Source organism: Salarias fasciatus, chromosome 15 (assembly GCF_902148845.1).
Source record: "Salarias fasciatus chromosome 15, fSalaFa1.1, whole genome shotgun sequence".
NCBI lineage: Eukaryota > Metazoa > Chordata > Actinopteri > Blenniiformes > Blenniidae > Salarias > Salarias fasciatus.
Window position 1 is genome coordinate 17,440,285 of NC_043759.1, and position 57,093 is coordinate 17,497,377.

The 57,093-nt window shown below is 44.4% G+C and overlaps 2 protein-coding genes and 1 long non-coding RNA gene across 3 annotated transcripts in view; 2 read left to right on the forward strand and 1 right to left on the reverse strand.

Annotated features, from left to right (window-relative positions):
- Positions 1-187, reverse strand: part of LOC115402037 (uncharacterized) — an 18,164-nt gene extending 17,977 nt beyond the window's left edge. Inside the window, exon 1 of the long non-coding RNA XR_003933063.1 lies at positions 164-187. This is a non-coding gene — a long non-coding RNA (uncharacterized LOC115402037). The remainder of the gene's footprint in view (positions 1-163) is intronic.
- LOC115402035 (T-cell activation Rho GTPase-activating protein-like) overlaps positions 1-16,796 on the forward strand; it is a 22,975-nt gene extending 6,179 nt beyond the window's left edge. The window contains exons 3-14 of the mRNA XM_030110451.1: positions 7,231-7,401; positions 9,910-10,074; positions 11,441-11,482; positions 12,037-12,121; positions 12,212-12,265; positions 12,582-12,651; positions 12,879-13,030; positions 13,396-13,557; positions 13,651-13,760; positions 14,207-14,393; positions 14,833-14,914; positions 15,068-16,796. Of these exons, the coding sequence (XP_029966311.1) occupies positions 7,231-7,401; positions 9,910-10,074; positions 11,441-11,482; positions 12,037-12,121; positions 12,212-12,265; positions 12,582-12,651; positions 12,879-13,030; positions 13,396-13,557; positions 13,651-13,760; positions 14,207-14,393; positions 14,833-14,914; positions 15,068-16,188 (2,401 nt within the window). The 3' untranslated portion in view covers positions 16,189-16,796. The remainder of the gene's footprint in view (positions 1-7,230; positions 7,402-9,909; positions 10,075-11,440; positions 11,483-12,036; positions 12,122-12,211; positions 12,266-12,581; positions 12,652-12,878; positions 13,031-13,395; positions 13,558-13,650; positions 13,761-14,206; positions 14,394-14,832; positions 14,915-15,067) is intronic.
- Positions 16,797-25,691: 8,895 nt separating this feature from the next.
- LOC115402027 (radixin-like) lies at positions 25,692-54,211 on the forward strand. The gene is made up of 13 exons (XM_030110443.1): positions 25,692-25,934; positions 33,302-33,385; positions 39,616-39,711; positions 43,018-43,292; positions 43,429-43,512; positions 43,595-43,741; positions 47,500-47,596; positions 47,950-48,113; positions 49,734-49,864; positions 50,871-51,031; positions 52,144-52,236; positions 52,865-53,113; positions 53,230-54,211. Exons 1-13 carry the CDS (start codon positions 25,923-25,925, stop codon positions 53,392-53,394), a joined length of 1,758 nt encoding a protein of 585 aa, XP_029966303.1. The 5' UTR covers positions 25,692-25,922; the 3' UTR covers positions 53,395-54,211.
- The last annotated feature ends 2,882 nt before the right edge of the window (positions 54,212-57,093 follow it).

Below are 57,093 nucleotides of genomic sequence, written 5' to 3' on the forward strand. Positions count from 1 at the left end.
CTTGACCATGTTGTTGTTACTGAAAAAAGTAAAAGTGCAAAAACATTTCTTTAGGGTTAGGCTTTGTTGTGGTGTGGGTTAGGGTTAGGGTAAGGGTCAGGGTTAGGGGCTAGACATGAATGGGAGTCAATGGAAGGTCCCCACAAGGATAGAAATACGAGACTGTGTGTGTGTGTGTGTGTGTGTGTGTGTGTGTGTGTGTGTGTGTGCGCCAGGATTTTATGTGTCACTTTCAGCAGACCGCAGGAGGTGTAGCGGGGAAAGTACCCGCGCTGGAGAAATTTGAATTTATTCACTGGTTTCACAATGACTGGGAACGAACTCTCACTTCTCCGCTCCGACAGCTTGATGTTGACCCACAACACAACATCGATGTTGCAGCCACACTTGTTATTATTAAGAAAACCAAACAGTTAGTCACCCAGCAAAGGGTTTTCATAAATGTCATCTGATATTAAAGTTACCTGTCCGGTAATAAAGTAAAGACGAACAAAGCCATTGATCTTTTTCTTCTTTTTTCTTGCTCTCGGAGGTCCTATCGGCCACAAACACGACTCATTTGTTCTTTTGATCAGGCTAAATAAGAACCCAGACTTCATTTAGTGCGCTAAGGCAAGTTTATTCCTGTGTAATAAAATTAGATCATATTATTGATGGGATATCGATCCGGCGAGGTGGGAGATGTACTCGCACACAGATCTGACATTTTTATTCTAATTAAAGCTCGGCTCTGCTCTACCTGCAGTATTGATGGAGGATGGCGGCGTTTGCAGGCATTGATTCAAGAATGTTTGTTCAACGGTACAAAAGATTTTCTCAGAACACTTCGGCTTGTCTGTTAAAGGCAGGAAAAACGTGAGCTCGCCAGATGGAATAGAACAAATAATAGGAGTGCAGGTTAGGTCGATGCAGACACCGACTGAGCTGCTTTAATCGCTTCAAATGATCCACTGTGTTGAAGTCCCCTCCACTCATTTAGTATCATTTGCAAAAATATTAATTGGGCATAAACAATTACGGGATGTTATTTCCAGGAACTTTATCTTTAATTTTACAGTCGTTATACCTGCTGGTTCTGTATTTCTTTTATTGTTTCATCATCTATCATCACATCCCTGCTCATGTGCTTCTTTCACACTCACGGCCTGAATCCACCAAGGTCTGCGGATCGCCGCAGACCGCAGGACGCGACGGCACGAAGCTGTACGAGGAGCGATTTCTCGTTGAAGAAAGAACAAAATGACAAACCTTGTGTTTGTGCACCGATGTGTCGTCACTGGCGGATGCTGCCGCCGTGCAGGTGGACTGACTATGTGTATTTAGTGTGTATGTTCTCATAAAAGCACGGACCGATGTCGTACAGTTGGGCAGAGTCGGCGGAGGGATGTCTGACATTACGTAGGGACGGCGTTCTGTTCCTGTACAGTTCGCTCTGATCTCGTTTACATCTCGCATCGTCGTGGACAGTGGGTGAATTAATCTCCTATAAAAGGTGTTTCGGGATGGAATTTCCTGCAGCTTACACGACAGCTTAAAACAGTGTAAAAGGCGAGGCGAATGGTCACATGTAATGCACATGTAATCCACGATTTGGCATTTTTCCTTTTCCTTCAACTGCGCACCACCTCCTATGTTTTCGGAATGGCTACACAGTGATCTCTCAGATTTCTGACTCTTACTGCGTATTGTGGATTGACCTCGGACTGTTTACTTAACTGTTTGATTAACTATTTATAATTCATGTATTATTTTTACAATCTTAGCCAAGGTATATGAATCCTTTTTTTTTTTTTTACAGTGTGAATAAGCTGCAGGGAGTCATTACAGAGAGGCTGAAATATTGATCTTTAACCGTTTCTGCCAAAGTTACCTGCGCTCTGACTATGTGTGACGGAACGGAGATCTGTGTGTGTTGTGAGGATGATTTCCTGCCATGTCTCGTCTGGATGAAGTGGGTACAGACGATTCGAGGATGGACTCCGTCTCCCTGGGATGAACACGTTGTAGAAACTGCAAGGCGGTTTCTTGAATACCAATTCTGCTTTCATAATGTTCTCATTAAAAACTTATGTAATGTGTTTCAAGTGAATTCATTTAAAATTCCTGCAGAACATGTAACGGTTCACATTCATCTTCAAGTGAAAAGAAAAACCCACCTGGTGTGTTTCCATGCGAAAATAGTGTGTGATCAGTCTGCTACACACATTCAATGTTATATAATTCATGACACTTGGCCCTGCTCTGGCCGCTCATCCTCCACTAATATTTGATTTTTATTCTTGTGTGTCACGAGGAAACCTATTTACTCCCCTGAATAACATAAACATTTATTTAATTATTGATTTCTGCTCAATATGCTGCAAAAATATTGTACTGTGCTTTGACATAACTTTTTTTTGAAAATGTTCCACATCAATGCTATTTAAAATTAGTGCCAAGTTAGACTCGCCAACCAAAGTCACTTATACGTTTGTTCAAAGTTTTTATCTTTATTGTGAAATTTTCTATATTTATGTTTTAAAAAAATGCTTCTAATTTAATCAGATTCCTTGTGTTTCTCATCAGTTTCTACCAATTTTAACTGTATTCGGTAAACTTTCTGTTGTTCAATATAAAGTGTGTTAGCTCAATCCGAGCTCACACAAATAATAATAAATGTTAATAAATTAATACATGTTTAGTTTTTTTCATCATTTTTTTTAGTTAAATGCGTTTTGGAGATTAGAGCTAACTCAAGCTAGATGTCAGTTTATTCATATTTGTAATATCTTCTGTATTTTCTTTATCAGCGTGCCAGCTTAAAGCGACACTAAGGAACTTTTCAACCTTTATAAAACATTTTAATATCTTTTGTGATGATACATCGACTTAAAACTAGTTGAATGACCCCTCTGTCACGGGCTGAGGGCGTCAGTATTTCTTTCACTTGGACTAAGCAGCTGTGAGGAGGGTGGTAGGAACCCATCCATCCATCCATCCATCCATTTTCTACCGCTTATCCGGGGCCGGGTCGCGGGGGCAGCAGTCTCAGCAGGGATGCCCAGACTTCCCTGTCCCCAGACACTTCCTCCAGCTCCTCTGGGAGGATCCCAAGGCGTTCCCAGGCCAGCCGAGAGACATAGTCTCTCCAGCGTGTCCTGGGTCTTCCCCGGGGTCTCCTCCCAGTGGGACATGCCCGGAACACCTCCCTCGGGAGGCGTCCAGGAGGCATCCTAAACAGATGTCCGAGCCACCTCAGCTGGTTCCTCTCGATGTGGAGGAGTAGCGGCTCTACTCCGAGCTCCTCCCTGGTGACTGAGCTCCTCACCCTATCTCTAAGGGAGCGCCCAGCCACCCTACGGAGGAAGCTCATTTCGGCCGCTTGTATCCGGGATCTTGTCCTTTCGGTCATGACCCAAAGCTCATGACCATAGGTGAGGGTGGGAACGTAGATTGACCGGTAAATCGAGAGCTTCGCTTTTCGGCTCAGCTCCTTCTTCACCACGACGGACCGATACAACGACTGCATCACTGCAGCCGCTGCACCGATCCGCCTGTCAATCTCACGCTCCATCCGTCCCCCACTCGTGAACAAGACCCCAAGATACTTGAACTCCTCCACTTGGGCTAGGGTCTCTCCACCAACCTGGAGGGGGCAAGCCACCTTCCTCCGGTCGAGGACCATGGCCTCGGATTTGTAGGTGCTAATCCTCATCCCTGCCGCTTCACATTCGGCTGCGAACCGCCCCAGTGCATGCTGTAGGTCCGGGTTCGATGAAGCCAACAGGACAACATCATCTGCAAAAAGCAGAGATGAAATCCTGTGGTTCCCGAACCGGACCCCCTCCGGCCCCTGGCTGCACCTAGAAATTCTGTCCATGAAGATTATGAACAGAACCGGTGACAAAGGGCAGCCCTGCCGGAGTCCAACATGCACCGGGAACAGGTCCGACTTACTGCCGGCAATGCGGACCAGACTCCTACTCCGGTCATACAAAGACCGGACGGCCCTTAACAAGGGGCCCCGGACTCCGTATTCCCGGAGCACCCCCCACAAGACACCACGAGGGACACGGTCGAATGCCTTCTCCAAATCCACAAAACACATGTGGACTGGTTGGGCAAACTCCCACGAACCCTCGAGCACCCTATGGAGGGTATAGAGCTGGTCCACTGTTCCACGGCCAGGACGAAAACCGCATTGTTCCTCCTGGATCCGAGGTTCGACTATCGGTCGGATCCTCCTCTCCAGTACCCTGGAATAGACTTTCCCGGGGAGGCTGAGGAGTGTAATCCCCCTATAGTTGGAGCACACCCTCCGGTCCCCCTTTTTAAACAGGGGGACCACCACCCCGGTCTGCCAATCCAGAGGCACCGTCCCCGACAGCCACGCGATGTTGCAGAGACGTGTCAACCAAGACAGTCCCTGCACATCCAGAGACTTAAGGTACTCAGGCCGAATCTCGTCCACCCCCGGTGCCTTGCCACCGAGGAGCTTGCCAACCACCTCAGTGACTTCAGCTTGGGTGATGGACGAGTCTACCTCTGAGACCTCAGCCTCTGCTTCCTCCACGGAAGACGTGGCGACGGGATTGAGGAGGTCCTCGAAGTATTCCTTCCACCGTCCAACAATATCCCCAGTTGAGGTCAGCAGCTCCCCACCTCCACTGTAAACAGTGTTGGCGGAGACCTGCTTTCCCCTCCTGAGGCGCCGGACGGTTTGCCAGAATTTCTTCGAGGCCGACCGATAGTCCTCCTCCATGGCCTCCCCGAACTCCTCCCAGACCCGAGTTTTTGCCTCCACAACTGCTCGGGCTGCAGTTCGCTTGGCCTGCCGGTACCCGTCAGCTGCTTCGGGAGTCCCATGAGTCAGCAAGGCTCGATAGGACTCCTTCTTCAGCTTGACGGCAGCCCTTACTTCCGGTGTCCACCACCGGGTTCGGGGGTTGCCGCCACGACAGGCACCGGAGACCTTACGACCACAGCTCCGAGCAGCTGCTTCGACAATGGAGGTGGAGAACATGGTCCACTCGGACTCAATGTCCCCAGCCTCCCTCGGGACATGAGAGAAGCTCTCCCGGAGGTGGGAGTTGAAAGCCATGCTGACAGAGGGTTCCGCCAGACGTTCCCAGCAGACCCTCACAACACGTTTGGGTCTGCCAAGTCTGTCCGGTTTCCTCCTCCGCCAGCGAATCCAACTCACCACCAGGTGGTGATCGGTCGACAGCTCTGCCCCTCTCTTCACCCGAGTGTCCAAAACACGCGGCCGGAGGTCAGATGACACGACAACAAAGTCGATCATCGACCTCCGACCTAGGGTGTCCTGGTGCCAAGTGCACTTATGGACACCCCTGTGCTCGAACATGGTGTTCGTTATGGACAAACTGTGACTAGCACAGAAGTCCAATAACAGAACACCACTCGGGTTCAGATCGGGGAGGCCGTGCGATCCAATCACCCCCTTCCAGGTCTCACTGTCGCTGCCCACGTGGGCGTTGAAGTCCCCCAGTAGAACAATGGAGTCCCCAGTCGGAGCACTGTCCAGCACCCCTCCCAGGGACTCCAAGAAGGCCGGGTACTCTGCACTGCTGTTCGGCCCGTAAGCCGAGACAACAGTGAGGCACCTATCCCCGACCCGAAGGTGCAGGGATGCAACCCTCTCGTTCACTGGGGTGAACTCCAACACATGGCGGCTGAGCTGTGGGGCTACAAGCAAACCCACACCAGCCCGCCGCCTCTCACTGCGGGCAACGCCAGAGAAGTGGAGAGTCCAGCCCTTCTCGAGAGGTTGGGTTCCAGAGCCCAGGCTATGTGTGGAGGTGAGCCCGACTATATCTAGCCGGTACCTCTCAACCTCCCTCACAAGCTCGGGCTCCTTCCCCGCCAACGAGGTGACATTCCATGTCCCTAGAGCCAGTCTCTGTGTCCGGGGATCGGGTCGCCGGGCACCCTGCCGTCGGCTGCCACCCAATCCACACTGCACCCGGCCCCTACGGTTCCCTCGGTGGGTGGTGAGCCCACCGGAGGTCAGGCCCACATCGTCCCTTCGGGCTGAGCCCGGCCGGGCCCCGTGGGCAAAGACCCGGCCACCAGGCGCTCGCTTACGAGCCCCAACCCCAGGCCTGGCTCCAGGGTGGGGCCCCGGCTGTGCCATACCGGGCGACGTAACGACCTTTGTTCTTTTTCTTCTCATAGGGGGTTTTGAACTGCTCTCAGTCTGGCCCGTCACCCAGGACCTGTTTGCCATGGGAGACCCTACTAGGGGGCATAAAGCCCCCCGGCAACATAGCTCCTGGGATCATGCGGGCTCTCAAACTCCCCCACCACGTTAAGGTGGCAGTTCTAGGGGGAGTGGTAGGAACCCTGCTCACTAAAAAAAAAAAAAAAAAACTCCAAATGTGCGGACTGCTTTACGGCATGTGTCACATCATGATATAACATTGTTTAGCCACCTTTAGATTCGTTACCTCGTCACTATCCGTCCTTCACATAGCTACTGGAAACAAATGTAGGCGAGTTCAGGAACCCTGCTCACTAAAAACTCCAAATGTGCGGACTGCTTTACGGCATGCGTCACATCATGATATAACATTGTTTAGCCACCTTTAGATTCGTTACCTCGTCACTATCCGTCCTTCACACAGCTACTGGAAACAAATGTAGGCGAGTTCAGTCCAACAGCATGCCCACCGGGAGCAGCATTTTACGACGCCACGCGCTAGTCCTCATGGGAACTGTGGTATTCGTTCAGGCAAAACACTACCGCTTTTGTCCACTGGCGCCGCCAAAATCAACGAAAACTGAAAGTTCCTTAGTGTCACTTTAAGCAACGCTAACTCAAACGAGCGTCTTCTTCACACAACGGCTTCAAGTGAAAATGGAAAACTTTGGTTGGATTTTTGACTGTCTGTTTACCCAACAATGCTCCAAGTCAGTGAAAATGCAAGTTTTTGAAAACTGCCCAAAACTGGGAACTTTTTGAAGGAAGGAATGAAGAGAGTAGCGGAAAGTGCTGTACCAAATGATTTTTTTTTCTTAATTTTATACATTCATGCTATTTTGAGTTTTATGCTAACTTTAGCTAAGCTAAGGCATGTATTTGTCAAATATTCATGTATTTTTTTGACGCTTTACAGATTTTACTCAACAATAACAAATGATGTAGGATGCTTTTGAGCTCATGTGTAAATTTGAGGAGGAGGCTGAATAATGCGACTGTTCCGGCGGTGGGTTTTCTCTGTCTGCGTCCAGGGAGGAGGCTCCCTGCTGGGTGTCTGCGGAGCAGAGCCCCTTCGTCCTCGGCCTCAGCAGCGAGAACGGAGAGCTGCTGCTGGATGAGTGCGTCCAGGTGACTGAGGGCTCCAAGACCCACCAGAGGCACCTCTTCCTTTTCAGGGACGTCATCGTCTTCGCGAAACTCAAGTAAGACACATTACAGGACAGTGAAATCAGTGCAGGAGAAAAATACTCATCGTGTAAGAAAAAAAGGATGTAAATCTAATGCTGTGACTTTCTGTTGAGCGTGGACGTATAGCTGTGAGAGGAAAGCGAAAGAGGAAGCACAGCGTTTGTGTGTATCAGTGGAGAGCACACAGAAACAGTTAGGGAATCTCCAAACAGTGACCGTGACTTGAAAATAACAGACGACAAGAGCTGGGTGGTTTCCCCTGACTGGGGTCACACACGCTGAAGAATCTACAACAGTTTGTAGAATCCCTCTTTCGGTTCGGGTTATTTTCAACTGACACACAAATGGTCACTCCCAGCTGTTTCTTGTTTCCTTGAAAAGAGAAGGTTTAATTTCATAGAAATTTATGGGATTGTTAAAAACTTTTCCCAGAAGTCCGCCCTGTTTACAGATTTTTGTCAACTATCTAACTATCTATCAATGAGATACGTGACAATGTGATTATTGAAATGTGCAAGAAATCCTTTTTCTCTTTTATTTTCTTAAACCATTTAAAAGTGATCGATGCGGTTTGGATCACAGCTAATACATACAATACAATATGCAGCCAATGCAAGCTTTTTTCAATAGTTGATGGATATTTTTTCGTATGTATCAAATTTTATTTGCGCATGTGTTTCATTTGGTGAGCCAAAGACCAATTTTGTCTTTGGTGCATAATTCTTTTCTGTTCAGAATATAAACCCTTACGTAGATGACGTTAAAGTGTTTGTGCTTTGAGATTCTCTCCGGCTGATAAGTGCTGTATAAAACAGACTGATTGACCTTTAAAAAGCTTCCCGTGTTTAATAATTGGATGAGATCTAGCACCCACTGAGCCTGAACTTCACACCGGTTTAGAAGGTGGATGGATTAGCCAGAGTTGATGTGTTTATTACTAATATTTCAATCAAAGAATAGAAGGCCATCTGAGCACAACGTCACCTCAACACCCAGAACTTCCAAACATAACCAGAGCAATTTGTAGTTCTTTTGCTTCTTTCCAAGAACTTACAACATGAAGTGAATACTTTCAGAAAGTGATTTTAAACGAGCTGCACTGCTGCAATCTGCTCAAAAATAATGAATCAGTCCAACATCCTCTGTGTTGACAGTCACAGCTGTGTACACAATCGATGCACAGTGCACATGTCCAATACATGATGCTCGTCTCCTATAGATTTTCTGGAACTTCACCCCATTAGTGCGTCATTTCTGTGCATCGTACATACTGCACACAACTCCTGGGTCGCCGAGCTCAGTCCGTCTGTCGTCATTCCTTTGCACTCTTTTTCCCTCCAGTCGGCCCACGGCAAAAGGAGAGGAAGTCAGTGGGGGTCACTCTTCTCATCTGCCCGTATGGACGAGCGGCGGGAAAAAGAAGTCTCTTCTCTGTAAATGTTGCAATTGTCAAATGTGTGGAAACTGTCTCTGAAGCACTTACAGAGAAGTTTCATTGCCTTACTGGATAGGGTTACAGCTTGCATTAAAACAAATGTGTTTCAGAGCTTTTCACTTGTCTTCACTACATTTTTGTATAGTTTATTTTCTATGTATATATGTATACACATACGAGTATATCATAGCTTTATCATTATATTATTATAGCAGTTTCAATTATGCAACATTCATATTGCAAAAATACTGACTGAACTGCACTTTGAAATGACAGGATGAGGAATATTAAATAAAAGCTTAATTAATGATGATTATTCAGTAAGACTGTGAATTTTTCATGATTGGAAATAATGTTCACCTTGAAGTTACCTGACATCGTAATATTTTGAGCAAAAGAAATCGAATCTAAATAGATTGAACAGAATAAATGTTTTTAATGATATTTCACTAGGTAGTATTACTTTAATCCGGGTTTCTGTACTTCTCCTCAAGAAGAATACTCCTCAAAAATACTTTTATATTTTTGGCTGAATGTCAGAGCCACATTAGAAACAAACAGTTTTTCAAAATGTATTTTTTAAAATATTTTTTTCATATATCGCCACACAAGAAAATTTAAAAAAAATGAGTCAAATTCCCGACCTGAAACAGTTCAACACTTACTGTTAAGCTGACGTTCTTCTTGCATAAGCTGGTGTTTCTCTCTCCATCCTTGATTCTTCCGTCTCTCTCCGTCACTTTGAGCCTCCACACTGTTGTTCTCCATGTTTTCATGGATGAAAATCAATCCTCCATTCATCTGGTAAGAGAGAATTACTGAACACGTTCACGTCCTTTCTTTTCACGCCTGCTTGTGTGTCAGTTTCAAACGCAGCTCCGACTTGTGCTTTTTATTTCAGCTCCACAAAAGAACAAAGTGGTTCAGAAACAGAAAACCCCAAACTTTCCTTTCGTCCCTGTAAATCTGATGTTGAGGTGTGGACTGAGTGTGAACTGTGTGGAACTGAAACCTGGAGGGTCAGCTGGAAAATAAAACTGAAAAAAAAAAAAGGACTTTCTTTTAGTTTTTTCTTTCGTTTCTGCAGGTCAACTGCCAGCTACCGTCTGAAGCACCGAGTGAGCCTTCAGGACGTCTGGCTTCAGGACTTCGAGGATGAGCCGGACGAGGAGGAGGGCGCGGTGGGGGACGTGGACCTGAGGCTGACCCTGCTCCTGGCCTGGGACCTCACCTTCTGCCTGGTGTGTTTCCGGTAAGGAGATGGATTCATACACAAAAATACAGACGCATGTTTAACTGGTGGAAGGAAAACTGGCTCATACATGTGCTTTCTTCTTGTTTAACTTGATCAAGAAAATAAAAATGCACCAATAAATGAAAGTTTCAGTTCTAGCCTCTCTTTCAGTACCGCCATTCATCTATTGGAGACGGTCTCACATGACTGTACGAAGGTCATGGTTCACCAGTCCATCACAGTGTCCGCTCAACATCTTTCATTTTTAATTAGTGACCTTTCCAGACGCTGACACTGAGTTTAGCCATTCAGACAGAATCGGGTTTGCTGTTTTCAGTGTTTGAGTGGGAACACTAGTATAGTGAGTAAATGTCGTTGCTCTTGGTTTATTGGTCTTCAGTACTTTTATTCCCGTCCTGTTGCCGTCAGGATTCGACTGAAATGCTGCCCGGAAGAGCTGAAATAACTGAAAACACTACGAGGATTCACAGAAAGTCATTTGATAGGAAAAACACTCTTCCAGGTCTGATTCTGCCTTGTCATCACATGTGAGGCCGTCAGTGGAGTCTGCAGGTCCACACGTAGTAAAAGGATCATCTGACCTGCTGTAAGTCAAAATAGAGAAGTGGCAAAGAGAAAGTCACTGCGGGCTCATCACAAGACAGATGGGAAGTGCGAGGCCTCATGTGAGGGGATAACCATCAGCTGACTGTAATCCTGCTCTTTACTGTAAAGGTGAAGTTCCTGAGAAGCGCTGCCTCACGGTCGTCTGGAGTGAGAGACTGAATGAAGTGTCATTGTGATGGTGACTGAATCTGTTGTGGCTCCTGATCAAAGGTCGTCAGCTGGGAAAGGCTTCGCATGCGGCAGACGTCTGCGATGATCGCCGACTCCCACATTTAAAGTAATCACAGTCAGATAATGAGGCCGTTTTCAGCCGGCATTGTCTTCCCAGAAGCTGCTGATCTGTGTGAGAGCGAGCTGCTGCCGTCTGATTGGATCTTGGCACTCCTGGAATGATTCAGTGTGTGTTTCGTGAGAGTGACACGTTTTTATCTGGCTCGCGTGAGCTCGGTCCTGGAAGATCAAAAAATCCGGCCGTCGCGCCGTGCACGTATCAACGTGGGAGTGTTTGTGTGTATCTGATTGGTACTGTTTCCACTGGTGGACGGCACACGCCGCAGCAGACGTAGTCTGGGAGGAGGAAGTGGAAGGTGTCTGCGTCGGGGCCCGCCGTGACGCCTCTTCCTGTTCCCGTGACGCTGTTTCCACCAGAGTTGATAAAGCGCCTGAGGCCGGCCTCTGCGCTTCATTCCTCCCTCTGTCACCAGTGCCGTTTCTCTGTGGATTAGTAGCTCACACCATGCTGTTATTTCGCCCACAGCTTGCCTGAGGTGAAAGAACGCTGGTCAGATACTCTTCACAGGTAAGGACAACCACACGGTTCATAAAGACACTGGATTACTGCTTTGGTATTTACTTCGGAGTCTCAGATAGATCAGGGGTGAATGCCGGAATAATTTGGGCTGCCGTGGAGGGCTGGGAAGATCTCTGCTCTGTCGAACTCTTATTAAAAACAGAGTTACTTGGTTTTAATGTGCTGACTCCCTGCTGTGCATCAGCCAAGTTCTTTTATTTCTTTGTATATTTTTTTTGTGTAATGATAATCTCTCGACAAAGTAAAGACGGATAAAGATACACCAACAAACCTGGACTTGGTACTCTGGAAAAATGATGGTGCTGCCTTGTATTACAAGCATAACAGATTTATTTATTAATGGATTTGTAATTCCCACTTAACCCTTTGGTTAAGGGTTGAGGATTCAAGGACTAGATGTTGATGATCTCTCAGATTATTTTACAAATGTTAGTTTTGAACAAACTATATTGAGGAGATATATAATCGAGAGGCGACCACAAAATGACTTGAATGTGAAAGTTTGAAGATTCCCACTCGACTGCATTTTGTTGTGATCACAGAAACATCAAAGAGGCGAGAGCGAGGTCTGGCTGCTCTTCTCCGCCTCCAGACGTCCTCATGAAGGTGTTGAGCGGCAGCATCGCTGTAAGTCAGCTCCCTCATCCAGCGTTGACTGGAAATCCACGCACCGGGGCAGATTTTAAACATTTGCTTGTTCTTTTTGTTTCCTCGCAGACTAAAACTCTGACTGGAGGTGGCATGGAACAATTGATCGAGTTTCCACTTGATGTAAGTAAAAAAAAAAACCCCAAACAAACCAGTTTCACTTGTTTTTCTGATGGGCTGTGTGTTTAAACGAGGCTGCATAGTTGAGGATCTAAATAATGATGCAGAAGATGATTCTTCAACGCATGTTGGAGTTTTTTTGAATGTTGCGAGTCTCGATCTGTCACATGTCGGAAGGCATGCATAGTGAGAGTGTGTGGCACTGAAAAAAAAGGAAAAGAGAAGTAACAGCTCCTCCCTTTTTCTGCTCTGGCTTACATAACCTTGTTCCTCTTGCATTATCATCACCACGTGGCGTTTTTCATTATTTTGTTGCCAGGGCGATGCAAAGATCCCGGCCCTGTCGAAGCAGTTGAATAATCAAGAGGAGAAGCCGACGCAGTCCGCTGGTGAGTTTTTTGAAAAGCGCAGATGTGTCGCGGCGGCAGCTGCTGCCGGTGGGTGGGCCCTGACGAAGTGTGCCATGAGCACAGATGAGACCAAAGACAATAACCACACAGGCAGAAAAAAAGGAAATCAGACCTCTGGTTAGAGTGAAACCCAGATCTCGACTGTTGCGTCTGTTTCTCGCGCTGAACTCCCGAAAGTTTAATGGAGCAACTTCTGCTGCCGACAGAAACCAAGTGGAAACTGGTGAGGAGGCTGCGGAAAGGCCCCAGCTTCATCAGCAAGGCGTGCCGGGCTGAGGCAGACAGCAGGACTCAGCTGTTTGGACAGGATCTCTGCAAGATCTGCCCGGACGACTGCTCGCTCCCCAAGCCAGTCACAGTAAGTGGATGTGGTGGTAGATTTATTCTCTGGGTGGGGGTGGGGGTGGGGGTTCTATTTTAACGTTGCAGAACACTGGTGCCACATTGGCTTAAGATCTAAATATGAAGTAGTAACACTTTTGACTGATAAAGATATATAAAGACTTACTAGCTGTTTCAGAAAACAATCATCCACCTCGCGCTACAGCTATGTTTTTCAACCACCTACTACTAGTTGAAATGAGTCAGAACATGTGCAGCGGGATCTGTGGGGAGGCCCCAATGTGGTGAGAGGCCACGCTGCTGTGCGACCTCCACGCTCCTACAACACACCTCTTGGTTTTGTTTCCACTAACAAATCTCCCCCCCCTCTCCCGTCCTCAGGAGCTGCTGGTGCTGCTCAGGAAGAAAGGCCCGACCACAGAGGGAGTGTTTCGCAAGCCATGCAACAACAAGAAGATGAGGGACGTCCGGGAGCTGCTGAACAGCGGCGCCGAGGTGGACCTGGACGATCAGCCGGTCGTCCTGCTCGTCGGACTCCTCAAAGTACGTTTTCTCTACATATTCAGTTTCACTGTCACACCCGATCTTCCTGATAGGAACCGTAATGACTGAACACGTTTCTCCTCCCGTTCACAGAGTTTCCTGAAGGAGCTTCCCGGCAGTCTGCTGCTGTCTGACCTCTATGATAAGTGGATGATCGCCTTGGACAACCAAGACACCGAGCAAAGATCTCTGGAGATCACTAAGTAAGAACCAGATACCTGCCAATAAGTCTAGCGTCGAGGTTCTCAACCTTCAGAGCTGTCTCTGCCCACTTTTAGCCCACAACATGAAAATTATAAACACAAGCAATTGACTTCTGCATACAGTTTAGGTACACTTCTGTGTAAACACAGATTTCTTACAGTTTATTTACGCTCACAGAATAAACGGTTAAATTTGGGGCATTTTCATGAATGGTGCTGCGGTTGGAAGCTGAATGGGGTTTTTCTCGGTGTGGAGTTTTGCAGATCTTTTCCAGTGTCCTCTATCAAATTTCACTTCCCCTTTTTCAGTCTGATGTCTGTTTGAAAAAAAGGAAGAAAGTTTGACCCGCTAAAAAAAAAAAAAAAAAAAAAGAGCGCCAAGTTAATGTTCTTCCTGTTTGTTTTTGTTTTTTTCCTCCTTCCTCTTTTTGCCGCCCCTGAATCAGGGTGGTGGATGATCTGCCGGGTCCCAACAAGCTCCTCCTGCAGCATCTAGTCTGCGTCCTCCATCACATCCTCGAGAGCGCCGACACCAACAAGATGGACGCCCACAACCTGGCGGTGTGCATCGGGCCCACGCTGCTGCAGCCGGACGACACGCCGCTGGATGAGCAGCAGGAAAAGATGAAGAAGGTAGAGAATCTGGTTATGATGAAGCGCTCTCGCTTTCGGTGCTTCGAAGCTTTGTGCTTCCGGGTGCAGAAAACCTCAAAAGGTTTCAGAAACTCAGTGTTTGTGTTTACTGTCAAAACAAAAAAGAGCTGATCCGGATTTTGGATTTTTCTTGTTTGCAAATGTCTGCTGGAGAGAAGTAGAGCTCTTCACATGGTAGTTACATGCTTTTAATTTGAAATCCTTGCTAAGCTTTTATTTATGGTCTCCAAATGTCTGACAACAGTCGCTTACTTTCTTTCGTCAAGCTTCTGCTTGACCCTAACATGTTTCCTGCTTTGAAATAAAGCCGATCTAGAAAAACTGAAACTCTTCAGAATGTAATTTTCACTTTTAGCATCACTCAAACCTTGATAATATTTTTGATTTGACTCATTGTGATTCATTTTTTCCGCTGCAGGCCACAGAATTAACTCAGTTCCTGATTGAAAATTATAAGATCCTCGGAGAAAACATCCCGAATCTGCTGGACACTGATAACGGTAAATACACAACTCACTCACATCATTACAGATATATTCGTTTCAACGTCTTCCACATAATTTCTTCTAAGCTTTCCAACTTAATCAGTCTGAATTATGAGCTTCATGTTATGCAGACGTAGAGGGACTAATGCTTTTCTCGTTGCTTCACAGACTCGCTGTCCTCGCAGCATCAGGACTCGGCGTACGACAGCACCGACCCGGACGGAGACGGAGAGGCAGGAGGGAGCAGACACGAGGAGTACGGCTCGTCCTCCTCGTCGTGCTCTCTCAGCCCCTCGTGGATGTCCGACGGTGCCTCGAGCACGAAAGCGTCGACCTTCAACCGCCGCTGCTCCGAACCCATCATCCTCTTCTCGGCGGACACGGAGAGCCTCTGCAGCCACGCCCGGAGCCACGAAGACTGCTCCGTGGCGAGGCGGGACTTGGACGGGCTGCCTCTGAAGAAGCAGATCTCCGACGACTCCTTCCTGCTCCGACGTCGGGGGGCCGACTCGGTTCTGTCGTTCCCCAAACTGAGCAGCAGCTCCAACATGGACCCTCTGCCCTTCATGGGCAAAGACTGCTCCTGCTCCTCCCTGGAGAGCGCCGCCTCCAACCAGTCGGACGGCTCGGTCTTCACCAGCTCTCCGGCGGCGTCACCGGGGTCGTCCAGACGGATGGAGCCCGCCACCCGGCCCTCAGAGGGGGCCGAGGCCGAGCAGGACGTTGCCAGACCGCATGAGAAGCGGCGCTCGCAGTCGCTGAGGGCGGCCGCCAAGGTCCTCATGAGGACTCGGAGCTTGGGAGGCTTCAGCAGGAGCAGCCTGAAGAAAGACTGTCAGAAGGAAAAGCCCTTCCCCTGCGAGACCCTCAGGGAGGACTTCCAGAGCGAGGCGGAACCCCTGGCCGAGCTCCTGCAGAAGCCCCGCCCCCTGTCGGCCGTCGAGGTCTTCAAGCACGTGGACAGCAAGCGGCCGTCCAGCCCCCCGTCGTACGAGCAGGCCATGCAGGTCGCCGGTCTCCCCCCCCACTACCACACCATGACGGTTCAGGACGCCGTGGAGCTGGAGAGGAGGTCCCGCCCCTCCTCCGTGAGCTACGACTTCCGGTCCGGCTTCGGTCCAGACTTCGGTGCGGCGGCGCACGGCTCAGCCGACACGGAGGAGCGGCGGCCTTTCCGCCAGAGAGCCATGTCCGAGAGCGTCTCAGCGGGCCGCCACGAGGCCGTGTCGCGAAGGTGCAGCCACCCCGTGTTCGAGGAGTTCTCCTACGCCAAGGAGTCGTACGTGTGAACTCTGTCTGCACAAAGCAAGACTCAAACTGTAGAAGTGGAACAGCACGCTTCCTCCGAGTTCCTCCTCTTCGGGGCCTTCAGAGGTTCCACCTCTCCGAACCGTCTCGCCAGTATTTCTTGACGTTCAGCAGCTGTGTTGAAGAGACTTGGAAAATTGACTTATTTAGCACCTTCTGCCACCTCTTCACACCATAAGTCCACATTTTCTCCACTGAGAGGTGTAAACACACCTTTAGGAAGCAGCAACAGAGTGAGATCAGTATCGGACTCCTGACGACCCACGGCCCCAGCTGAGCCACAGCCACCCCCAGTCCTTCCATCGTTCCACTTGTGTGCCATGCTCATGGTCGCACGTCCCCAGTAGTGCCATTAAGAGTACGAGTATTAAATGAACACGATAGATATTTAGTCTATCACAATGAAGCTATGCTCACAGAGTGACCCATGCTGCCACTTTGTCTTGTATAGAGCGTGATGTCTGTGTTTCTCTATGTGCACTTTACCGTGCGTCGCCTTATTCTTTCACTACACAAGAGCACTTTTCTGACCATTAATGATGCTTTCTTTTTTAAACTGCGTTGTAAATAAAGTGAGATAATAATAGTGTCTGATGTGTGATCTTTTTTTCTAAAAAGCTTTTTAAGAGTTGATAATAACGTTCGGTTTGATGGACAAGAAAAACTCTCCCGTCAAATCATTAGGGGACAAATTAACGGAGGAAAATAAAGGAGAAAACCTTCATCTTTGCTCGATGTGTTGCCTAAGTGCAGATGAAGGCTTTCAATGAGAGAACAGTGTGTTCTGTTGCACAAAAAAGAAGGAAACCAGACGCAGTCACATGGACGGATTTGGTTTTTCTCTGAATTACTGTTCCTCTTGTCTGCGACCGACTGCGCAGTGTATGCCACCCGCGGCTCACTTCCTTTCTAAAATGTTTGTTTCCTTCCTTTAAGAAGCACTGAATGATTAGTACAAAAATTTCTACAAAAACAATGTCATGAAAAAGTTCATTGTTTTTTCTCTCCAATTTTGAAATGTTGAAATCCAAGTATTATATATATATATATATTCACTACACATACAGTGAATATTTCAAGCCTTTATTTTTTGAAATTTGGGTCATTGTGGCTCACAGATTATTATCACAGATATTGTGAAAAAGGGAAGTCATGGTGTCACGCCCCTAAACATCTCATCAGCTCAAAAAAATGTTTCTTTAACCATGAAATGGTCTCATCTGGGTCTGAAAGCTACACCATCATGGTCTGAGCTGCAGGTCCACTGTGTTTTCTGATGTTCACAGTCAACCCAGGCGCCAACCAGGAAACTTCTCCCTTGGTTGAAAGTGTTTAATTCCTGGTTTCTTTTGTTTAAAGTTTAGGAAAAGATTTGTTTTGTTTTTAAACTTTGCATTTAATACCAGGGTCCAGTTAACGCTGATATTTCGATTTTCTGCAGTATTGTGCAGAATACATGTGGATTAGTGCATGCAGGCCTCATCTGCGTCGGCGATGCTCTGGTTCAAGCCTAAATTGTGACGTGGCGAGAACTGAGCGAAATGAGTCAACTCACTGCTTCAGGTTTGAGGCGATTGGTTTGGGTAAACCCTAACTCTAGCCCTAAACCCTAACCCTAACCCTAACCCTAAAAATAAACCCTAACCTTAATCCTAAACCCTAAACCCTAACCCTATGTATGTTGGAATGCATCAGGTATTTGGAAAAAAAAGCAAATTTGTGTCATTTGTTTGCTTTATTTGCCTAATTAGTAAGCAGAAATCTGCAAAAATGGACATTTTTACCTACAAATCCACTGTTTCCTCACCGAAGACACAAAAGCAAAGTTTGAACATCATAATGACCGTTTTCTTTGATCCGTCCAAGTCTAGAAGTGAGGAAAATGTTGCATAGTGTTATTCTTTACGTCACAGACATTTAGATATTATTCTTTAAACTATTAATTGTGTTTGAGAAAATCCTCGATATGAACACTTTCATCAGTCTGGAACCATCACCATTATGATGTTAAACAGTCCTGTAGTTTAAATCTGAATTATTTTTTTATTATAATTTCCTTTTGATGCTTCTCATATTCCCCACCACTCAAGAGTTCTGTTCTTTGAAAATCTGTTTTCATAGCACGTTTTTGTCCTGCAGCTCTCTCTTGTTGAGCTCTCTTCTTCACTGAAGGACGCTTTACTTGGTCGTTATGGACAGAAACACGCCATCTTCACCCTCACATCATCAGATCTTTTTCAAAATAATCAATCTTCTTTTTTATGTGTCTGTTCTATAGCTTTGTGTGTTGACGATCGATCGACTGTGTTTTTTATGGGTCCATGTATCGCTTCACCGTGCACATCCAGAAGATGGGTGTACACTGCGCAGTGGTGAACTGGTTAGTACAAGTTTGACTCAGCATGAGTCACTCACTCACCCTGAGCATGAGCTGGTTTATTCCAGTTAATCTGATTTCTTGCCGAAGTCTAATAACATATGTTCAACTTATTCTTAAACAGTCAAATTCTCTTTCAACTTTAAAAAGAATAAGCCAGAGATACTCTTACTGTGAAGAGACACACTCCTCACATTTATATATATATATATATATATATATATATATATATATATATATATATATATATATATATATATATATATATATATATATATATATATATATATATATATATGTATATATATATATATGTATATATATATATATATATATATATATATATATATATATATATATATATATATATATATATATATATTTTATTTTATTTATTTATTTATTTTTTTTTTTTTTTTTTCCCCACTCAGGACGATTTGCTTCCTGGATGTTCTAACTGCCTCAAGTAGAAGCAGTTTTCCTGTGATTGGAGCTGCACATTGTGTTCTGGAGCAGAACGCACAATAACACACTCCAAAGTCATTTCACGAAAGCAGCCATCCTGATTCCTGACTTTATTCTTTAGGTTTGGAAATATTGTTTTTGAGCTTCAAGTCTTACAGGGATTGTAATGAAAGCAGGCTGAGCAGCAGACGTGGAGGGACACTAAACATTTTAACTCAAGTAAAATTGTAAGTTACTTCCTGAATTGCTCTGTATGACATATATCCAACTCTGACATGGTATTGGCTTATTGGCCGTAAAAATGTAAATTAATATTAAAGGAAACAAAAAGGGAAAAGAGGAAATTACATGCTGTAACTTGGACTAAAAGGTGAGTAACTTTGCACAGAGCGATGAGCGTGGACAAATTACACTAAGTTGAATAATTGCGTGTAGATTCAAGGTGAATGAGACCATATAGCTGGAAAAATGCAAAGTACATAAAAATACGCTTCTACATTTAAAATATATTAAAGAAGTTACACAACTATGGGTACTTACATAGTTATTTGTACAAATACAAGTACGTACACAAACAAATCAGACTTCATTTCTAAAGAAGCAGAGTGGATTAAGTATTGTAGATTGGGTGGGATTTCAGATTACATATTGTGGATACTTGAGTATGAATAAAATTACACCTGGAATGTAGTCATAAAAACATTTACCAAAAATGTGACATGACACGTCAACTTAACTGTAATGTAATGGTGTGGAATAAAATCCTTCACTGCATTACGCTTTAAAAGGATTGAATTCTAGTACTTCTAAGTAGATCCTGCTGCAGTAAACACGTGTGTAAGTACCTGAAACACTACTTAATGAGAGTAACGCCGTGCTGTTCATGACTCCCTCGTGATGGTGATGTGTGTAAATGTGCTCGTTGCGTAACGTCTCTGCTGTGAGGCAGCACTAATGAGAAGAGGCTAAAACGGAGCACTTTTACCCTTTAATAACGCGTAACCACTTGTGACAGCTCCGGCACCAACAATGCAGCGGCGGAGGAGGAGTGAACCCCCTCCACCCTCCCCCCACTCCACCCTCACAGCTGCCCCCCTGCTTTGATTGAGACAGTCATTAAAGATCACGGACACATCGGCCGAGCTGCAGCGTGCTTTCTGTTATATAACCAGGCTTTATTTAGACACTGCTGCTTTATCCTCACAGGATCTAATCTCTGACACGGAAGCGACACCTCGCCAGTCACCTTTGTGCAGCGATGCTTCAGCGCTGGTGGGCTGCTTCCCTCTCAGACGGTTTCGGGGGGAAAAGAGCATGATCTCTGTGGTTTGGCTACAGTCACAACCAAGTTTCTACCGTCGGTTCTGATTGAACTGCAACACAGAACACGGCGGTTCAGAGAGACGTGGAGTAAAGGAGAAGTAATGTTAAGCATGTTTAAGTAATCACACTGCCAAATACGAATGACTAAAGGCATGAACTTAAAATTAGGCTTCAAACTCGTGAGTGTGTGAGCAGCACTGTGTCAGACTGTGGGGGTGTGTCTGAGCTAAACCCGCTGAGTAGTGAACTGCTCAGTGGGTCAGAGTCTGGCCCGAAGCGCTGCGGTGCAGACTGCACAGCTCGGTGTATCCACGGGGTCTGCGGTGAGAGTTTGTAAAACTCCTGCCTGTAAAGCTCTCACTGCAGAGGCGGGCGCGGCCCGTGACCCTCGCCTCTCCTTTGCATTGCAGCTTTTGATAACTCTGTAGCGCTGAGCAGCGGGGAGAAACCGCAGTGTGTAGTAAGTGTTAGGCCCGAAAAATTCCAGTAACCGCTTTTTAGCAGGTGCTCAAAACCAAATCTCAGAAATTGCTCTAATTGTTATGACTTTGTTTGCAGCTTCAATACTTCAAATAAATTGATCTCTGTGTCTCCTGAGTCCTTTAGACAGTAATCCATGACGGAACGAACGGACTGACATCTAGACCCAGCAAATCATCACAGACACGCTGTCCTGACACTTGTCTGTTCCGAGCCCTGACAGCTGACAGCTGACCTCTGTGCTCCAGTCATTCTGTCCCTCGCCAGTTCGCCTCCTTCATGGCCTCCAGAGCGGCGTCGCCTGCCTCCACGCCTCCTCCTCTCACCGAGCCCGGCCCGGGCCGTCAGGAGCCACGGCCGTGAGAGGAAGGCGCTGTCATGGTGAATATTTTCTGTTTCCTGTGTTATTTTGAAGTTCTTATCTGATTTCCCCTCCTTGTGTCTGATTGCTGCTGCCTTTCGAGTTTCACTCCTGTCTGAGTGTGTGATTGTTGCCTTTTGCCCTCCTGTGTTCCTTTTGTTCCCGTCGTTCTGGAGTCTAATTTGAAACTATAAGACATTTTATAATATTCTGAGATGAGGCTGCAGTGAGGACCATTTCAGGTGTTAGATTGAAAAGTGAAAAGCACATGACTTGCTTTTGTCTCTTTTACATCACACACACACACACACACACACACACACACACACACACACACACACACACACACACGCGCTGTTTAGCTAGAACCTTGAAGATCAGCCTCAGTCTGACTCACCTTTACACTCCTTCAGGCAGGAAGTGGTCCCTGCATCTCTCTGGCAGTCAAAACTGCTGCTGCCTGTCAGAAGAGATGAAACAGAAGATACCTTCATGTAAACGCCTGATGGCCTCTCTTTTTTAGACAGTCTGTCAGTTAGTTTGTTTGGTAAATCTGGTTCATGTAGCACTCTTCACAGATAAAGCAGCAAAGCACTTTATGATAAGAGACAAAGAAACATAATTCAACATAAAACACGGAGTTAATTAAAAGCTTCTTTGTATAAAATTGTCTGAAAGATCAACTCTGACGAAGGCTTTGTTTTCATCGTGCCTCAGATTGATAAAGACCATATGCTCTGGACAAAAAACAGATTATTGTGATTTTATGTGATCTGAAGTCACTTTGTCTTAAGTTACTGACTTTATTTAGCTTAGTCCCATGAATGTAAAGAAAATACACCTGAATGCAACATCATTATTTACTTTTTTTTAACATTTACTTTAAATCATAAACCAGCTGTAAGTCAACAGTTAGAGAACATTTCCGTCTGCTAGACCTCTGTGTTTATCGTTTCTGTTGCAGAGAGACATGTGAGATGTTTTTTTTCTCCTACTGAGATGTTTCAAGGAATTAACACAATCAGAGACTGACAAGATTCTCAGAACCTGAACTCCTGTCCTCTGCTGCTCTCATCCAGAGCATAAACATTGTTTTAGCGCCATCTAGTGCTACTTGTTTAACATTACAGGAGTCGCAGCTGCCCTGCTGATCATCGTCCTGTCAGTCACAGAGAGGCAGAGTTTTTCCTTTGAAAATTATAGATACATTGTGAAAAATGTGGAATTTACTTAAAAGAAAAAGAGAGGTTTGTGTCAGAGACGTGAATACAAATATTTAGCAGCTCTGGATACCTGGACTAACATTCAGAGTAGTTTGCTTTACCCATTTGCATCTGAGGTGCATCACTTCATACGCAGTTCATTTAGCAGCGCCAACATTCAAATGTGATGTTTTACATTCTGTGTGATTATTTGACCATGATGGATCTGTTACATTGTATTGCTGCTCTGGTTGCTACAGTGTGTTTCACTCTGTAAATCAACTTAACAAAGGGAAATTACAAGTTCCTGAACTTTCAGTATTTATTTCACTTTTACTTTCTACAGTCAACCATAAGTATCTGTACTTTCTCTTGCTCACAGACAAGAAATGACCTTGTCCCTTGTGTCAATAATTGTAATGAAAATTTCAGTTTAAATTTCCTAGCAGTATCTGATAAGGTATTCACTCTGGTGAACTCTGGTATTATGATAAGTCGTAGTGTGTACTTTTCCCATAATATACATTACATTTTACAACTAAAGTACTCAATAGTTTGTGAACAGAATATTTGGATTACTTCTCTGGTGAAAACTGTTGCACATGACTTTTAAATATTTTTTAAATAACTAATAGGTTTTTTCTGTGAGTTTCTTCTCATCTGTATCATAATGATGGCGGTGTGAGCAGGTAGGATGAAGCAGCCGATGCGGTTGGAGGTAGAAGAAGGCAGGTCTGTCACCTCGCCCATCACTTTTATGAATAGTGAGAAGAAGGAGGCCTGACCTCAGATATATACGGCTCTATTTTAATCCCCTCGCCTGATTGGTCAGCTCCACTCTGGCCACGCCCCCTTGCTCCACAGCTCTTCCTGGATTGAGCAGGCTCTGTGAAGTGTGTGCAGTCATGCAGGTTTCATTTTTTTAAGTAATTGAACAAATAAACATTCAGTTAAAGTTGACAGTTCAGCAGTGTTTCGGTGAAAGTGATTTTGAATCTGAGTCAAGTGTTCAGTTTTTAAAGCAAAAATCTGTTAATATGATGAAGAATTTCATCACTAAAGTGAACATAAAAATGTAGAGCAGCACGATGACAGGATTTCACTTGTATTAGAATCACTGTATCTATTTTTAAGTCAAATATTTAGTCATATACCCGGAACAACAAGAATCCAAAAGAATAGGTGGGGAAAGACCCGCCTGTATAAAAAGCCCCTGAAATGATAATAGCTGTGAAGATTTATAGTGGGGCAGTCCCTGCCACTGCCCCCAAGCTTCCTGGATATATGTGCACCAATTAGCATGAAAAGACAATACAACCTTTACCTGATAAAGATATGAACACTGGTTATTATACTTTATATTTTCCATGTGATCATTCTAAAATAATGCGTTGCACCACCTGAGCTTGTAGGAGAATTCCTGAATTTCAAGTTGTACTTCTTGCTCAACTTATAGCATTAAATCCAAATTTGCTGAAACTTTCAGAACTTGCTAAAATAGTAAAAGCAACTGAAGTAATGTAAATAGTTCTGAATGCATAAACATCTGAAATAGCATGGGTTCTTGTAAACTTCATAGCATTATTAAAGCATTTGATTGAAAATTATTTGGAAAAAAAAAATACATTTTTCGCCTTATAAAGGGTTGCAAAGCTCTGGATGAGTCCAACACTTCCTGCTCACATTACTGTCCGGTCTGGGATTGGATTTCATTTTTTTTTACAATGCAAACAGGGGTGCAGGTGAGCAACTGAGTAACTGATGCTGAACTGCTGCCAGCAGATAGAGACGCTCCCATCCCGGTGCGCCCTGCTGCCTGCGCCCCGGCGGAGGCTCAGCTGAGCGCCATATTGCGCTCCGCTGAGCAGACAAATACAAGAAAGGAGGGAAAATCTGCGGCTGGCGGCCCTCCTACCCCCCACCACCACCTTCACTAGTTCCGGTAAGAATCCACCTGAGCTGCTCTGCAGGTCCGCCACGCGCCTTCAGCTCCCAACTACAGGGAAGACATCTTCTGCACTTTTTTCTTCAAAGGAGGCAAATCTCCCATCAACAGGTGCCTGCAGGATTACTGAGAGGAGGATGCACGTGGCTGGTGCGCGCGCGTGCACAGGCGCGCAGTCATAACAGAGGAAGCAGCTGTTTGCGCCTGTGTGTTACTACATGCACACCAAGTTTATTATTATTTTTTTTTTAATTCCTTAAACGTGTTTATCATGTGGGTGAAGACACGCGGCGCGCTGACAGGAGGCGTCAGGCTGCGGGACGTGCGGGATTATTGATGAAGGTGTGAGAATGAAAGTCAGAGGCGGGCGGAGACTAATAAATTCATCACAGGCAGGAGGGAAGTGAGGCAGGTTAGGCTCCAAACAACCTGCAGAGTGGCTCAACCACTCAAACCCGTCAAGGTAGGACAGGCATGAAGGACATCCGGTGGTACTCTTCAAAATAAAACCCTCCTCTCGACTTCAAGTAGCTGAATTGAAAGATTCGGAAGAAAATTAGCCATTTATAATTAAACGTGCTTGTTTATTTGACATGAAAGGATTGAGAACAGTCTGAAAGTACAAGCTAACATGGTCCTATGTAGTAATGTGTCCAGACAGTCTGTTTTCAGGCAGTTTCTAGATCTCATCACACATACTGTTATATTATGCTGAACATGCACTCAATCAAAACTTTTTTTTACTTTTCAAGTTCAGTGAGAAATGTGTCTAATTTAGAAACTATTTTAAGTAATAAACGTGTCAGTTAGTCACTTTTTTACTCTACAACAAATCTGATTTTGTTACATAAGCCCACATCATTGTTTCTATTTACAAATTACACCTCAGAGTTTATTTTTTTCTTTTTTTTTTATTTCTTTTTTCCCAAATCTTCCAATGTATGCTTCAAACCTCATTAAATTGGAGATTTTGGAGAGTTTCAACTGTAATTTGGTGTTAAAGAGCATTTCAAGACCTACTTTTTTAATGCTTGTGGTTTTCTTTAGGGTCAGTCTTTAAAAACACTCAATGGAATTGTCATCAGATGGTGTAAAAACAAGGTATGAAATCTTGTTCTCGTGTGTGTGTGGAGCTATATACAGCCGGAGTGCGTGGTGTGATGATTTGGGAAAAAAGCGGAAAAATATTTCGTGTGAGGAAATATTTTGTCCAGCAGACTCTTATTTTGAAGGCTGGGGCCGGTCGCTCTCGTGCTCTGCGGGCGACTTGTCGCCACCTTGTCGGCAATTTGTCGGTAAATTGCGGGTTTCGGCGGTGATTCATGCTGATGACTGTCGCTCGCAGGAGTGTCGAGCTGCTCTCAGCGGCTTTAAGAGGCGCGAGAGGCTGAAACCCGTTTCTCCTCTTTTCTCTCCGTTCAGGAAGGCGCACCGAGGAGCGCGCGCGGACTTCAAGCTCTCTTCTCTGGAGAAAGAAAGAACAACTCCTTTTATTTTCATCTCTCTCGTTATAAATATTAATTAACAGCTCCTCGCGCAGAGCCGGGAAAAAAGACAGAAAAATGCCCAAAGCGGTAAGTACACGTTTGATTTGTGGATATTTTTTTACACACAGTTTACTAGAGCTTCCTGAAATCAGAATATCATTCAACATTTAATCATTTATCAGACAAAACATCCAAGAATAATAAATATCTGCTATTTTTATATTACATTGATAGGACTTTATAAAATATTCGAGATTTAACGCAGCAATGAGATCTGCTGTTAATGTTTTGTGTTTTCCCACAAAAAAGACAATGGAAATATATCACCAACAAGGCAAACACTGAGCTTTATAAATCCACAATGCAAAACACTTCTAGTTTTCACTCCTTATTCTTGACAGGGAAACGTTCCGAAGGAGTGTGTGTTAAAGGGAAATGCCACTCAAATCACATGTCCATGTGTCCTGAGGGTGTCCCACTTGTATGGGAGCAGCTTGCACCACAGACACAAGGCTTGGACCTTTATCTATATATTGTCAGAGATTTATATCATACATCTCAGAGGGTCTCAGTCCAGACCGAGCTTCAACTCCTTCGGCGGCCCCGGCCCTGCTGGCCTCAGCCCCAGCATCCTTCACTGGCCCTTGAACCGGACTGGTACCGGCCTCGCCCCCTGGCCCCTGGCTTCGCCTCTGGCCCTGACCTCCATTTTTAACTTTCATGCAGCACACTAATGTGTCACACCTCGTCAGAATGTCTGGATGAATTCTGAACTCACTAATGTTTTTCTCTATATAGAACACCCCATAATCAATATTCAGCTACTCTGAATTATAACTATCTGGTAGATCTTTATTTTAAAGGCTTATGTTACATTTTAACCATTACTCTATTACACATTAATTAGGTTAAAACACTTTTCATTAAGTAATTAATAGTTTTATGGTAGACTTAGTTCTTTTGATTAGTGAGCAGTCATGCTGGTTAAACTCATCTCCCTGACCCACAGATGTTTCCAGCTGCTTGAGGCTTTGTGGCATTGGTACGCGAAGCCTTGCCCCACACTTTGAAAACCACTTTTTGGGATTAACTGAAAGCCTGCTGTACTAGTTGGCTACTTTTTATTGGCAGTATGTGCCAGATCTCTATGGCCAATCTGCTACTGTCATAGTTTTTGCACTGAAGCTCATTCTTCAAGTTGAATGATTACAGAAACAATTGAGTTATAAAAATGTCAAGAAATTCAAAAAATATTGGTTTTCCTCTTCTTTTCTATGAGTCTTTTTCAGCGTACCCAAATTGTAAACTCCTGTGTTTTGTTTTCATTTCAACCAGCCTGTATTTTTAGTCTGACTGGGGTTCTCCTGACTCACCAGGCCCCACCCTGCCGACGCTCACATCTCTGCCATCTCACTGTTTGGAAATTTCTAGAAGGCACGTGTACTAGAGTCTGTGGCGTCGACTCAAACCAGCATTTTTCTTAACAGGACTTCACATATAAGGAAAAAAAAAAAAGAGTGAGAACTGGCTTCTGTTTTTATATTGAGGCCATGACGGAAACATGAGTTGCAGCTGAACAGAGTGGTATTGTGATAACAATGACTGAAGCCTCCACCAGCGTCATAAAGTGTGTTGTGGGTTTGTTTGGAAAGGCCTCGGGGTTGTCATGAGAGTCGCCGTGGAAGTGATTTCATGGACGTCTGATGGCAGCACCAGCTTCGCTGCATGCATTTTCTACACAAAAAAAAAAACAAAAAAAAAAAAAACAATTTTCATTGGCTATTTTCTTGAGTGACTCCAGCTTTATGACAAAAGTCTGTTTTAATGAAGCCGGCTTCTTAGTTTTGGTTTAATCCCGCAGGTGCTGACTCTCACTTTTCACATCAGGCTTTGGTGAAAACAGTGAATTTGCATTAGTACTTGAAAAGTGCGACGAAGCACATCAGACCTGGAGGCAGAAGCGTGTGGGCGAGCGGAGCAGGCAGGACGGTGCGATGTGAGGAAGCAGCGCTCTCCTCTGCATTCATTCTCATGTTAATTTCAAATCGCTTGTTTTGAGGTGAAAATGCACAAATGGTCAATAGAAATTCAAGAAATACAGCAAATTGTCACATAAGAGATGTTGGAACATTTGTGGTACAAAGATGTCTGAAACAACGAATCAATATAACACTTTAAAATAGGTGTTGTAGCCAATCTGTTGATTTTCATACTGTTGTTATTTATGGATTAGTTCTGGCACTTTATGCAAATTAGAGTCGTGAGGGCTGGAGGTTCTCCCAGCTGGCACTGAGCATCAGACATCGGTATTTAAAATAGATTTATAATGACACAAGCTGATGAATTTGATCTGCTTTGCAGCAAAAAAGAATCTATAATTCCTTCAAAAATCAAGTTTTTCTTGAAATATTTAACAATCTTTCTTGATCTGTTGAGAATCAAGCTGCTACGTTTGAATTTGCTCTTTTTATCTTTCATCCATCTTCGATATGACTTTATTTAGCTCAGGGTTCGATATACAGAGAGAAAGACACTTACATGTACACCTATTGCCGCTTCAGAGCCACCTAAAAAAGCCATAAAGTCAGGTTTTCAGACGACGGGAGGAAACTGGAGTACTGTGAGAAAGTCCCAGCAGGCACATGGAGAACATGCAAACCCCAGCCTCACTTTCTAGCTGTGAGGTGGGAGTGCTAACCACTTCAAATGTGTCCAAGAAAGGAATCTTCTGATCTTTAGAGGACACTCCTGTTCACTTTGTCCCTAAAAACTTGCAGCAGTTTTTGTAACAGGAGTTTTTCTTATGAGCGACTAGAAAGAGAATTAAAGAGTCCGACACAAAAGCCTTCAGGTTATCTGAGATGTAACACTTCAAACGTTTGGCTTCACATCAAATATTCCAACATTGTGTTTATACAGAAGAGTGTCGCTTCTTTTAGCTATAAAACAACCCGAGCTGAGGAATCTGGAGCAGATTGGAGGAGCGGTGAAGACTCCTGCATTGACGCTTGCGTGACTCAGGTTTCGCCCGCCTCAATGACACATTGTCAGAGGTAAACGATAGCGATCCCCGGCTCTCCCGTAATCCCACAGTCCCGGGCCGTGACACAAACCACACAAGGCGCGGCCGCCGCCAACATGGATGGGTGTTTCCTCTTCAGGTCCGTTTCCATTGTAGCCGTTTTTTAATCATTGATAACCCAATTCAACCTGCAACTCCCTGAAGGCGTGATTCATCGATGTCAGCTGACTTTACGTCTTTGCACCCTCGTTCTCGACCCCTTCACCCTGTTTTGAACAAACAGAAAACTTGGCTTCAAAGCTTTTTTTCTTCATCTCCATCGTTCTTGAATGGTTGCTTTGGTCTCTTATGGCTCTGTTGTTATCTGAGAAATCTGCATAGCAACTCCTCTGTGTAACACGCACTGCTGAAGCCACGCAAACTATGCAGAAGGTTAAATATTGAATGGTCATCGGCGGAGAGAGCGGCTCACTTTAGATGTATCGGAAGGAAATAGCTTGAATTCTTGAGCAGGGCTGGCTCCATTGATTAGCTGACGGAGCAGCACCTGAGTTTAGTGAGTCGGCGCTCAGCCAGGGCCTGCGCCGGCTTCTCAGACGCCCCGGGCAAGGCCGACATGAGCGCCCCATGGTAGTGTCGCGGAGGGTCCCCTTGTTGTTGAGCGGGGGGGGGCGAAGCCAAGCAGTGCGCTGCTCAAACGGGCCGTCGCAGCGGCGCACCCTGGCCGGCGCCCCTCACGGCGTCAGGCGCCCCCTATGGCTCGGCGCCCTGGGCAAGTGCCCCGGATGCCCAGCCTAATCGCCGGCCCTGCGCTCAGCGATACATCAACACAAGTAAACACGTTCCTCACTTAAATAGGGACACAGAAATGTTAAAAGTGGTCACTGCAGTAAGTGTTTGATCCATACTGGTAGACTTCACTTGGCTCTTTTTCTCACTGGACAGTCTTCAGGCTGCAGCCGGGACTTTAACCAGAGTCCCTCACGCTCAGGGTGAAGATTAACCTGATGCACCATCTTGTAAAATCTGTTGAAATGTAGCATACTTACCAAAGTTAGACGGATTTCATCATTCCCAAACTTAGAAACTTTCCATATTTTTGAAAAACAATATCAAAGATGCCTTTTTTCCCCTTTTACCTTTTCGGACTGTAATTTGAGGATCCAGTTATTTATTGCTGAGTTCCCAGAATGATGTCAATAACTGTGTTTACACACAACAACATTCTATTAGACTGCTAGGCTTTTTTTTTCTGCCCCACCCCTGCTCTTATGTATTATCCAGTTACACCTGGCTCACAGCCCCTCCCTCAGATCTCTGTTTGGAAATTTCTGGTAACAGGAAACTTACAGAGTGTTTTAACATTAATATGTCACTAGTTTCCTTTATAAGAATAGGTGTACATTATTTAATGCCACTGTTTGCTAGACTTTTGGCTGAAAATGATTGAGTATGCTAGAAAATGACCCCAAACTGAAGACTGGAAACTGAGACAAATGGCTTTAGCACGGCTGCTGATCTCGATATAAACTGTGTCATGTAGCTTCCAGGCTTTATGTTGAGCTAAACTAATATTCCCTTCATATACTGGCCGAAGTCTGCACCATTGATTTTTCTCACCCGACTCCCCGACAGAAAGCAAATCATTGTTCTTCCTAAAAAGAGACAGGAATAGAGCTGTGTTGCCACAGTACTTCAGAGGACTGTTTTTACCTTATAGCAACATCTGAACTGTAAATATGTAGCAAAAAAACATGAGGCTACCTCGGCAGAGACGAGAAGCTAACACAGATTCCCAGTGGAAAACATATCGACTTTCTTTACCTGTATGAATGTCTTTCACAAGATAAACAAGGTGGAAAAGTATTGTGAAGGAAGTACAAGAGCTTATACACTCTTTTTTTTCCAGATCCCATCCTAAATGAATCTATTAGCTAATCAATTGTCTGGATGAATCAGAAATGTGATTGATGTTTCCTCCTAACAAACATGAAACAAACCTGCGTTTTTCCTCAAATCTCTTTGGAAAGAACTGGAAGCAAGGAGAAATTGCTGGCTTCAGCACAGAGCCTTTATGCTAAGCTAAGCAAATAGTTTGAACCATCCAGGCATGTGTTTAATCTTCTGACCTGACCATAAAACAGAAAGTAAACCGGCGCTCCTCCCTGAAACCTTCCATGAGCTTTTTGTGTGTTTGACTGAAACCGCCTGAGTCTTCACCACGTTTCCATAGTCCCTCTGTTACTTGTTGTTTCCTAGTGACCGGCACTTTGTGCCGTCCGCGGCGAACGGAGGACGTTTCTGTGCTCTGTGTCATAATAGGAGGTTGGGTTTTGGAAACCAGATCTTCACAGCTGCGGCGGTTGACTCAGTGTGAAGCCGGGACACAAACGGTTAACGTGAACCCCTGTACTTTCCTCTGACTGAAGCTGCTCACTGTGGAACTCTGGGTCTCTGCCCGGTATATTTTTAGAAATACGTGTCATGTTTTCTTTACCGCTGTGAATGGCCTCAGTTTATTGTGAGTTATACCGTTGGAGGACTGGGTTTGAGATCAGATATCACTCACTCAGTGGTTTCTGTTGGCTCGTCTGCCCCGCACATTCACATGTTCCATTCTCTGCTGGTTCGGGTGTGTTTTTTCTAGGCGCTGCTGTAAATATAGACCATTATGCTGGGAGAAGCATTCAGAGCTGTCGGGGTTGCAAAAACATCTGTCGAACAAGTGAAATCTGAAAAAAAATAACTGCCATTAGAGTGACTTTGGGGCCTGGCTTGGTGAGCAGGCTTTAAGGTAATGTGGCTCTGTGGGGATGCAGAGGATGGGAGCAAGGGAGTGCTGGGGCGCTGCAGCTGAAAGGAGCGCTTTGTTTTGTGGTGTAGAGTAAATGCAGGGTTTTCCCCTCCTTCCCCCACTTTTTAGCAGTCACTTGAAGCTGGTCTGAGCTGCTTAACCCTTGAAAACCAAACCTATTTTTCAGGTTTCTGCTTGAAAATGATAAACCTTTCAATTGTCTCTGGAGTTTATATCTACTATCTATCTATTTACTGTATTGGTTCTGTTTTTATTCTATTTATTCAGTGTCAAGAATATTTGGGCCTCAAAAAGGAAACAAAGATGAATGGATGGATGGAAAAAGAAATCTCATACGTTCTTATGAAGGTTTCCATCCGTCTCCCAACTGGAGGGATTTGATCTGTTCAAGGGTGAACAGGAGTGACAGCAAAACATTCACCCAGCGCATCCTTATTTGATGAAGGTGGTGAAGCAAACATTTACTTTGCTGCTGTTTCTGGAGTTTTGAGGCTAAGTTATTCATCTTTGGCAGCCTGAGTTGACACCGGCTGACGCGCGGTTGAACATCCGCTGTCTAGACTGTCTCCTCCTGACATCCTCAGCAGATCAGCGCCGAGGTGCTTCCAGTCCAAAGCCGTGATTGGATTTACCCTCTCTTTGAATTTGTCCGTTCGTATCTTCATGGGAATCGGCGGAGCGCTGAGTCACCGGCTGGCCGCCGCTTGGCGTCCCTCGTCTCAGTGGGCGTCATTGAATTGGTGCACAATGGAGCGGAGATGAAAGATGTCACTGGAGGCTTCTGTTCGCAGGCTTCCTCTCCTCTCGCTGTGTCCGCCGGCCTCTTTGTATCACTTTCACTGGCCTTTAATAAGTTAGGTCAATACTGGGATGGTGTGTGTCGTTTCATAACCCCCCGCAAATACCGGAGACATGTGACTTCACACACACAGATTCAGTACATCCATTACCTCAGAGCAGCCATTGTAAATATTTGTGCATTGTTGTGTGGCCTTTGCACGTTACTAACCAAACCTACAATGCAGAATATTGTTTCTGTCCATTATGGGACACAGTTGACGTCAGTTTTTATTGTCCTGTGTGGCACGCCAGTCATACTGCCTGCATTGATTTAGTGCAATAATCACCGGGGTGGTTCCCTGTGAGTGGACGTCCTCTGCACATCAAGCAGGTTTCATTTAGATCTTTCCTTTTTTTTTGTACTCGCAGGACACCCTGATCAGTCATTAACCACAGATCTGAACAAGCCTTTTTTTCTAAGAATAGGGCTGAGTGATTTCAATCGAAACAGCCGTAATAACATTACTAGGAATGTGTATTATTTCCTCTCTCAATTATCCTCCTTGTTTAATCATTGGAGGAATGACTGAATCCTTCAAACAATATAACCTCAGATTTGACGAGGAGCTCAGTTCAATCAGCCCGTCTGGCTCTGAGAAAGCAGCGCCCCATGTGTTTACTCTGCAAATACACCCCCTTACCCCACACACACACACACACTCACACCAAAGCACCGCTCTGCTGTAGTTTACCATGCTCTACCCTGTGTTGATTCTTTCCTGCAAGGACAGCTGACTCTGGGTCAGTCATTGAACTCCTGTTTATCCTCTCCTGCAGGTCAACGTTCGCGTCACCACCATGGACGCCGAGCTGGAGTTTGCCGTCCAGCCCAGCACCACTGGAAAACAGCTGTTTGACCAGGTACGGAGCAACGCTGTGGCGTCTGAAGTCTAACCTCATACCTCTTTTGGGGTTGTTGAAAACATAACCATGTGGAAATGCTCAACAGTTTTGGGTGATAACACATATCCATAGCTTTGTCTCTGAACTCAGCTTGCTGCTCATCCTCAAAAGAAATCGATAGACAGATAAAGGTCACACACTGATAAAGATTGATTAACTGGACAGACATCCTGTGTGCGGAGAAAGTGTCTGCCCTCATTTTCCTCCCTGGAAAGCTCTTTCCATTCACCGCATCCAGGTCTAGAAAGTTACCTCCGCCGCAGATGAGATTACAGGAGCTCTTGGCCTCAATAGTCCTGAGCTGTCTGTCTGTCTGCCGTCTCTGTCCCTCTGCCGAGGTTCAGGAAGTGCGTGTTGTTCTCTCTGTGATGAAAAATGGAAGTTAAACACACCTGAAGTGAGCAAACAGAACGTGATGTTTCCATCAGAGGGATGGTTAATGGCGCTAGAGGCGCTTAAAGCTGTGATTGACGTGTGTTTGGTGAGTTATGCGGAGAGAAAAGGAGTGGCCACAATAAAGGAAACAGTTTCTTCTTGTGGTTGCTGCTCTTGATTATTTATGTTTGGCATGGCATTCCTCTCCTAGTGTCAGTCCTAGTTTCCTACTTTTTTAGCGAAATCATGTCTTGGCAGCACAAATGTTTTGTAATTTGTCATTTTACTTCCATCTGCTGTGTATTAAATGCATTTTCTTTCCTCCAGAGCTGACGGAGTGATGTAGCATCAGTATTTTACTTCCTTCATGTCTTTCCTCTTTATTTTAATTTTTTTGTGTTCTTCCCATCAATGAGGGGGCTTGGCAGCCCAGAGCCAGGTGACATGCCGTCAGCGCGAGCCTGTCAGCGACATTATGACAGCACGGGGGGAGGAAAGAGCGGCATTGTTTCAGCCTCTTCCTGTAAAACCCGTTTTTTCACCGGCAACTGTAGCACACTGCGTGTGGAGCGGCCGCATGTCAGGGGATTCCAGCCTCATTTCAGCAGAGAATATTTAAGTCTGAACACATTTCAGTTCGATCATGTGAAGTTTGATATCCTTGAAAATTCAGCTTTAGCAGCAGATTCATTCTGAATTCGATTTATTCTACGTATTGTTTCTGTCTAACTGGGACTCAGGCGGCTCGCACATAGTTTTTTTGTGACTTTTATGTGAAAAATTATTGATATGATGCCTATCTTGCAGGATTTCTGTAGAAGCAATATAACACTGAGTACTTTAGTCCAGTTTAATGTGTCATAAAACCAGCAAAGCCAGTGCCTTAAATACTTTAAACTTGAAATTTCAAAGTAAGAGCTACCTAGTCAAAGCAAAGAAGCAAACATAACCGTGTTTGCCATGTTTGACTTCCTGTCTATACCTCTAATTGTTTTATTTTCAGTTAAAACCACCAAACATGATGAACAATTGTGAGACAAATTTGATTAAAGACACTGTGCAACTTGTGACAGTGACGGTAATATTGATATTTTTAAACTTATGCTTGATGTGTCCATTATGTCATTTAGAAAAAAAGGTCTTCTAACAAAATAAATGACACATAAGCATGTTTTTTTTATCCCTGCCTAATGTTATGTTATTTATATGGATTTCTGAAGAGTCCCACTTGAAAATAATTAAGACAACCAAACTTCTTTGCCATCATCAGGCTAAACCTCAGCTATTTCCAAGTGTTTCTTGAGTGGACTTCAAATGGTTGATCGGTGCCCCTCCTCCGATAATCACTCCCTCCCTCTGATTGCGTCTGAAACAGCTCGCTGCGCTATTTCCATGCAATGATATAATTTTCCAACTTGAGCATTGGGGGAACTGTCATATAAGCCTGACAACTTGTCTGTGGTCCGGCGGCCGTTTGCGGAGTCACACCGGCTGGGAAATGTGTTCGAGCCTGGGATGAGCGGAGTGGCTGACGAGCGCGCCCGCGGTCTGTTCGACAGGTTCCGTGGAAACGCTGAGTAACAGCGCTGAGCTCACTGCCGGAGCGAGTGTGAGGCCTGGCGCGGCCCGTGTGGTCACTGCTGATCATAGCCTTGGTGCCTGTCATGCCGCTCTCAGAGAGAAACGCCTGCCACTCCCCTCCACACCCTCATGCAGTTTCACTTCCATGTGACTGACTGCTCGCTGCCGCTGCTCCTTTCTGCCGTTTTAGCCCAAAGCCTCAATTAGAAAAATCACCGCTGTAGCAGTTTGTAGTGATCGACTAGTTCAGCGTCTCTGCCAGTGTGTTGACCAGACCCGATCAGGTTTCCTCCATGTGCTTTTTCTTTTAATCAGTGTGGTTTTGAATGTTTTTTTTAGCTCCAGTTTGACTCTTTTATTCCTATTATGCCACCACTGAAATGATTCAGCATACCCAGTTGTCATAACTATAACCCATGATATTACATAACACAGAAATAGAGATTTGTAGATAGATATAAGTATTTAAGGGAGCCGCGACCCGCTAAATGCCTGTTAAGACTCTGTTAAGGTTGTTTAAATGTGGACCATCGGTTGGCTCTGACCATCCCGCTGGAGCTCAGTGAGAAAGTAAGAATTAAATGAAAGTAAGTGGACCTATTCAGCCTATTTGCTTTAGCAAGAAAAACAAATGTTGAAATTTGCATGTGGAATTTTTTATAAATATGTCTAAGTTCATACAGAATTTCCTGAATTCAAAGGTAAAGGTTTTTGTGCAAGATGAAGCACTGACATTCAAGATCGATGCAGGAACCGTCGTTTATCAAATGCTTGGGGAAAAAAGCAGCTTCCTGTCAAATATGCCTCAGCACAACTAAAGTCAATCCATGAAGTCAATTTTCAGATGATAATCTTGGAGGGAGGGACAGAAACACTCATCTGTTGCACATTTTAGGTAATTCTACATTCATTAAGTTAAAAATAAATCCAGATGCCCTCATCAAGTCACTGTTGGACAGGTTGGATAATTCAAGGAAGCACGTGATGAACACACCCAAACCAAAACTACAGATCCTTAGTTTTTGTACATACAAGTGTATATAGTCATTATGCATAAAAAAGCTTTTTGCCTGAATGAAACAAGTGTATTTTTAATGCATCCCTTTCCTTTTTAATCTTAACAGAATAGATTAATCAAGATTGTGGATATTTTCACTGCCTCTGCTGAAAGCATGGCAACATTTTAAACAGTCCAACAGTGTGTTGGACTCAGTCTAAGTGGAGATTGTCTACCTGACAGGCGCCAGGGGCAAAATGTAAAACTCGTTCATGTAGTCATTCAGCCCACATGACAGAGCTGCCTTCAGTGGCCTCCGCCGAGCTCCTTCCAGCCAGACGAGCGACCGTGATCCTGCAGCGCCGTGGTCCAGCGGTCACACTGGCTTCCCCTGACCCCTTCCACTGCTCCCCACCTCGAAACACTCTCCTTCTCCCTGGTCCCTTTACGGGGCCTGCCTGGGCGGACCCCTCCCTTCCCCTCCTCGCCGGAGCTCTCTGAGTTATTCAGCCCGGAGGATGCAGGGAGTAGCGCTGTTTCAGCCCCGTGGCATTCCTCTCTCGCCGCAGAGCCTCAGCTCCCATAAACTTTCACTCTGTCAAATAACTTTCAAGCGAAGGCTGCAGACTTGACTGATGCTGCTATTTCTCTCTTTGTAACATTGTTGCTTCGTAGCCTTTAGTGATTCAGGATCTATCTAAGTGTAGCTTTTCCAGTTTGAGTGGCGCTTCTTTAATTATTGCCAGAACGAAGCAGGCCTGCGTCGAACAGCTCTTAAACTTGTCCTTCTGCATATGTGTGGGTCTGGTTTTTCACCGGCAGAGTTATTTCCAAGTGTCTACATCCATCCATCTTCTATTCTGCTTTATATAAATCCAGTTTAGGTTCACTGGACAGAGGAAACCCTCACACACACACAAACACATTCATTCATAATGTCAGTTTTAAAGTCACCAATTAACCTCAAGTGCATATTTCTAGACTGTGGAAACCAGAGAACCTGGAGAAAACCTACTCATGCACAGGGAAACCATGCAAACTCAACACAGAATGGATGATGTACCTGTGTGAAATATGCCAAAAATGTTCATGTGCGCATGATTTCTGTGTCGATTTGTCAATTTCTTCTACAATCCCAAGTTTGCACAACTTAATGCAGCCAAACCATGAAATGAAACATTCATGTTTGCAGACTTTATTTAAAACAAAGTTTGTTTGAATGCAGCATGAATCATTCATATATAGAGAGATTTCTCTGTAGCAGAAAAGATTAGTGATTAGGATTAGTGAACTTACTCGTATTTTTCAGTGGGAAACAGTGACACACAATCCCACAAAATTTTTAAAGGGTAGAATTAATGGAGCTTGAGATTTGAGTGTTTTGTTCTGATCAGCCTCACATGAACCGTGGCGGTTGGCGCTCGGTGCACTCGCCGCACTTTGGAGCAAACCTGCAGCTCATTAAAGCCGGGCCTGCATGCCAAACTCACCTGCTGTGATGTCCGTTTACTGAACCTGCGTCTCCAGACCCGCATTTAATCCTCCTTTAACGAACCCTAATCACGTGCGGCGTCCGCACTCGGCGTTGCTCGCGGCACACAGAGCATTTTAGTTTCCAGTTTATGTATCTGACAGGTGGAACACAGACGCTGGGGAGAGTTGTTAACCTGGTTTTCTTGCAGTGGATCTTAAAGTGAGTGTTTGTTCAGTGCGTATCATGTTTTTTCTGCCTGCGCACTCAGAGGTGCCGTGAAAGAGCTGATTGTTTTGTGAGGACTTGCGAGTTTCGTGACTGCTGAGATGCAGCCTGGGCTGCTCTCTGGTTTCAGAGCTCTTCTGGAGCTGCTGCTTGTTGTCGAGGTTCAGTTCAGCCCATCAGAAGGTTTTTTTTTGCTGAATTAAAGCCATTCATCTTCACTCCTCCAGGTCGGCCTGCCCTCTATTCAGTGTCGGCTACCGAGGGGGAAAAAAAAAAGGAGGAGGAGGGTTTGATTTTAATTTGAACTTTGGGAACGAGCTCGCACGTTGACTCAAATTTCTCCGGTGGATTGGAGCGCCCCACCTGGTGACAGGGTGCGGAATTTAGCAGGCATGCATTCAGAAAGGGGACCTGGCTCAGGATAGTCTGGCTTAATCATGCACACATGCCTCCAAAAAAACAAAAAAAAAGGACCTGATTCTCTAGACTGTGCTGTTGGAAAACTTCTCAGTCGGCCATAAAGAGCTTGTGGTGGTTTCCCTCGGCAGCCAAGTGGAAAAATGGTGACTCCTCCTGCAGCAGGAGCGATTATCCCGGAGCTATAAGTGTCTTTTCAATCTGCCCTCGGCTGCACCGTCTTCAAGAGAGTCTTCAAATTGCTGACCTGAAGACATTCTTCTAAGGTTAGACACAAAGTGTTTCCAGTGCGGTTGAAATTAAAACTTCATAATCTGCCTTTTTGGTAGTTAATAACGAGACGGCCCAGTTTCAGCCCTTCCTCCAGCTCCTCCTGGACTCAGAGACGGGATGGGAGTCATGCAGTTATACAGTTATGCATTTATACAGCGTCACTGCCCCTCCTCATGCTAACATGAGGACCAGTCTGTTAAAGATCAGCTCATCCGGCTACAGAGGTCTGAACTGAAAGTGCAAGTAGAGAGAAACAATTGAGCATCAAATCTGGAAGCTTTAGGAGCCACTGTAGTGGTGAAAACAGTTTATCTCTGCTCTCTAGTATCTCTGTGTTTGTTAGATGTTATTCATTGTTATTTATGAGAAGTACTGCACTTTTACATATCCAGGCAGCTGTGGACTCCACTGACACATCTTCCATCACCTCCAGATTTCAGTTTACTGACTGGTCTTCGTCTTTCTTTCAGGACACAATTTAAACTGCTCACTCTTCCTTACACAAAAAACTTTACACGTCACGATACTTCATGTGCTTTCTCTACTTTCACGGTTCTTCATTGTGGTGATAACAGCAGTCAGCTGGTATAAGAGTAGAATCAGCACCACAGCAAGTCTTTGCATCCTCAGACGCGGTTTCTACTGCACCCCGGGATTTGAACCGGCATCCTCTGCACTGATGATCAAGACTTTACCTCACCATGCTAGACACATGATTCACTTGAACTTTGAGACATTTTCACACTTTAACCTGAAGTTTTTCTGAAATGACCAGTAGATTCTGACTCAGTGTGAGTAAATGTAGCAGCTGAGATGTGCTCCAACACTTTCTTTCCTCTTGTGCAGGTGGTGAAAACAATCGGCTTACGGGAGATCTGGTATTTTGGACTTCAGTATATGGACACCAAAGGCTACACCACTTGGCTAAGACTCGACAAAAAGGTAAGATCACATTTAAAATCATGTTTTTTTCCATAGCTGTCAGTTTAGTAGGACATGTGACTGACTGCACTGTGTATTTTACGATGCACGGATTCGTTTCTCGCTTCATTATTTTACTTATAGATGGAGTTAGATTCCTCCATCTTCGACCCAGCCGCTCAGGTTTCGCAACACTCTTCCCCTGCGGTGTGATATTGACTAATACCCAAAGAATGTATTGTTTGGAGGGAAAGATGCAATCAAAGCTCCAGTGTTTGCCTTTCAGTCAATCAGTAGCCACCATATTACAGTATCGTCACATGCTGCGTTCCTCCATTTCCGGCACGGCAGCTGATTTCTGGTTTCTGTCTGTGCCTAAGGAGCTCTGAGCGGCAGGTTATCAGCTGGATGTGGATTATGGGGCGAGAGCTCGAACTCTTTGTGAACCACAGCTGCCTCTCTCCGTTTCCCTGAGCAAACAGCAGCAACCTGAACTTGAATGTTACTCTATTATCTCAAGCAGGCAGAAGTGAATCAGTCACGCCTGCAAGAATTCTGCAAATATCCAGGACAGTTTCTGTTTTACTGGGCAAATCTGCAGCTTTATAGGTCCGTTAAATCCTTTATGACGATATTGTAAAAGGGAGTTACATTGGTTTTACATATTTAAGTTTATTCATTTACGTCATCTACTTTAGTGGCATAATAGATCATTTTTTTATGCACTTTCACAGGTGTGAAAAGTTAAAACAATACTGCTCAGTAATGAGCTAAATGGTGCCATAGTCGTAAAGAATATGCGTTTTGTGGAGAGTTTTTTGGTCACAAATTATAAGAAAAGTCTTTTCGTGTTGAAGTCCCAGAGGAGAGCGGCAGCGGGACAGAGAGGGCCGTGGCGGCCCCGTTCAGCCGGTTGTGTGCTGACACATCGCTGCAGCGCATCAGCACAATGCAAAGCTCTGACTGGAATATTCCCGGCCCCGGTCTCTCCATCAAGACCGCTCTGTTCCTGTTTTATAATTAGAGGAAGAGCTCCGTTGTGTAAACACTTGCTGCAGCCAGCAGTTCATATCGTGTATTTTACATAAATGAGAGGCGACATCCTCTTTTCTGTGAGGCCGCTGAACCTCCAACTTTCCAACTGTCGAAAAACTGACGGCGTCCTTTTTTTTTTTTTTTCTGTTTGTCATGAATGTAGTGAATGTCCAGCTGACTCAGGAGAGGACGCAGTGAGATGTGTGGAGTCGTGTTTAAATGATTCACATCCTACCTCTCTGACAGAACCTTTAGTATTATTTTTAATGGAGTAATGTCTGACGCAGCAGACCTGCTCTGTGGAGTACCTCAGGGATCTGTCCTCGGGCCAATTCTCTTTCTACTCTACATATTCTCTCTTGGCCAAATCATGAGATGTTATGACTCCATCTCATACCATCTCTATGCTGATGACATCCAGCTGTGATGTTCATTCAAAGCTTATGATTTCCACAAATTGTCTTGCTCAGAAAGTTGCCTGTTAAGAAGTAAGTAAATAACAACTTTCTTCAATTAAACAATGACAAATTAAACAATGACAAAACTGAAAACCTAATGATAGCTCCGGACAATGTGATCCCAGACATCAGACAACACATCAGCTTTTTGGACAACTCTGATCAGACTAATATCATAAATCTGGGTGTTTTTTTTTGGCGGCTCCATCTCCTTTGAGCACCAGTAAAAAACAGCTGGTCAGGATCTATTTTTACCATCTGAGGAACGTCTCTAAACTTCCGTTGCTGGTGTCCAAAACTGAGTTTGAGATGGTTATTCATCACGCTTTTATCGCTTTTACACGTTTAGACTGTTGTAACAATCTTTATCACATTAAAGAAGTCAGCTTGTCCAAAATGCTGCTGGAAGACGTTTAACAGGCACTAAACGAAGGTTTCACGTTGCTCCAGACTTTCTAGTCAGTGGCTCCAAAACCCTGGACTTCGATTCCTCTTGCTGTAAACAGCTGCTGCTCTGCTGAGTCTTAAAAACCAGCTGAAGACATTTTTATACCGGAAGGCTTGTTACATTTCATTGCGTTTTTGTGTTTTATTGTGTCCACTGTAAAGCGCTTTGTGGTTCTGTATGTGTGAACGGCGCTATATGAATACAGCTTCCTTCCTTCCTTCCTGATGACTGCATTTGTTTTGATTTTATGGCTGTAGAATTGTCCAAAATTGTATACTGACTTTACCTCTTTCCAATATAATCTTCAGCTTTTTCAGTATTACTGCATGTTTTTGATGGTGCTGAGATGATTATGTGACAAATGTGACACGATGGTGAATCTGGGTTGTGATTGGACGGTCATACTGCAAAGGTCCCGATGCATACCCAATGCATTAAAACAAAGCTCAATTTCTCAAAAGTACACCAACGCAAGGCTAAATATTTATAATACGTAGAATTAAATGCAACAAACTGTGTTTATTTTCCATGTATTGATGTTTTGTTAATATTTGATTGATTTCACTTTTTCTACACAGTTGTTCGTTCTACGTACATGTCTGAATGATATTTGTGTTTTAATTGCAAACATCATTTCCGATTCCAATAATATTGTTCGCGTTGACTTAAATACTTGTTAACCTTTGCATACAGTAATGACAGTAACTTTGTATATTTTAAACTATACATTAAAAAAGTATTGTGGTGGGTTAAAATTAGCATCATTCTGGGCTGCAACAATTCATGATGAGTTTAAGACACAAAGATGCAAAAATGCAAAATGAGTGAAACTTTTCCTTTAGAAAAAAAAAACTGTTTCAGTATTTGAGATCATTACATGGATGCTGCAGGGATGTTGCACAAATTTATGATGCTTTTGCTTAAAAAAATTTTAATTTCATCTGAAGATCACATTCTTGCAACACAGCACAAATCACAGACTTAATCCAATAAGAAAAGTCTTGGATGCACAACTGTTGTACAGAAGTCAGCAGACAATTGCAATGTCTTAATCTTCCTATGCCTTTGATCAAGTTCTCGTCAGATGAAGGGTTAATAAATTAAGTTCATAAAAGAAGTGTCGAAGCTGCTGGGTGAGGATCAGGCTCATTTTCTGTTGTTTTTTTTTTACACTTTTTGGGAGAAGTTTTCGGGATATGTTTTAAACCTCAGCAAGACTAAAATGCAAAAAAAAAAAAAAAAAAGTTATGTTCAAAGGTGAAGCGAGTCATTTGTGAGATCTTGCGGAAGCCCAGTGAGATAGCATCAAACCAAGTATGATTTTGTGCCAAAAATGCGTTAAGCACGAGGACTGTGAGTGATAGTATCTCATCATGTCATCTCCAGGTGTCGTCTCAGGACGTGAAGAAGGACAACCCGCTGCAGTTCAAGTTTCGGGCCAAGTTCTTCCCAGAGGACGTCTCGGAGGAGCTGATCCAGGAGATCACCCAGAAGCTCTTCTTCCTGCAGGTGAAGGAAGGCATCCTGAGCGACGAGGTGTACTGCCCCCCGGAGACCGCCGTGCTGCTGGCCTCCTACGCCGTCCAGTCCAAGTACGGAGACTACAGCAAGGAAATCCACCGGCCCGGGTACCTGGCGTCCGAACGGCTGCTGACGCAAAGGTGAGAGGTGGGAGAGTCCACCGCGTGGGAGGGTTTGTTCCTTCCGCTGTGATGAAAATGAGTTGTTGCGTTCTGAACACGTTGTGTCGTTGGCGTCTCTTTCCTGACTGTTCTCCTGTTTCCTCTCTGTGCGCAGAGTCTTGGAGCAGCACAAGTTATCCAAAGAGCAGTGGGAGGAGAGGATTCAGGTGTGGCACGAGGAGCACAATGGGATGATGAAGTGAGTGAATGGAGCTGGAAACTGCATTCAGAGCCACATCTCGCCATTTTATGATCATCTTTGATCTGCCGGCTCTTTCAAGGGAGGACGCCATGCTGGAGTACCTGAAGATCGCTCAGGACCTGGAGATGTACGGACTCAACTACTTCGACATCAAGAACAAGAAGGGGACGGACCTGTGGCTGGGAGTCGACGCTCTGGGCCTCAACATCTACGAGAGGGATGACAAGTAAGCAGAGCAGGGTGGAAGTGAGCAGTCTGGTTTTGAGTGTGTTGCTCGCAGCAGCACAGTCTCACACACACACACACACACACACACACACACACACACACACACATGAACACACACTCATATGGCAAAACTGGCCGAGCAAGGTCTGCGTCTGCACTGAATCACCGCTCCCGTTTCCCAGCAGAAAACCCGAACAGGTCAAATGAACACAGGGTTTGTGAAATCGGGGCCTGGTAACATTTAAAAGCTGCGTCTTTGCATTAATGGTTGGTAAAATATTCTGTTTTAGTTTGGATATTTTAACAATTTGAGTGAGTTTTCCCTGAGGTTTCTAGGTTGGAGTGCATGACCTTTGACCTGGCAGTAACTGTACAGCTGCGACTATGATCCAAGATAAACTATAAACAAGTTGGATTAACTGAAGATTAAAAAAATGAAATAAATTCCTCAGTTGCATCAATAAAATATCTAAAAGCATTGAAAAACATCTTTATCGTATTTCTCTTTTCACCTGCAGATAACACATGTTGTTACAAATTTACTCAGATAAATCCTTCAAGGGGGATTATCTTGTTCTCGAGAATAAACCAGCATAATACAATCAAGGAGGTGACAACAGAGATTAAAATGGCACAAACTACACTTTACAACAGTCAAATTAAAAAAAAATACTATTAACTGTTGATATCAAATCAAATTAAATTCTGAATGTGAGTTAACTTATAATAGTGACAGAGCTGCTCCAACAAAGTGATGAAACATTTATTTGTTCAGTCAGATAAGACCTAAAACAAAGGGTCAGTGATCTACTGGTAAAACTGAGCAAATTCACACACATTTCACCAAGAAAAAAAATCTCTCTCTTCAGCTTTAGCTCTCTTTAATAATTACCTATACGTAACTCAGCGCTGCTGTCTTACTGACACAATGAGTTATTCAACAGAAAAGGACATTAAATATGAGAAGCACGGTTTATTCGTGTTTTTAAGATAAACGCATCAATCATTTGAAGTTATAGGAAATGCTTAGTAAAACAAAACATTCCATTTTTTCCAACACCATGGTGTTTCTGCTTTCGTTAAAACAGAAAAAAGAAGAAAGAAATTCCTCAAAAATGACAACATTGTCAATAATCAGGACTGTATTTCATAAATAAAATAAACTGACACAGTTAAACAGTTTAATTTGGTCTTACATTGTGTTTTTATGCATTCATTACACCAGATTTTCACTAAAAGACTGAAAACACTGTATGTTTTAATGTGATATTATAATATGATTTAATATAGCATTGTTTGCTCAGGTGCTATGTACTGTATTTGTTTAAATGAAAGACAAATATTCTGATTAATATCTTCCCCGTATGATTTTTTGGCATACTTAAAGGCTGACCTACATTCCTAAAACAGTGCCTGTGTGTTTCCAGCACCTAGTGCAGCTTTTCCTGTGCTTTTTATTTGCTGCTCTGGTGGTTTTGGGGGGATAATGACCTTTTCTTTGCTGAACTGAGTTCTGTTTTGCCCCCTCTCTGCTGCTGCCCTGCTCTGTGGAGTCACTGCAGTGAAGTGCGCCGTGTTGAAGGAGCACTTCGTCCACAGGTGGCTTTTGCCTTTCAGTCGTTGACCCCGTCGCTTCAGGGCTGCTCGCTCACAGTTTGCCCCGTGGGGGCCCTGAACGCTGGTGGCAGCCTAATGACAAAGTTCAGCTGCCTCTTGGGGCCTCTAATTGAACCTTTTCTGCCTGATTCTTTATCATCTCAACCCTAAGTGCTTTAATTACTGGTAAATGCTGGTGCGGTTTGTGTTTTCTGGGGAGGAAACACTTTGCAGAGAGACGGTGAATCCTGGCCCGTGTCTCTGTGTGTGCTCTCTGGGATCAGCAGAGAAATGCCCTGCGCTGTAACCATGGCTATGGACTGGTTTTTCAAGCTTTGCGGCACTTAAGAATGCGAGGCCAGCCTACTCTCCGATGTGGGCAGAAGGCCCACAATGCAACGCTGCAGCCGAGGATGGAGCGAGGAGCTGGTTTAACTCCTTCTGCTCAGCTCAGACACAGATTTCTGCTTCAAACACACACTTACACTGCAGCCGTGGCCTGCTCAGACAGGATTAGTAGCAAATGCAGTTAGAATGAATTGAATGAAAAATGGTTTTGCACGCCCACTTTTCCCAACAAACATTAACTTCACTTCATCTGAACTAATAATGCTAAACTGAAGGACATATTGGAGAAAAGTTGAGAAAACTATGTGTCAATTAAAGAACTTGAACTAATATCTTTGAATGTAAACACAGGAATACTTCACATTTGACGCTCTTCACTTGTTAATGTGCTGCAGTCTCTAAGTGGGAGCTGAAGCCCATTCAGACACGGTTTTCCTTTTAAACTAGGAATAGTGAAATAGTTTTGAACCACTTTTGTAACTATCAGATTGTATAATTGGCATTTAGTGCCACTTCATACTGACATCAACGTCTTCATGTGTGGAAATAACTTTTACCAACAGCTGAGGGGAAAAACTTCCAATATCCACACTTTACTGAGAGACTAAAGAATTCAAGTGATTTTTATTATGAGTAAAACACCACAATCTGTACATCTATTTTAGCAAATGTCTTGAATCTGAGATTTTTCATCTGAGAAAAGTTAGAAAAAAATTTGATAGTAACAGTTTTTTTTCTGTTATTTCTGCAGTTGTAACACTAAAAATCAAGCTACACTAAAGTTTCAAACATTTTTAAAAATTTAAATCATGATGATTAGGGCATCTGATTAATAAAAAGTTTTAGAAACCTCCTATCCTCCTTCACTTATAAGCTTAAATGATGGAAAATGACACAAAAAATGCTTAAAATGTTTCCATTTCTGTTTAATAAATCAATTTTTTTTCTAAAAGTTTTTCTCTTTTCATTAAATTATAATTGTAAACCAAAACTTTACTTTTGAATATTAATGTTTCAGCAGTTCTGCTTTTTTCTATTTCTGCTTATTCTACCAGTTATTGCTAATAAATAGAAGCTCATGCTTTCAGTTTTGTTTTAATCAAATGTTAGACAGCTTTAAAAAACAAACTTTATAAAAACACAAGTCTGACAAGCTTATAAAATCATTCTGTCTTTCTTTTCACAATAAATGTAATGATTTTTTCAGCCTAACAAGCTGCGAGACTTCAGCAGACGCATCAATTAAAGAAGCTGCACGTTGATGTCTGGATTCCTCAGGCATGCGTCAGGATGCCAGCTGGAGTTAAAATTCCAGTTGAGGGAGTTCGGTTTCGCAGCAGTTTCGCTGCGAGCTGGACGGCTTGCTTTTCTAGATTGCGACACTGCCGGCGCGCGCGCGCGTGTTCACGGCGGCGCTCTGCTCGGTGTTGAGTGAAATTGGCATCGGTTCAACTCGTCTGGCACAGCGGGAGGGCGGCGCCACACCCCCGATTCTTCCCTCGCACCTGAAGAGTCGGTCGCAGAGATCCATGTTGCTGCGCCGCCGATCCAGAACTGCCTGATGATTTCCGTGTGACACATTAACCGTCTGTGTCGCCGCAATAAACATACTTTAAATGGCAATTATTCTTTTATGATCGGTTAATCTGCCGGGTGCTTGAAAATATTTTAATCTCACCACACACACACACTCATACAGTGGTGAAACAAGCAAGCAGCCTGAAACCAAAAGACACTGAAATTTAAGGAGGATTTATAAGGAGCTTGTTGCAATGAGACCGTTTAACTGAATTCTCATGCTGTGTGTTTCAGACTGACGCCAAAGATCGGCTTCCCCTGGAGTGAAATCAGAAACATTTCCTTCAACGACAAAAAGTTCATCATCAAGCCGATCGACAAAAAATCTCCGGTGAGTAAAACTGAGCACGTTGCAAAGACACATTGCTCTTGTTTAAGACTTTAAAGGCTTTTCAGACTCTGTCTAGCGATGGCGCTCTTCTGCATTTAAGCTGTCTGCTTCAGTTTCGCCGTCAGCATCATGTTTCTCTGAGCCGTATCGTCAGTGTGATCTCCTAAAGCAAACAGCCGGAGCTGTTTCCTAAGCAATGCTCGCACAAAAGCCAGTGGTGTAAACCTTATCTCAGTACCTCAGGCGACTTTACCTTTCACCGTATGTGGAGCTGCTGAGCGTTTTTATCTGTGTGTGCGAGTGTGTGTGTGCCGTCTTCCCTTTCTTATTCTCCCTGGCCCGTTTGTTTTCAGGACTTTGTGTTTTATGCGCCCAGACTGCGCATCAACAAGCGCATCCTGCAGCTGTGCATGGGAAACCACGAGCTGTACATGCGCCGCCGCAAGCCCGACACCATCGAGGTGCAGCAGATGAGGGCTCAGGCCAAGGAGGAGAAGCAGCAGCGGCTGATGGAGAGGTGCGCTGTGGTTTTCACACTGGCCTGTCACAAAAAAAGTCGGTTAACAATGTGTGCGTTTATTCACTTCGCAGATGCTTTTTAGTCCAAAATAAGACATAATAAGACATAATTTACCCATCATACCAACTTTACCTCGGTCGATCATCAGTCAGTCGTAATCTCACTGCAGGTGCTCCTAACAGCTTTAAAGACAGAATGAATCCTAAATGTGTGCTTCCATCCCTGTTGTTTTGTTAAGTGTTTCTCCCCGGCCGAGGAATACTGGAACACAACGTGAAGTGCCATTTCCCACAGGATTCAAACAGATTTTAACAGCCAAGTGAATCATTTATTAACAGTAAAAGTGTTGAACAAATCAGGGACAATTATTAATTGAGGTGAACGCTATGCAAAAAAGAACACATTTTACATCTGTTACACCTATATTGATCTTTTTCAAGCCTTCGTTTGTTTACTTCTTGGATATTTTGGCTTATAAATCATGAAAACTACATTTTAATCCATTACAATATTTCATAACATCTGAATATTAAAATAATATTTTTAACTAGAGGTCATAATTATCACAGTTAAAAGCAAAAAAGTTCTTGAAACTTTTGAAACAATCAATTATTTTATGTAACACTTCATTTCTACATTGGCAAATATTTAGGAATAAAGCCTTGAGCCGTCATCCTCTTCATTACTGTTTCACCACCAGGCACAAAAACACAGTGAATTTTAAAAGTAATTGAAAGCTGAAGTTTTCTTTAAATAAAGGGCGATTCTACTCTCGACGTCCACAGAGCGCTCCAGATAGATTAAGGCCAGCGGAGCACCTAAATAGTTTGACCCCGTTGAGCTGGAACAGCTTCACAGTAACAGATCCAGTTCGTCCCTAATCTGGCAGACAGTTCACTGACACCGTCTGCACCCGTGATCCCGCCGCATTCCCTCTAAAACTTCCAGAACATCGACTTCCTGCGCTGGACGAGCTGGAAGTGCGCGGCTGTTGACCCCGGTTTGGGCGACAGCTGCCGGCTCGCCGTCTGCCCCGCACAGCTGTTCAAACAAAGTGATGCAACGGCGAGCCGACGGCGCGCTGAACAGCGGAGGGACGGCCAGCAGATCGGCGGCGGAGCAGGGCTGCGGTTCACACACACCAACTGAAAGAGTTCAACGCAAGTGCAAGAGAAAAAAGCTAAATCAAACATGAAGAAAAGTTTAAAAACATTATGCACCAATAAACAGCTAAGTAAAGGAAGGTAGTGCGACTGGAAGTGTAACTTTAGAGACATGCACTTCCTGCAGCTTTTGTGCAGCTTTTTGTGGGATCTCGGAAATCGTTCAGGGATTTGAACCTCACCGTATTCCTCCATGCTGGTGGGGGGGGGGGTTTCACTTTTTCAAACCGCAAAACAAACTGTCACCATGTGAAAGAAATGTTATTTACATAAGTCCGATGCAGAGATGGCTGATGTCAAGCAGCTGCAATTGAGCAGTTTATCCAAATGAGTGGTGAATCTCAGTGTGTGTGCTTGTGCGCTCGTGTGCATGTGTGTGTGTGCGCGAGACAAGCATCACCTCCAGTACGTCAGCTCTTTTTGTCGGCTCACTCCGCCTGTGTCTTATCTGCAGAGCCCAGCTGGACAATGAGAAGAAGAGGAGGGAGGCCATCGAGAGAGAGAAGGAGCAGATCGAGCTCGAGAGGCAGCAGCTGATGCTGAGGCTCTACCAGTTCGAGGAGAAGACCAGGAAGGCAGAGAAAGGTGGGCGCCTCCTCCGGAATATAGTAATACTGCGTGTAAATAAGGCGATCAACATGAATCAGTGAAGAGCAGCTCCAGTTACACACTGCAAGTAGAAATCTCTTTGCATATTTATGTTTATGGTTCAGTTTTCCCCCAAAAAATAATCAGTCTGTAAAAAATGTTGCATCTCTGAAAAACAAGCTGAAAAACATCAGAATGTGAAAAACATCAGGCCTCTGCTTGAGTTTCCTGCTCACAACTTAACCCTTTACTATGGGAGGTGTTTGTTTTGACATGCTTCACATACTGGCTGGTCGCAGGCCTTGAATAACGCACGTAGCGTACGACTGACACAGTGAGAGTTTCATAATCGCATGAAACAGGTTTCCCTCCTCATTACCTGCACTCCTTCTCCAACGCTGTGTGTGTGTCCACATTAGGATTTGTATGCTGGTCAAAAACAATACTTCATATTTTAACTTATTGACATGGAAACTGTTTCCCTAACAAGTATTATTTACCTGGTACAATAAAAAAAAAAATAATTCAATAAGTAACATGTTACTTTATTATTAAAAAGTTAAAGCTTCATTTAATGTTGGCTCAGTATGTCTAATAATCCACCACAAATCAGTCAAATCTTAGTTACAAGGCACCTTTAATGTAAGTTATTAGAGTTCAATGTGCGGTACACTGAAAAAATGAGCAGGAACAAAGAAAATGTAGAAATAAAAAGAGGTGCTATATGATCATTTATTAGAATTAGGTGAGAAAAATTGGCTCAAAAGATATAAACTAAAAGAAGATAAACTGAAAGTACGAAAATAATTTGGTAGTTCAAACTGTCTTCAAGTCCAAGATGTTCATTTGATTCTTCAGCAAGCTATACACTTTTACCATCTTTAGAATTATAAGCTTGTCGCTCAGGTTTTTGAATGAAACAGTGCACAAAGACGAAAAATTTAAAGTCGATGCTCGATGGTCTGAGGTGTCTGAAAGCGGTTTTTCCTCCTGCTGTGTCCAGACTTGCTGGAGCAGCAGCAGAGGGCCATGTCTCTGGAGCAGGAGAGGTGGAGAGCCGAGGAGGAGGCCAAGCGTCTGGAGCGGGAGCGCCAGGAGGCCCTCATGGAGAAAGAGGCGCTGGCTCGCCACGCCGAGAGCCAGCAGAAAGGCCAGGAGGAGCTGGTCAGTGTTTCTTCCTCTTCCCAGCTTATTCAGCCACAGAACTGGTCAGGCAGTCTGTAGCGTCCAGCGGGGCCACGCCTCTTTCACGTCTCTCTCACCGGACCACCCGCAGGACCTTTCCAGTGCACGCTCACACACCCGGACATCTTTACTGGGCAGACACCTGCTGTGGCCCTATTGGATGAAGCCTCCTGACCGTGACCGAGGCCGTGTGCACGCCGTGTGGTTAACTTGTTACAAAGCAATAAGCCCCCGAACAACGATGCCGTCCTGAATTCACCAGCCGAGGGCCTTTTGACACGACGGTGTCACGGCTCGGTGCTCCGCTGCAGGACGGAGCAGGTGCAGAGAGAGGAGGCTCTGAACCACAGCGCACAGTCAGTGCTCGCTGTTGTGCGTCCATTAAAAGTAGAAGGTTCCGGCTGTTGCGCCGATGCTGCAACAAAGTAAATGAATGCTGTGCACTCAGAGCTCACAAACTCCAAGCAATATGTGTCAATTGAGTTGTTTTCCTGTTTGAAATATTTTTGCCGCTTCGCTTCAGGTCAAAGAACTCGCTCTCCTCTTTTTTTGTGAAGGCACCAAACTGCGCTGACAAAAGCAATCATTCAACCTGGTATTACCTGGGAGTTGCTGGTCCGCTGCTCACTTGATTGGTTCGTTTGTGTTGTTGTGTAACTTTTGGTCACATGACAACAGTCACGCTGAAGTTAACAGAGGTGAACTAACCGGAGGAGGAGTCCAGCGGCTCTGACAACTCTTTTTTTTCTTTTTCTGCTGGATCAAAGGTCATTCTTCTCAATGGAGTGTGGTACCTTTAAAGAGAGGCTAAATAATTGTACATTTACACATTTGAACCTCCAGAATACACAAACACTTACCCTGACTATCATTTCAACTTATTAAAAAAAAAAAAAAAAACGGAATAGATTCTTTCTTTAACTTATGTATCTGATTATATTGAGAGATGTTAGGAACCCTTGTGGGGCCATCAGAGATGAGCGAGGGATCAGCGTCTTAACTAAAAACGACATCACGAGCACTTTATCATCCTCTGTTGCCTCTCAGTGTTTTTATCTCTATTAAATAGCTCCTTTTTCCTTCGCTTGCAGGCTGCAGAGCTGGCAGCGCAGTCCGCCAAGATCAGCCTGCTGGAAGAGTCCAGGAAGCGCAAGGAGGAGGAGGCGAACGCATGGCAGCTCAAGGTGAGAGAGCTTTGACTGACTGACGGCTGACCGAAGCTTAATCTGCTATTTCTGTCCCATGGGAAATCACACCGCAGTCGAGTGCAACACTTTGCAACAGTGCAGATAAATTCCAGACTCCTTACTCGGCCCATATTGTTTTAAAAAGGAATTTACATTGTTGTCATCGCAAAAAAAAAAAAAAAACACTCTTTAAGCCAGATTTGTGAATGTTTGCTAATGTTAAAAGAAACTTGTCACGCAGGCGGAAGCCGACCGGCGCTGAAGATTTTATCTGACAAAGGAGCAAATCGGCACACGCTGCATTTTCCTGAATTATTGTGCAATTTCGGGTAAAAACAAAGTACTGGGAGGAATGAATGGCTTCATTAGCCAAAAACACAGCATGTTTTTTAAGGCCTGAAATTGTGAAACTGTGAGGCTTTAAGCAATTAAATAAGTGTGTGTGTGTGTGTATTTACCATGACTGGGGGAAAAACTGGGGGAAACCACTTTTGTGTCTATGTTTTTATCCTCCATAAAACATAAGAACCCAAAGAGCTTGCTTCCTTGTTTTTTTGTTTTTTAAATCCTTCTAAATCAGGCCGTTACTGAGAGAGAGAGAGAAAACCATTTGTTTTGTCCTCAGGCCTGCGAGGCAAAGGAAGACCTGAGGAAGACCAGGGAGGAGCTGCAGATGGCGATACGACAGGACACGCCGCCCCCTCCGCCGCCCCCTCCCCCCATGTACGACCATCTGGACGACAACAGCGACAGCGAGGAGAACAACAGCACGCACAGCGCCGAGCTCCCCATGGATGGCATCAACGACCACCGCAAGGAGGAGGACCGCCAGACCGAGGCCATGAAGAACGAGCGCGTCCAGAAGCAGCTGGAGGTGAGCGCCGAGGCCTCCGCCCCCAGGGGCGTCAACCCCGCGCACGCACCCGCCCGGCGCCGCTTCCACCTGACGCCGTTTCCCCCCCCCCCTCTCTCTCGCTCTCTCTCCTCCAGGCCCTGACCTCAGAACTGGCCCACGCGCGCGACGAGAGCAAGAGGAACGAGCTGGACTTCCTTCACGCCAACAACGTGTTGCAGGGCCGAGACAAATACAAGACCCTGAAGCAGATCAGGCAGGGCAACACCAAGCAGAGGATCGACGAGTTCGAGGCCTTATAAAGGAGCCGCCGCCGCCGCCGCTGCGCCGCCGCACACCCTTTCTGAATGGTCACTGCATCCTGCTCCTCGGCCGAAACATCAACACACACACACACACACACACACACACACACACACACAGACGCGTGGGCTTGCAGACTAAATTGGAGCAGTTTCAGCACAGAGAGACGCGCTCCTGTTGCTTCCTTCGCACAAGCTTGGAAGGAAACTTAGTGCCAAAAAACCGTCTTTCTCCTTTTTCTCTTCTTAGCGTTTTCAAGCCCGTTTGTGTGTTTTTGACTGTGTTTAATCTGATCCGCCTAAACCAAAATCTTTGTTTTTTTTGTGTTTTTTTTTTTAAGCAGCCGTGAGACAGAGTAGCCAGATTTCGTCTCATGACGTCTGATCGAAGCCTCGGTTCTTTTCTTTGTCAGCTGCTGCTCAGGAGGAAAAGCAGTCGGCGGTTTATAGCGACCACTCAGAAAGGGGAGAACAGTATAAGCAGGAAAAGAAATACATGTTTTTGTTTTTCATTATATTTTGAACACTTCCATTCATGTTTATTGTTGCTATAAATTAGGTTAAAATCCTACCTAGTTATATATTTATACTGTATATGGGACATTAAAAGGGTATTTTCTCTTGCTTTGTATATTTTTGTTATTTTGCTATCTACTAATGATAACAAAAGCATTTAATATGTTTTAAAGATTTTATATATTGACCAAAAACGAGAAGTCTTATGTTCCATACATAACATCTTTAGATCACTAAATTAAAGAGATTTAATTGTAAATTATTATTTTTTACTGTAGGAGTTATCCAACTACATGCCATCTAAAAATCACTGAAGGAGATCCGTTCACCATCCAGGTACTTTGATCGGTTTGTTTTGTTTTTGTTGTTTGCAGTTCGCAGCGTGCTGTGGAACGTCCTCATCTTCAGAGCACTGGGACACTTAGGTTTTAATATATTTTTCTTCGGTCTGTTCTGTGTCTTGTCGCGTGTAGAGTGGCGGCCTGAGCACCGGTTCGGTGCTTGCGCCCATTTTAAGTGGCCTTTCTCTCTCCGGCTGCACCTCTGCAGGCTCAGTCCAAGACGGTTGACGATGCATAATCACTAAAACATTTGGATGTAACTCTGAAAAAACTTTAGATTATGCTTTTTTTTTTTTTTTTTTTAAATAGTGTTAGGCCTCCACTAAGGTTGAAATGAGCAGGTGAGGCTGTAGGAGCTGCTCTCTTCTCTCTGGACATGGACTAGAGTAGCATTTACTGACACTGTAATAGAAACACACAGCTATGCTGGCCTTTGTATATGAAAAGGATTTTATAATGAGGTGTTCTACATATTGGCAATAAAAAAAATCTGATTATAGATCTTGTGTGGTCACTTTTTACAGTGTCAACTGGGAAAGTTTTTATGGGTTTTTTTTTTTAACGAGCAAATTTTCAACACTGCAAGCACTGCAGTCAGTCATGTGATCCGAACAGAGTATCTCATCTAGCTTCACTAGAATAGAAGGACTGTGAGTGTTACCCGATTCTGAGAAGGATTCAAGTCCACCATTCAGAGCAATGCAGATCAAGTTTTTTCCACAAACAAAATATCGATCTATTAGTAAGAAAAAGTAAGGGTGCTTGGCCTGAACTCAACATTCTTACAGTATTACAGAAAGTGTTCTTAACGGCACTCTGGAGGAAAACGTTGTTATTGTCCATCTACACGTGTAAAAGAACTCTTGGCTGTGGTCGTGCTGCACATGCGCGATCGCAGCGTTTCAGAAAAGTGGCATTTTCCCCCATGTAACAGGAGACCGAGTTGGAACTTTTTCAAAAAGATGCGTTTTTCCCGTTTAAATGGAGGCTACATTGTGTCAGAGTTCTAGAATCTTTTAGAGTTGTAGAATGTCTTAAAACATTCAGAACATCCTCCCCAGTATGGAAATGTTAAATTCCAGGTCCTGAAGTGCCTTAAAGGATAAATAAAACAACGTTCCTCCATATGGAAAATACCTCTCATCAACTAAAACACTATTTTTGAAATGAACGTCCATCCATAAAGAAATGAAAGGATGGCGTTAAGTGTCATCATGTTCTGGAGCCGCCACGCTGTCGTCATGCCACTTGTTGGGCTTCCTGTTGCCATGGTGACCTGTTAGTACACGCTGTCACCAGAATTCCAGGTCAGGACGTCACCGCCTCTTCCACAGTAACGCTCCTCTTCCCCGTCTTGTTCTCCTGTGAAACCAGAGGCCGACTGAGTCGTTCACACGCCGCCTCCACACAGACAAGAAAGGCTTCATTGTCCGGCGAGGAAACGGCGAGGAGACTCTGGTCGAATGTGGCTCACTCTGAATCAACGCCAGCCACTCCCCGCTGCTGCCGCTCCAGATTTCATCCCGTCAGAATATTAGACCACTTTATTCTGATTGTAATGTCGTTTGTATGGACGTTTGGCTGCTGAGTGAAGGAAATCACATTAAAGACGGAACTGAATCTGATTCTGGATGCAGTGAAGCGTTTAAAAATATGATCATGTTACAGGTTCTGTGAAAAGAGTCCATGCACTTAAAGGAATTACAATAGAAATATGGCAAAAAAATTTAGACTTTTATGAAGGGAATTTTACTTTTTGCATGTGGGAAATGAGAAGGATACGTAAAGTTTTGTATATCTTCATGTTTATTTAAATAGCTCCGTAGATTTGACTTTATTTTTACTTTTAGAATTACTTCAGAGTTTGGTTAATCATCTGTGGATAGGTTTGGTTGGTTTCATAAAGAGATCATCATTTATGTAGTTGTGTTGAACGATGTCAAATTAGCCACATTAGCTTTCAGGAGCGCCACAGAAACTTCACACTTTCCCAGTTTGACGGTGTTCCATACTTTAAATTGACATGTTTTTGACTTGCTTGATAAAATGCTTGGTAAATGTTGCCAAAGAGTTTGTCTGTAAGGACTCTGAAACGATGGGGAATTGTGTTCGTCTTGTCCATGTTTGTGCGACACGGAGGTGAGAAGCCCGGACTCACTGTCACTGAAGGGCGCTGACACCTAAACACAACTCACAAATAGCTAAACAAACACACCCACACGCCTATTAAACACTTACAATTCTTAATGCATTCATAAATACAGACCGGAGCACACACGACACACCTTGCAGGACTGCGGACAGCGGAGTGTACTCACAAAGAAACACGCTGCTCCTCAAAGGAGGTGTGTTTGCGGTCTGACGCAGACAGATCGCATTAATAAGAAGGTGTTTTCACCTTTAATAAGGACAGTGGATCTTTACCATGTGAGGAGACGTAGTGTTGCGCTGACCTCTAGTGCAGGACTACAGCAACTCAAGGAGAACCAGAGTGAATTCTCCTCAAAACACTGTTTGCAGCTGAAGATCTGGTCTTGAACTCCTGGTTATTATGGTGTTTATATTGTACAATAGAAGTTGGTTTCCTGGAAACTGGTTTGAAGAAGCGAGGTTTTCTTCTATTCAAGGTCAGATATTCAGAGGTGTTGTGCAAAGTTCTGCATGGCAACAGCGACCTGGCCTCAGAAACACGGTGTTGCATCATGGATGCTTTGGATGGCAGAGAGGATGACGCGCTCAGGGAGGAGCAGGCGAAACAAGCGCAGGAGAGCGTCAATGAAAGCAGCAAGGCGAGAGAGCTGTGTGAGGAATGTGCCCAAGACTCAGGAGTCTGCAGTGTAAA

Bases quoted from the DNA above. Each gene is read 5' to 3' on its own strand.
- LOC115402027 (XM_030110443.1), top strand. The intron at 49,865-50,870 runs GTGGGCGCCTCC...TGCTGTGTCCAG, and splicing joins GACCAGGAAGGCAGAGAAAG to ACTTGCTGGAGCAGCAGCAG. The intron at 53,114-53,229 runs GTGAGCGCCGAG...TCTCTCCTCCAG, and splicing joins GCGTCCAGAAGCAGCTGGAG to GCCCTGACCTCAGAACTGGC.